This window comes from Lagopus leucura, unplaced genomic scaffold, assembly GCF_019238085.1.
Source record: "Lagopus leucura isolate 7727_CA_CO unplaced genomic scaffold, USGS_WTPT01 35276-5_obj-0_obj, whole genome shotgun sequence".
Lineage (NCBI taxonomy): Eukaryota > Metazoa > Chordata > Aves > Galliformes > Phasianidae > Lagopus > Lagopus leucura.
In genome coordinates, this window is record NW_024965710.1 from 1 (window position 1) to 67,082 (window position 67,082).

Below are 67,082 nucleotides of genomic sequence, written 5' to 3' on the forward strand. Positions count from 1 at the left end.
GTCACTCAGCCTTTATTATTATTATATAATAATAATATAATATATTTATTATATATTATATTTAAATATTATTATATTATATAATATATAATATTATATAGCCTGTATTATATGTCAACAAGGTGACAAAGCGTGCTCTGATGGGGCTGAGCGACTAAGAAGGAAAATGGCAGAGGAAATTCAATATAAATAAACATAAAGTGATGCGTGGGAGGAGCAGTGCTCCTGAGTTCAGTCAGATATGACTGCTGCTTAGTCCTGAGATGCCAGGTATGAAAATGCAAGGAGGGGTTGTGGACTCCCCTTCTGTGGAGATGCTCAGAACCCATTTGGACGCCTACCTGTGTGACCTGCTGTAGGGAGCCTGCTGTAGCAGGGGCTTTCTGCTCGATGCTCTCTTCCAACCCCTGCAATTCTGTGTGATTCTGTGAAATGCTGGGTTCCCTGGGTAGAGCCAATTTGGTGCTTGTATTATATTTACTGCAGTTCTGCTGTGCCAGGAGTTTGAAGTGGTTTCTTTTTTGCCAGGTAAATCAAAGACCAAAGAGAACCGCCAGTCCATCATCAACCCAGACTGGAATTTTGAGAAAATGGGCATTGGGGGCCTTGACAAAGAGTTCTCAGATATTTTCCGACGAGCTTTTGCTTCTCGAGTTTTTCCACCTGAAATTGTGGAGCAAATGGGTAAGTACAATCCTGGCTTGAGAAGACTGGCTATCATCTAAGAGCCTAATGCTATAATATGGCAGTTGCTTGGAGTGCTAATGGACTGACAAATTCTTTTCTTCTACTGTTGCTCCCAAATGTCTTTCATACTCCTGTTATGGGGGACAGAGGAGCAGCTTGGATGTTCAGCACTGTGCATGAAGTGTCTGAGCAAATGAGATACATGGTTTAACTGAATACTTTTCTGTTGAAACCCAAACGCTGCCTCTTCTCCTGAATGCATCATTTGTTCACAGCAGTGAGACCAAATGCTCCCATTTCTGACTTGCTGGCAGTGGGCTTTCTGTACAAATCAAAGGAAATTCTGCCCTTAATGATCCTGCATTATGTACTGTATCTATTGTCCTGGCCGCTGCACTGTGAACTTATATCCTTCTCAAAGTGTTAGCCCAAAAAAAGAGTATTAGCTGTGATCCTGGATTGGCCCAATTGGAAGTGCTGGAGAGGATGCAGAGGCCGTGGCGTGTCGTGGAGTTGGTAAAATAAAAGTACAGATTCTTAAACAGCCGTTTGGGGTCTGGGGAAGCAGAGGCAGTGCCATTACTTTGTAAACATGTGCTGGCAGGCAGATAAATGGGACTGATTTAATTTTATTAAGCAATGTGCAGCTGCAAATAACTTTTTCCCATAACGTGGCTGAGGATGTTCTAGCTCGTCTTCATTCTCTGAATGTAATCTTTGTGGGATCGTATTTAAATTTGGAATTCAGAGCTACAGAATTTCTAAATATGTTTATGTTTCTTGATCCACCTTCCTTCTTCCCACAAATGGAAGCAATCACGATTCTGATGACAAAACAGATTTTCATCAGAAGATACGTCCTGTTTGTGTGTGCCTGCGTGGAGCATGTCCATTACCAGTGTTTGTGGACTTGATGTTGGAGTAAACTCCTCTGTGAGGTGTGTTAGGTCTATTCTAAGTGCTTTAAGCACTTAGGGAGAAATGTTGAAGAACCCCTGGGCTAAATCCAATTAGTGCATGATTCTCTCTCAGCTGCCTAACGTATTTCGTATCGATCTGTTAGGGAAGGCCTCCTAGGGGCTAATCTTGAATTCAAGGTGTGCCATACTATTTGTATAAATACATACATATACCCTTACTTGTGCGTGTTTACACACATACTACACAAAGAAACATTTTTCTGGTAAGGAGCTTGACTCCAAACGGAGCTCTGATGAACCCTAGGGCTAAAGAGCTTATCTGAAATTTGAAATAACAAAACTTTCTGACATTCATTTTCTTTGCCTTAGTTATAACTTGCTCTTAACTATATTTCAGATCTGAAATGTCAATGTGACAGCTGTTCACCTTTGTATATAATTTATTGGGAAAGGAAAAGAAAGAATTTGCTTGCTATCTGGTGCTCTAGCACTCACCCACTTCTGTTTTTTGCTTACAGACTGCAACTTCCATGCCAAATGCAATAAATATTTCTGTCCCGTAACTACACAGAGGCAGCATAGACCCTTCAGAAATTGCTTGCAATTTGTGTGTGGTTTATCTAACTTCCAAGGAATGTTCTGGGTTTGGAGCATATAAATCAATGTTAGTTAACCATATCATCCAAGGATGTAAATGCTATTCAGATGCTGCAGCCTCTGGTTTATACAAGAAAAGAAATCTAAGATCCATTTCAGCTGGTCACCAAACATTTCCATAGCTGCCCTGGAACAGGACAATTTCATTTTCCCTACCCACGCCTTTCCCATGTTCATATTTACCACCTCTTGTTGGCTTTGGGATTGTATGCCTCTGAAAAGAGCTAATACAATTGAAAGTGAAAAATAAAACAAAACAGAACAAAAACCAAAACCCGACCAACCCAGCAGCCTGTTCTCTGGTTGGCTTGATATGACACAACTGCACGGGCTGTAGCAGCAGGAGGAAGGCAGCAGACTTTGGGGCAGTTAAATCAATTTAAGCTGATTGCTTTTAAGGCTGCAGGTTTACGGTCATTTATAGGGATTCTTTAGTATTATGAACATTGTTGATCATAGAATGGCTTAGTTTGGAAGGGACCTTAAAGATCATCTAGTTCCAATCCTCCTTCCAAAGGAGAGCCAGAATAAAAGGACGACTCAAAAGATGAAGTCTCATGGTAGAGAAATAACAGCTGCTTCTCTTGGAATCTTTGTAAAGGGCAATGTGTACAAGGTATTTTATTTATAGGAAACTCAGTGAAACCCCTAGAACATCCACACTGACTTTCCTGATCTCCTCAGATTCAGGCACACTGGGGGCCCTGCAGGACCCTTCTGAATTGGGTTGCTCTCAATAGAGGGGTTGGCAAGTTCCTGCAAATCTATTTTTGTAACCCAGAAGAGAGGAAAGGTGCAGGGCATTTGCTCATTGATCATCTTAAAGAAAAGAGACTCTGAAGAGGAAGTTATATGTGTGGGGAGAGTCTTCATATCAGGGAGGGAGTTTTTTGTCCTGCAGCTGAATGGCAAACACCTGTTTGGAGTGGACACTGCTGAAGACTGACCAGCTTCATTAACATCCTTGGAAACATCAAGTGGTCATTTGGTCTGTTGATGCACATGTAAGAAGGAAGGTTTCCACACAGGTGTGCTGCAGCTGATCCACCACACACTGGTTCTGCACCCTTGGTCAGTCTGCAGAGAAAATGTTGATGGTGATTAAAAGCATCATTGAGTTGCAGCTCTTTCGTTCCTGTTGAGAACTCAGAGATTGTGGTAATAAAGTCAAACTGCAGACCTGCTTGTGCCAAGTCATCCTAATTGTGGATCACGTCCTTCATAAAAGTGATGCTCTCACTCTCTGCTCTGTAGCACAGGGATATCTCCAGCAATATCACCTCTGTGGTAAGATCTTCTACAAAGCAATCTGACCTTCCCTGGTGAGCTCCCAGAAGCCAGGTAGTTGCTTGGCAGAGTCCACAATCTCTTGCACAGAAATAACTGCACGTTCCCTACAAGGAGCAAAACGCTGCTGCCTTGCTTTGTGGTTATTAGGGTCAGGAATTTGGGGCCATGGTCTACTTCCTTTTTACCTGGTGTTTGACGCCTGGTGATCTTGTGACGTTTGGCTCAGGTAAACCCATGCACCTACGTGGTGAACCACATGCAGCCTTTCATCCCTATTAGTTGCTTAGGTCTGGTTTTGGATACTCTTTTTTGCTCTGTAAGTGATCCTCTTGTAGAAACCAATGCTTCTCCTTTTTTGTTTGATGAGTGTTGTATTATGGAACACTGTAACGTTCTTTTTTGTTGTTGTTCTTTTTTTTCTAACTGAAACAGATATTTCACCAGGTGGATGACCTTTCATATTCACTGCCTGTTCTTGAAGTGCTCAGATACTATAAGAGTGTTAGGATCTCACTCAATCTATTTTTAAAGTAGGATTTCATTAAAAATGAAACATCACTGTCAGAGATGCCTAACCTGTAATTGAGGTGATAATGCAAGAACTTCCTAATGCAGCTTATGCCACTGCTTAGAGTATCTTTACTGTCTAAACTTTCCAATTATTGTCAACCTTGCAGCAATTTATCATACAGAATTATTGGAGTTAGAAAGGGTCCTTAGAGGCCATCTGGTCTAAGTCTCCTGCAGTGAACGTGGACATCTACAGCTAGATCAGGTGCTCAGAGCCCTGTCCAGCCTGACCTTGAATGTCTCCAAGAACGAGGCACCCACTGCCTTTCTGGGCAACCTTTGCCAGGGCTTCACTGCCCTTATTGTAACAAAGCCCATCAGATCTGTATCTTTCCAATATGGAGAGAAGAGTGTTCTGGGTACCACGTGAAAAGCTTCACTCAAATCCTGGTAAGATGACAGTGGTGGCTCTTCCTTGGTTTGCTGATGCTGTTATGCCATCATAAAAAGCCAGAAGGCTGGTCAGGCTGCACCTGTCCTTGTGAAGCCTTGCTGGGTGTCCTGTGTCACCTCCCTCTCTTCCATGTGCCTTAGCACAGCTTCCAGCAGGATCTGCTCCATGATTTCCTCTGACACTGAGGTGAGACTGACGGGTCATTGGTCATTAGCTCCCTGGGTTGTCCTTTCTGCCCTTTTTAAAAATAGATTATTATTGTTATTTAGTTTTTATCTTTTTGAAGGGGACTCTTGTTTGTTCATGTAAGGTGCAGCTTTAACAGGTGATCCTGCCCCTCCACTCTATACTGTGGGAGCTCATCTGGTGCTGCATCTGGATGTGGTGTTCTCAGAACTGGGAGACATGGACCTGCTGGAGTGCATCCAGAGGAGGGCCACAAAAGTTATCTGAGAGGTGGAACATCTCCCCTGCAAGGACAGGCTGAGGAGCTGGGGCTGTTTGGCTGGGGGCTGCAGGCAGACCTGGTGAGCTGTCAGTAATGGAGAGTGAGAGTGAGACTCTTTAGCAGGGTTTGTTGTGACAGGACAGGGGAAAAAGGTTTCAAATGGAAAGAGGGGAGACTTAGTTTGAATACAAGAAAAAAGTTTATTAAGGTAAGGGTGGTGAACCCACAGGTTGCCCAGAGATCTGTTGCCTCCCCTGTCCCTGGAGGCATTTGAAGTCAGGCTGGGTTGGACTCTGAGCATCCTGGTTTAGCTGTAGGTGTCCTGGCTTACTGTGGAGGAGTTGGGTCAGATGACCTTTAAAGGTCCCTTCCAACTCAGTTCTGTCATTCTGCTCCATCGTTCAAGTTATCAATAAAAACAATGTATGCTAATGCTTCAGAGTTATTGGTTTGGTGTCTTCTTTCCAACTAATCTTTAACTTCATTTGGGCACTTTTTCGTATGTGTTTATAAAGCCCAAAGTTATAAAGAGGTCCTGCATATCTTTATGAAGGTCTAAATCTCAATTCATTCTTTTTTTTTTCTCTTCTCCCTCTGTGTGACCTCATACCTTTTCCTAGAGGGAAGTTGTCTTTAGATGTATATACTAAATTTCTTTTGGGTGTTACTCATCCTTATTTTCTTCTACCTACTTAAAAGGACGCCATACCAGAGTTCTCTAGGAATTAAGTTAGTGTTAGGTCTATACAACAGAATTGGAAAGTAGTTGAAGTTGGAAGGGATCTCTCAGGGTTTAGTCCAACCCCATGCTCCTTTTCTTTCCCCTGGCTCTTCTTTTCCTTAGTAACATGAAGAGTGGTGATCACGTTCTTCCCCCCCAGTGCCTTACCCACACTGTGTTCTCAGTGACTTTGAGATGCCTTCACATGCTTGGAGTGCTTTTGGGTGAAGTCCAAGTCCAGGTGTAACCTCTAAGTCTTCAATGCTCCTGTGAACTGTCTCATTCTTCTCCTGTTCTGTACTGAGATCTTCCTTCTTTATCACTGATATGAATGTTGACTGCCTCGTAATTTAAATCATCACTCAATTAAAAAGTATTTTGCAGTTTGAACTTAGCATTGCCTGTGGTTGATCTTTCTTTTCTGTCGAGAGTTGGACCAATGCTTTCCTGTGTCTTCACCTCCTAATGCAATTATAAAATGAATTGCTCTCCTCACATCAAGGCATGTGAGACTGGAAGAAAGCAAATATTACTCCTGTCTTCATGAAGGTGTAGAGGAGTAGCTGGGGTTCTTCTTGCAGTTCCTGGAAAGGTGGAAATGGATGGAGAAAACAGACGTATGAAGGAGAAGGAGATGATAAGGAGTGTTCAGCATGGATGTACGAAGTAAAAATGGTCTTTAACCAAGGTTGGAAAAGACTTCTACGATAACTAAGTCCAAACATCCACCTACCACCAATACTGCCCACTAAAGCGTGTGCCTCAGTACTACATCTCTTGATCGCTTCCAGAGATGGGGACTCCATCACCTCTCTGGACAGCCTGTTCCAATGCATCACCACTCTTTTAGGGAAGTTTTTTCTTCTAGCCAACCTCAACCTCCCCTTGGTACAACTTGGTACAACTTGAGGCCATTCCTTCTCATCCTGTCACTGTTACCTGGGAGCTGAGGCTGACCCCACCTCGCCACAACCTCCTTTCAGTTGTCCTACAGTTAGGAGATCAGTTCAGAGAATCAGGGGAGGGGTGTGGATATTGTTCATCTCAAGGCTTTCAGCGCTTATAAATAACATCCTGGTGGGCAAACTGCTGTAAGACAGACTAGATAGGTGAGAAGCCCAGTGGGTTAAAGTCTGGCTGAACTGTTGAGCTCAAAGCAGTGCCAGGTCATGCTATAGAAGCTTATCGCTTGTGCTATGTCTCATGTGTTCATACCGGGGCCATTATTGTTCAATTTATGTTCTTGTTTAACCCAATGGCTTGGGTTGGAAGGGACCTTAAAGCCCATCCAGTTCCAACCAGAAAGGATGCAGTAGAACTGGAGAGCTTTAGAGCAGGGCATTGGGATGATGGGCTCAGGATAGCTTCTGTATGTGGACTGAATGTCTTGAAGGTCTTCAGCCCTGGAAGGAGATCACAGAATCACAGAATGGCTAGGGTTGGAAGGGACCTCAAGGATCATGAATCTCCACCCCCCCTGCCACCTTCAGGGCCACCAACCTCCACGTTTAATGCTAAACCAGGCTGCCCAGGGCCCCATCCAACCTGGCCTTGAGCACCTCCAAGGACGGGGCACCCACAGCCTCTCTGGGCAGCTGTTCCAGCACCTCACCACTCTCTGAGTAAAGAATTTCCCCCTGATGTCCGACCTCAATCTCCCCTCCCTCAACTTAAAACCATTTCCCCTCCTCTTACAGTATCAGCCCTTTCAAAGAGTTGATTCCCCTCCTGTCTGTAGGCTCCCTTTAGGTATTGAAAGGCTGCAGTGGATCAGTGGGTGTTTGATCTTTCAGCACAGGAAATGTGAAATGCAGCTCACAAAAGGCAGGCATGTAACAAAGGGAAGAGGTGTTTGTCACCAAAAGTGCCACAAGGGCTTTTGCTTTGTTGATGGCCACGGCCAGCACCCAGTACTGAATTATAAGAACGTCTGCTCTTGCTTCTTTTGGTTGCAGATGTGGTGTTCCATAGCAGGCATTACCACTGCTTGCTAAGTACAGCATTGCTCTGGCTGGAAACTAGTTTTGGGACATCCCACTAACCCTGTTAGTTTGACATTTGTTTAATCTGATTAACTCTGTAGGTAGGTGTTCCATAATGTATTTATAATTACATCATTCTGACTTTAAGTAGACAGAAGTGATTCAGCTTTACTCCAAAAAGTAGAGAATGCTGATGAGATTTATGGCTCTTAACATCCAGGTAGGATGTGACTCTAAGCATCAGCTGTTGTGTTCAGCAGTCCATCCAAGGACTTACGAAATCTGTGTTTTAAATTAATGACATTTTTGTAACTGTTTGAGACAGAGGCATTTACTCTTTTTTTTTTTTTTTTTTCATTGTTGTTCCAGAGAAACTTCTTTTTGATAGGGGTTTGCATGTCCCATCTCTGAACTCAAAACAGGGACTATTTCCTTTGGTTCTGCTGCTTGTCAGCAGCACATAAATCCTTTAGGAAGATTAACGGGAGGCAGTGATGTAGGCTGAAATACTGCTGGACTTACAGGTTGAGAGGAGGGGGAAATTCCACTATGTTTTGGGCCAATGTTGTCCATGGAGCAGGTGAAGTCTGGGAACCCTGATCTTATTGTAACCTGCTTGGAGCTGAATGTGCAGAGATAAGCATCTCTCCCTGCATTCAAGATCAGTGCTTTGCTTTCGATGCAGATTCCTGATAGGTGTATCTGAGTGATACAGTTACAACAGAATGCTTTCATTTTAATTAAAAGGGGAATTACACTCCCAGGTAGAAAATCCCTGTGATGCTAAAACATTTCTTCTGATCTTTCAAAAAAGTGAATAATGAGAGTTGAACGAATGAACTTCATGCTCTCTCTGGTAAGTGACATTCTGATTCAGAACTCCCATTCTTACTGTTTTTTTGTGACTTTTCCCTAATATTTTGTGTGGAAGAGTTCCCATATTGGTCTATTTTAGTTCCTGTTAACATCTCTATTCAGCCTGTAACCACATGTCATTTAATTCATAATTAGAGTATCCCATTACAGGAATGACCTTTGATTTGGGCACCTAATTGTAAGCTTAATGAGTTAGTTGTCTGCACTGCTAATAATTTGTGTTTCTAAGGTTCTCATAATAGTATTGACATTTGGCAACATTGGTGAAATCAGCATGTGGAGATAACCTCACTCAGAATTCCTTCGCATCTCACTGTGATTTGAGACCTAACATTTGTAGTTTGTCATCACTTGTCTATTTTAAAAATACCCAGAGTTGGTATTTTTGCTGCTGCTTTTTTGAAGGTGTGCTACAAAGAGATAATGCAGTACAGTGCAGCTTTCCTACCCTACTGGGATGCTAGCAGGGCTGTCTGCATGTGCCCTGACTTGTTGGTAGCCTTCGGATGGCCTCTCCTGCTTGAGCACTTTGGAGCTTTCTGAGCACTGTTGACTTTCTTTCCCTGCTATTTCCCCTGAAAGCATCACTCATCATCAAAACCCTGCTTTGTGCTGCTTGGCTACATAGGTGATCATGTTCCTCTGCAAAACACGTTCACAATACCTCTCGTGACATTGATTTGACAGGAACAGCTTTTAATTTATCTGAGCCTCATTTGTTCCTGTGCAAAACTGGTTCTTCACTGACAGCGTGTGTTTGTGCCTGAAAGTTGACTGATGGATTCTTCTTAACCAGACATCTTGATTTTTTTGCAATATTTTCTTTTCTCTTTCTTTTCATTCTTTACACTTTGTTTTCCATGGAGAAATCCTCCAGGTTTATTACTGTACTTATTAAGCAGTGCTTCACTATCTCTGTTTGGGATTGTGGTAGGGGTGAGAAGCTCCTCACAGCGATGTTCTCTTTAAACTTCAATGCACTAACAACCTGAAGGAGAGGGAGCAGTGTGTGCTGATGTTAGAAAACATTTTGTGTTGAGCTGTTTTTCATGTTGAAGTGAGTTCATCACGTAATATTAAGGAGTGACTGAAATTAAGTCACAGTTGAGCATTGGTAAGGAAAGTACTTGTTCTCTAAATGCATTAGAGTACTTTAAGGTTTCTAAGGTTTTAGAAAAATCTAATATTCTTGAAGCAAAACAGTTTTTCGTCCTCAAATGTACCAATATTGGATGGAGCAAGAGAAAAAGAGAAGGTGGTACAGGACTCCATACCCTGTAATTGACCACTTGTGTTCAGATGGATGCAGCTTCCTCCTGGTCTCTTTCCTTGGGATGTCCTGTAGGGCTGGTGAGTGGGAGTGGCTGTGGTGTGAGTTGTTGTTCTTTGTCTTTAAAACAGAATCTAAAATTCTGTGAATCCAGGGGAGAGCTTTCTTGTTTTCACATGGATGTGTCTCTCAGTATCAGCTGGATGTTCCCAGCTTTGGATCCATTGGATCTTTCCTCTTCTCAAAGGGTAGAATGTAAATGCCAGTGCTCATGCACAGTGATCAACAGTCCTGTTATTTGATTAAATTAGAGATTTTTTGGATCTCTTTAGTTACCAGTCAAGCTTTTTTTGGCCTGTAATGGTTCCAGTGGCTCTTAGAAGCCTTTCTCAGTTTCATAGAATCATAGAATGGCTTGAGTAGAAAAGAACCTTAAAGGTCATTCAGCTGCAACCCCCTGCTGTGAGCTGGTTGCCAGCTACCAGGTCAGGCTACCCAGGCTCCATGCAGCCTTATCTTTTGTGCCTTCCTCCATATTTGTCCTAAAAATTCAGAACTAGGCTCATTAAAGCTCAATGCAGGGGTAAAAAGTTAAACATTATTACCTAATAATCCATGATTTCTGATTCAGGAAGCAATGATCTCCACTATCTGCATCTACACTGGGAGCTGAGCTTCAGTTGGGTAACGTTGGCAGTCACTGGTGTTGTGAAGGATGCTTCATTTCCCTTTATATACGAAAATTAAACTCAACTGAAACCTTCCTGTAAGGGAAGGTTGTCCTGACCTGTGCTATGTGCCCCTGTGGGGGAAGTGAGAAGTCACAGAATCATTATTTTGGAGAAGGTCTCCAAGCTCACCAGGTCCAGCCCCAGCCCATGCTCATCATATCCACAGACTGTGTCCCTCAGCTCCACATCTCTGTGGTTCTTGAACACCTCCAGGAACGGTGACTCCACCACTTCCCTGGCTCTTTCCTATGTAACCCTGTTTTTAATCGTGTTCTCTCTCGTTCTAGGCTGCAAGCATGTGAAAGGCATTCTGCTATATGGACCTCCAGGCTGTGGTAAAACACTTATGGCCAGACAGATTGGCAAGATGCTGAATGCCAGAGAACCAAAAGTGGTCAACGGGCCAGAAATCCTCAATAAATACGTGGGCGAGTCTGAGGCCAACATCCGCAAGCTGTTTGCTGATGCAGAAGAGGAACAAAGAAGGGTAATGCAAACATGGATAAATAGCATGGTCAGGATGAATGTGCCTAAAGAATGCCTGGAAAGGAAGTTTGTAATCAGAAAATTGCTGCTTGCATTAAAAGACTGAGTCACAGCTTCACTTTTGATTATAGTTACTCCTTGCAAGTCAGTGAATATTAGTGTTCTACAGATTCACTCAGTGTTGACTCAAAGGAAGAAGAATATTGTAGAACTGAAGAAGGTAGCTGATCTTCCAGGTAGCTGTGCTGCAGTTTGTTTAGCTTTCATTTTGAGGTAGTTCATTAGTGCCCATCCTGCTGTGTTTTATATTACACAGTGTGTCAGCTGTTCAGAAAGTGCTTAAAAAGCACTTGGTTTGTAAACATTTTGCTCTTTTTTTTTTTTTTTTTTCCTTGTTTTATTTTGGAGACAGTCCAGTTGGAGTTAGGGCACATAAAATAGGATGAACTTCAAATAAGTTCTCATGACTACAAGTTTTTGAGTTACATGAGTACATAAGTCTGCATTATAATAATGTTGTGATGACTGTAATAATCAATACACCATTAATTTTTTCTTAGCAGAAAACTAATGGTTAAGAACTCTCTGCCTCAAAGCTAGAGAGCATGGATCTCAAAAAGTGTGATTGGAGGCAAAGATTGTTCTTCCCAAATTTGTTCTTTTTGTCCATTATTTTAGCTGGTTACAGAAAGCCCAGTCTTTAGTTTGAAGCTGTAAAAACCTTTTTTTTCCTTTGTGCTATGGTAGCCCTTCATATCACTTTGTCTTGATAAGAGTTTCTATAAAGAAAAGATGGCATCAGGTAAGTTGGAGTTAAATACAGAGAGGCCTTTTCAGAAGGCATTAGCCAAGGGTGTTGGATCTGTTGATAGTATTTACGGCAGTTCTGCAGATTGTGATAGTGCTTGACATTACTTTATTCTGCACAAGGTGTATTAATGAATCAGCCAGCTTAGAGGGGAGCCCACGCAGAGGTAAACAGCCTTCTTCTGTCCGCTTGTTGCAATATGACTGGAAGCTGTGAGCTTCTTTCCTTTGCAGTAGCACACCTGTTAAAATAGACATGGTATTGGCTGGAGGGGGGGATGGTCCTGATGACAAGTTGTGAGATTAAAAAGGTCTCCAAAAGGTTGGTATTGTAATGATTTGTGTCTGGGGCAGATTGCCAGGGACAGCACATTCACCCAGTATTAATGTGGTCCCCACTGACCACAATGGATGTTTTAGAGGTGGAGTTTGGAGGGAAAAAGCTTCATAACTCGGTCACAAAGAAAAGTATCTTGTGTTGTTACCAGCTGCAACTGCTTCACCTTGGAGTGAACCTGGAAATAAGCAGTTGTGTTCTGATTGGCACTGAACAAATGGACTCTTCGAAACATGGAGAGCTAAGTTACATGGCAAGCTTTGTATTTCTTAGCTTCATTTTGACTTGGGATGTTTCCCACATCGGGTACATCCATCCAATATTTCCAGCATTGGGAGCACTTGGGTTGGTTGGGTGGATGCAGTCATCCCAATTGGGTTGATTGGATGGATGCAGTCATCCCAGTTGGGTTGGATGGATGGATGCAATCATCCCAGTTGGGTTGGTTGGATGGGTGCAATCATCCCAGTTGGGTTGGATGGATGGATGCAATCATCCCAGTTGGGTTGGTTGGATGGGTGCAGTCATCCCAGTTGGGTTGGTTGGATGGGTGCAGTCATCCCAGTTGGATTGGTTGGATGGGTGCAGTCATCCCAGTTGAGTTGGTTGGATGTACCAGCCAACCCATTTTGGAGCACAGCAGGATGTTACTGGGGAGGGATCTGATGCACACCATATCCAAATCACTTGAAGAAATCAGTGTTTCTTATTTCGCTGGCTGATCTTTTGAAGTTGTGTTTTGTTAAATGGCTTTCAGTGGTGACATGTGGCACTCCTGACATGCTTTTCTCTCCAATAGCTTGGAGCAAACAGTGGTGTTCATATCATCATTTTCGATGAGATTGATGCAATCTGCAAGCAGCGAGGCAGCATGGCAGGGAGCACTGGAGTTCATGATACCGTTGTCAACCAGCTGCTGTCTAAAATTGATGGAGTAGAGCAACTCAATAACATCCTGGTGATTGGTATGGTGGTCTTTCTTGTTATGGGGTCAGGTTGAAATTTGCTGCTCTGTTCATTGCAGGAGCAATGCGGGTTTGATCTCTATTGCCCTGATTCTAATTTAAGGCATGACTTTTCCCAGTATTTCTGAAAATGAGTCTCTTTCATCATTTTTCTTGACACTCTTTGAGGTCTCTTCTTACCTCTATGGACTGTATTCAGGAATTGAAGTCCTGCTTAGTAAGCTCAGCTAACGCTCCTCCTGGTTTTAATTTTGCACTTAGGAATGACCAACAGACCTGACCTGATTGATGAAGCTCTGCTGAGACCGGGAAGACTGGAGGTGAAGATGGAGATTGGTAAGCAAGCTGTGCAGCTCAGTACATCAGCTCACAGGTACTTAGAATAGCAAAGCAAACACATATCATCATGGGAACAACTAACCAGGATGGTGAGGGTGCTAAAGTTGGTGCAACTCACCGCATAAATTTATAAATTTATTCAGCTAATTGAAACACTGTGTTGGATTTACCAGCTGATAAGCCGTTGGCCAGATATCAGGGTCTATGCAATGGAATTGGGTAGGTGTGAGCTGGAAAATGTGAATACCTGTCATTAATTTAGAAAGGTCTTCTGTAGTTTACACACCTACCTGATACCAGCTCCAATTAAATAACAGTTATCTGGTGGTTAGAATTCCTCAGGAGCCAATGTTATCTTTCCATTTGAGATCAGAATGTTTAATCAATAGTGATTATGATGGAGTGCAAAGGATGGCTGTACTTTGGTGCTCACTTCTGTTAACAGTCCTCAGAAGGAAGTTTGAATGCACAGAAAATAGGCTGAGACTGATGGAAGGCACAGTTCTTCTGTCTTGCAGTGAGAAATCCAAAGCAGTGGAGATCCATGTTTAAAGGCTGGAAGCACAGTTTCAGATGTGCAGTTTTTGTAAGAACCCATAAAACGTTTTCCTGTTTTCTTCCACATCACTCGAATGTCATGAAATACTTTGTGTGCTCTGAGCTTGGCATTGAGTATTTCAAAGCTGAAAAAAAATCTCAAACTGTGGTGAGATTTATTGGAAGGACAGGCAGGGTCATCAGTATTACTGAGATGTGTTTCCTTTCAGTGACAGAAAATTAGATGAAAACTTAATTAGAGTTTGTTTATACCGAGAGGATGTTGTGCTGCTGACTTACCTTTCTTTCAAGAAAAGGCATTTTCTGTACGTTGCATTATGTGCATTTCAGAAGGGACTTGCTAAGGAAAAAACTGGGAAATAATCAGCTACATCTGAGAAAATGAAGGCTGTATGAAAATGACAAGGTGGAAACTGTGCTTAGGGGGTCTTGGGCTGACCAGATTGCTGTTGTGTAAGGTGAATTCCTGCTATGGGAGCCTGAGAGCAATGAACTTATAGGGAACTGAACCCTGTTTCTTGGTGTAGTTTGAGGATGATGCCAAGCGATTTGCCAAGGGCAAATTTTTAAATGTTTAAATATTATATTAAACACAAGAATTTTAAAATATTCTGCTGACATGAGGGAATGGCTTATAGGGAGAAAGAGCCTTTAGACGTAGGAAGCACTGAGGAGCAGGGAGGGCTTTGCTGCAGCTGTGCTGAAGCACTGGTTAACATGCACTCTGTATGACAACTCAGGTTTGCCAGATGAGAAGGGTCGATTCCAGATTCTCCATATCCACACGGTACGGATGAGGGAGCACCAGCTGCTGGCTGAAGATGTGGACATTGCAGAACTGGCAGTGGAGACAAAAAACTTCAGTGGTGCTGAATTAGAAGGTTTAGTTCGAGCTGCTCAGTCTACTGCAATGAACAGACATATCAAGGTTAGTCCTGTCTGTCTGCGGGGCAAAAAAAAAGAGAAAGTCGTTATTTGTGGAATCTTTTCTTGTATACTCCAATATATAGTGGCATCTTAACATAGCTTAGATGGTTTCCATATGGACAGCATCTTTTCACATCCTTCTGAATCACCTCTTTCGTCTCCAGCATCTGTGTGGCTCTTTCATAGCTCAGTGAGAATGTCTCTCAGTGTATTGTGGTGAAGACTGAAAGGCTTGGTTTAATGGATTGGATACAGGAAACAAGAGGTGGAAGTGAGAACAGTCAGTGATATTGCAGAGGTGTCTGCTGGAGCTTGTGCAGCTCAACATCTTCATAAATGATCTAGAAATAGAGAAAAATGAGATTGCAGGCTTATGACTTTTCTGTGGTCATATGGACTTGTAATCTTTTCAGCTTCCTCCATTCTAGAGGAACATCACCTTGCTTTCCCAATGTTTGCTGTGCATCTTTAACTAGAAAGGAGTTACAAGGACCATGAAATGTCAGGTTATATTAACACAGATGCAAAACACAGTATTCAGTGGTGTTGAAATACGAGATGATTATTAGTTCATGAAGAAAGAGGCTGAAAGATGTAACCTCTCTCGTGGCCAAGAATTGGTGTGAATTACTGCAGAACAGAGCCTTTAACATTGATTGCACAGCATTGATGCATTTATTGCAAGTAAAAAATCTCTTCAGCCTTAAACACAAAGAAAATAAATCTTTTTAATTTAAGCAAGAAAAATAATTTGATGTCTCTGATATTTGTATCTGTTGGAAGCATTGGTTCTTTCTACTTATATTTTTTGTGTAGCCAGGAAGTTATTGTTTCCCATAATAAAAAGCAGAAAGATGAACGCTTTCTCATTTTCTTGTACTGTCTCAAAAAAAGAAAGGCATTTTCATCCCTCCACAAACAAAGCATTTTCCTTTAAATATTTAATTCCACTTCTAATTGATGCTTTTTCATTGTTTGAATTTTGCTTGATTTTGGAGGCTGATTTTGATATATTCCCTGTTGTGCCAGCGTTTTGCAGTGGGAGAGAAGACAATGGTGACATATAAATATAAAAGAGCTGTCTCCTCCTTGACATCTCAGTAATAGATGTCTGTGTTTTCCAAATGTCAAGCAATCACACTCTGTTTTTCTTCTCAAACACTTGCACACAGTATTTCTGGGTAATCTCACTGTTTATTTTGAAGATGTCTTCAGCCAAATGATGTTTTATTCTCTGCTGTGAGTAGTGCAAAACTTAAAATATACATCATACGCCTGACCTAGATTTCAGAAGTGTATGTGAAGCTACAAATTGCATTTGGAAATCAAATGGAATTATTCTTCTGAATCATGTAAGCTCTTCTTGTAGATCATCCTAGTTAGAAGGTGATATCTCAGAGATGTGTGTTGGAGGGGGAGTGTTGTTTGACTCGTCCATGTAGGGAAAGATGTTAGGTGTTGCTGTGCCTTCCAAGCAATGCCTTGGAATCCCATTTTTTAACCTTGTGAACAATCAGATGATGTAGGGCTCTTATACTCTCAGGATAAAACCATGAGCTGATGTAAGATGCAGGTAAGTTTCAATGAAAATTAGGCTTGTTTTGGAATCTAGAGAAATTTGTTGTGGTATAATTGGGAAGTAAAGAAATTACCAAAAGCCAGGATGTAGAAGAATGAAAATCTTTCACCTCATCGCCAAGTAGATTTCTGCCATGTCACCTTGCAGTTAGATGGATTGCTTTGCACAGATCAACTTCTGCCCCTTTGGTGCCTAATCCTCTTTCTGATATCTGTTACTCCATGCAGGATTCTCAGCAGACTGTACAGATGGGATTAGTCTGTAACAGAGTGTTTGTGTGACACTTAGTGGGAAAGTTGCTTCATATCCATGTAATTCCTGATTGCTGCCTAAGGCAATCCATGTATTTGCAGATCTAGAAATAATTGCAGAAAATGGAGCTGCTCTGTAGTGTAGAGTGGAGCCACAGTCAGTAATGCATCTGAATTTGGGAGCAGCAGAAGGAAAAGTGCTGTCTTCAGTTTAGAAAGGAGAGCAACATGGGCTGAGCTAATTGTGGTGTGTGTATTCCAATACTGATGGTTCTGCACTGGAATACTCAGCTTTGGTTGCACTGAGGCAAATGAAGTAGAAAGAAATCTAATATTTACCAATCGCCTTAAAGAGTTCTGTGTGTGGAGAGGAAAATGCTTTGTTTGAAGTTGCCAAAGAAGGAGTGGGGAAACGTGGTGTTGGGTTAAACCAAACTTTAGTTTGTCCTTCTGAAAAAAGTCACAAAATGAAGGTTTTCATCCCCTTTTTATACAGCACCCAGAATCTGCAGTGAAGTATTTCTGCAGTCTGAAGGGAGAGAACAGTTCCTTACTTTAAAGGGAACCTACTGAATTTCTAATCTTGCCTATTCGGATTCAACAGTCCTTTTGGGTTGCAGCCCAACTGCAGCTTTGGTTCCTTGCATTGAAGTTGGTAAAGGGATTTTCTGCAGCTGTGCTGTATGTGTTTAATGTGTTTTATTACCTTCTTTAGGCCAGCAACAAAGTGGAAGTAGACATGGAGAAAGCAGAAAGCTTACGTGTGACAAGAGGAGACTTCTTTGCATCCTTGGAGAATGATATCAAACCAGTGAGTAGGCACTGTGTAATTGGATAATAGAGTCACCCAGAACAGTTAATGATGCAAGGAAGCAAATTCCTTTTGTAATTAGGAGGTTTAGCCCCATTTTTGACAATTGTCTTTAAATGACGCAGATTCAAAACCCGTGAGCAACTTTCACTGATGAGAATTTGTGCTGAGGATGAGTGTGAAGTAAATGTTCCCTCTGTTAAAACAGGCATTTGGAACCAACCAGGAGGACTATGCAAGTTATATCATGAATGGCATTATTAAGTGGGGGGACCCAGTAACGAGGGTGTTGGATGATGGGGAGCTGCTTGTTCAGCAAACCAAGAACAGTGACCGTACTCCGCTGGTCAGCGTTCTTCTAGAAGGTAAATTTAAGAATCATATCTGCACAAAACCAAACAGACAAAAAGACCCTTCTTTAAACTGTTCCTATCAGCTGCCCAAGTGGTGATCTGTGATTAGGATTGGGTGTGTTAAGATGTGTCCTTGGTCTGTAAATTATGCTGGTGTGCATTCAGGCAAATCATAAATTCTCTCTGTCAATATTTCCTGGGCACTCAGGCTGTTTGCTTGGTACCTGCAGACATCATATCTTTCAGAGGCATAAATGTGATTCAAAAAGGTTCTGCAGAATAGGAGGACATACTTTCTACAGTGGCCCATCCTACAAAATGTGTCATTTTCCCTTGTGGTGATTTCATGCCAAGTCAGGCTGTGTGTGCTCCAATAGTTGGATTCATTTCCTTCATCTGGAGCATTGAATTGCATTGTTTTTTCTGCAAGTGGAAGAAAAGGTCATTTCTCAGATATTCAGTGAAAGAAGTAACAAGCAGTTTTAAAATATCGTTCATGCTGAGCCTTACTAGGCCCATCTTCTCCCCTGATTTTTTCTAATTGTATTTCTTTGTTTCAGGTCCCCCACACAGTGGGAAGACTGCTTTAGCAGCAAAGATAGCTGAGGAATCCAACTTCCCTTTCATCAAGATCTGTTCTCCTGATAAGATGATTGGATTTTCAGAAACAGCCAAGTGCCAGGCAATGAAGAAGGTACTTCTTTTCTACCCTTTCTTTTATGACAACCCAGCTCCATCCTGGATGAGAAAGGGACTGTCCTGTGTTGGTGCTCTCTGTAGGTCCTAAATTCCTATACAGACAGTGGTTATGAAGTTGAATGAATGTTTTTTGGTACTGACACTCAGTGACTCATCCTGTGACACTTGAGTGCTTTAGCACTTACACAAGGATTGCTCCAAACGTAATGTTTCCTTCCATGAAAACTCCAACATACATGAAGAGCACAGTAACACAATTTGTCAGAGCAAATTCTCAGCTACAGAATACTATTTTTCAACATAGTTACCATCTTTTAACTGTGCATTTTCGCCAGTAATATGAAACTCTGTGGCAGAATCACTAATGACACAAATTCTTCCAGCTTCAGGAAATCTAAATTAGCATGCATTTATTTTGGTCAGTTGTAGTTATATTTTCAGGGTGCTTGATAGGGTAGACCCAAAAGAGAGCAAGGATCTTGCTGAAGGTAGCATGTCTAAGCTTGCAGCTCACAAGCATTTCACTCATTTGTGTACAAAAAAACTTCTTTTGCTTTGCCCCAACTGAGGAAACTCCATGTGGTCTCTTTGAATGAAGTTTGGGACTCGTCTGAAAGGGAAAATGTCCTGGTTCTGTCCCAGCTGGATCTGATGTATGATCATCACTAACAGCGAGACAGAACGCCTGATCATCGATGAGCACTGGAGCTCTGTCTCCAACAGTGAAAGAAGGAAGGGCTCAGGGCTGCACGTGGAAAAAGCAGATGCTGCCTGAATGAACAGTTTTGAGTTGGTAGGGTTTGGCTAAACAGGGGTTTTAACAACTTGGGGCACAGGGCAAATGCAGACAAGTTGAACTCCTTAAATCATTTCAGGTAGCCAGGTGGAAAGAAGGAGATTTAATTTACAGAAGCGAGCCAGCACTTATTTTGCTAGCTGAATTATACTGGATTAGTCATGTAAATGAGGGATGTTACTCTAAGAACAGAGGAGTAGTTCACTGCAAGACTTGCATAGTTTTTAACTTTTTCATTCTCCGTTTATTCCTCTAAACACTGCTGTGCTTACTTAGAAACAGATTGACAGTTCCTATCACAACTGTTGTGCTTTTGGTGCTTTTAGCAGTGACTCCTTTTGCTGTTTTTCAGATCTTTGATGATGCATACAAGTCCCAGCTCAGCTGCGTCGTTGTGGATGACATTGAGAGACTTCTAGGTGGGTAAGGACAGGGGCCGTGTTGTCTGCCATGCAGAAATATTGAGATACTGCAAACCAAAAATGATCTGGAACCATTTACTTTAGGAGCCTCAGGCTGCTTTTTTATACCTCTGCAACTACTTATTAAAATACTTAAAATACATTTTTCATTTCAGATTATGTTCCAATCGGACCACGGTTTTCTAATCTGGTGTTGCAAGCCCTTCTTGTGCTGCTGAAGAAGGCCCCCCCTCAGGTAAGGAGGTAATCGAGGAGTGTGATGCCCTATTCCTGCCATAATTCTGACAGTGGAAGGCTTTGTGTCTTGCTGATAGCTGCTGTGCTGCCAGTGGTATTACTGCCATTGTCTCTGATTCAGTCAAGTTAATCCCAGCCCTGCTGTTCATTCAGTTAGACATTTCTAGGATAACCACAAAGGATTCAGCTTTAATTATCTCATTATTTAAAGCTGAATCTTATGAAATACTAAAGGAGGAAACAGGTTTAACCTTCACCATGTAAACTCTAAACATGCAAGCAGTCTGCCTTGATTTAAAAGGAGCAGCTCAGCTCAAATCAATTTCTGGCTCAAGCATGAGCTCCCTCCTTATTTAGAAACTGTTTTCTGAGTCGTGTCTGATTGTGAATGTTGGGGTTTTAATTTGTTCTTGATATCATCAGGTGAGTAGAGCTCAGGGTTTTACATCGTTTTCTGGCCCTGTCAATTTGTGATTTCTTACTTGATGAGGTTCAAGAACACAACAGACGATGATGCTTCTGAAGCTTGTACTGAATGAGACAAACGGGAGCAACTCCTTCTTTTTTGTTTGCCATTTTTCTTCTCATTCACTAGAATTCTGCTGTGTGTGAAAGTATCTGCATGAATAAGTAGGATTCTAGCAGGAAAACAAACTTTCAAGTTTGTGTCAGGGAAAAGTAGGGAAGCATAGCCTGGGTGAAGCCTTTTTGCTTTTTGTGTCATTTTTAATATCCTGGAAGCAATCACGTATACATGAGTATTCTTTTCATTAGGTGATCTGCTGAAAAGACCTTTCAAATCCAGAACTTTGAATTAAATTCTAATGCCACAGGCCCTGATGTTCCCCTTGTGACTGCCAACCTGGGAGAACAAAGATCTTCTCCCAGACCTGCCCTCGCCATGTGAAGCATCTAATATCAGACTTGGATTCTGTTACCCTGTAGTTGGAACAGAAGGGCTGGCTGTATGCAGCTGCACAGCCATTTCTGATTGTTGTGATCTCATGCACTCATTGACTTATTGCTAGATATTTCCATAGTGCCATTATTCCCATAGATCAGAAGAGAAAAATAGAACTTAATTTGGCTCAGTAGCCCGAAGTAGTTAAAATACTACATTTTCCATTTTATTATTGTGTCCTCTGAGTGTATTTTCCTGCCTAGCTGCACTTTTGTTGGCACTCGAGTCTCCTGAAAGCAGGATGCAGGGCTTGGAGCTTTCAGATATTTGCCAAGTTTATGCATGTTGCTGGAGATTTGTGCTCTGCAGTGTTTGAAATGCCCTTGAGGCTGAAGACTTCGGGTTGACAGCCAATATTATGGTGACTTAAGCCATAAATTGTTGGAGGGTAGAGAGTTTTCTGAGGAAATGTCACTCTCTGATTGATGCTTTTTTCTCTTTTTTTTTTTTTTCCTTTTAAGTGTCCACTATTGGCTACTGTAGAAATTGGGACATTGGATCAGATGGGCTTTTAGGGCTGACCTAGTTGGGTAGCTCTGATCATAGGGTTCTTCCTAAAGTGTTTTGTTTCCTGTGAGCTCTCTGCGACAGTTGTGACATGTGGGGATTTTTATTTATTTTTTCCATAAATAACCCTGTGCATAAGATGTTGATTCATGCAGGAAAAGGCCAAGAGTTTTCTTCTTACTGTGAAAAAGATTGAATCTGGGCACAGAGACTCTCCAGGCTCTCAAGCTCAAGTGAGAAATCCACAGGGAGGGAAAACCACTGGTTAATCACTGCCCTGCCATGTTTCCCCTGGGATCACCAGTTCCCTCGGGGAGCAATTTGTTTGGAGGTGATGGCTGGTTCCAGTGGGTTTGGTTGTAATTTGAGATGCAGATACGTGCTGTAAATGAGCATGAGTAGCATTAGTGGTGCTAACGTGCTCCACGAGGTCAAACCAATGCCAGCTTCTTGGCATTGAGACCCATTCTGGTCTCTGCCAGGGACCCAACCCCCCAACCAAAGACCCAGACCCCCAACCAGGACGTGGTTTCTGTTCATCCCCCATAAAAATGGAGCTCGCTGGAGCTGTCCCACTGCTGCAAGCAATTCATGTCGAGATGCTGGGGACACAATTCCTGTCCTCTTCTACCAACGGGCAGAGGGGGCCCAAGTATGAGCACAAGTGGTGTGGAAAGCTCAGAAATGGGAACAAGAGAGTGCTGAGGATGGTGGGCAGCAGCGTTCCAGCTGTGCGGCTCTGCCTCTCCAGCGTTGTGGCCCAGATTATGTATTCACACAGCGTTGTCACATCTCATGCAGAGAGTATACTTAATGTGCAGTCAGCTTCCTGCAGTCACTGTAGGCTATGTGTGTAAGGAGCATTTCTGGGATGATATCTCATTAATTATGCATTGAGGTGTATGTTAAGTTGGTTGGTGAAGGCTGCTTCCTGGACTCCCCTCTTCCTATTGCGAGTGTATTAACGTGGTGTGCAGAGGGCAAATGCTTGAACCTTCTTGTACTTTTGCAGAAGTTTTGGGAGTAAACACAATTAGGCTTTACAGAAACGAGAAACGTTTCTGGGTGTGCTTTAAATTCACGACTGAGAGTTCCTCTGAGCAGTGCTTAAATAGTGGTATCTGTTACCAGCCCAAAAACACTGCATTTTGTTTAGCATCTTTTTTTTTTAAACCAATTAAAAAGCTTTTCTAAAATGGACTAAGAGAAGAAAATAAACCATGTTCTCTTGGGTCTTTCTTTCAATTGAGTGCAGGAGAAGAGGCTGGGGGGGATAGAAAGCCTGAAAAGGACTGTCGCAGCGGGGAGCCGAGCGGGAGAAAAGGACTTCTCTGAGAACTAAGCAGCAGCAGCTCCGAAAGCCGAAGCTGCTTCATCGACATGCAGAGTCACACAAGGCATGGAGACGCTCACCAGCCCCACAGAGGTTTCACATGTGCTTCCCTGCTGGTTCCTGTGAAAAGCTAACAATCAGCTCAAAGGGTGAAAGACCATTGCAGCATCCCCGCGCTAAGCTGGACATACAATTTGTGCAGTGTTATGAGATGTCGGGCTTAGTGAGATGCTCTTGAACATTCCTATGGATGCCCTTCCACTGCTCCCAGAGGCCCCCAGCCCCTTTCCTCTCCTCTGCATTTTTGCACATTTATGAAAGTTGACGGAGAAAAGGGGAGAGTAATCTCCTTGTTGGATATAATCCCATATGCATTCCTGATTCCACATCACTCAGTGCGAATTGGAAGCAGTGTGAGTCGATGGTGATCTTACATTTACACCTGTAAACCTGGGGAACTGCATTTTCTCCCGTTACGTGGGAAGAATTGTTGATATCTCAAAACTTAAAAATAAAGAAGGGGTCAAAGTGAAGTGATCAGCTGACGGGTATCCTACAGAGGCACTTCAGTACCCACTGACACTTGTGTTTTGAGCTCCTCTTGCCCGGGGCTGGTGAAATGCACTGAAATTAGGTAGTTTGAGACTGCTGACATGTTGAGACTTCATTTGCTTGTAGCAGTCTATTACATTCTTGTATGATCTAGTTTGGTCATCAGTGCAATCATCTGGTGCCCGCTAGGAAGCGAAAATGCAGTGGAGAGAATCAATCTCATATTGCTTGAGAATGCCGTCACTTAAAATGACTTCAATTTATGAACTTGGAGTGCCACAGCTGTCTAATTATGTCCTTTACTCATATAAATTCAGTGTAGCAGAGAGAGGGTCTGGGGTTCTCCCACTTCTAGAAGGCAGTGGGGCAAGTTATGTCCCTCACTGAGGACGTCCTGATCGATGGGCTTTGGGATCCTTACTGGGCACTTTCATTACCAGAAAATGGGCAGGAGGAAACCACGCTGAGGTGCCTGCCTGTACCTTATCTGTGTTGATGGAGGAACTATTCCTAACGCTGCCCCAATAATGTCTGAAATCAAATGATCTCAAGCTTTTGGAAAGCCAAGTTCCTTCTTACTTGGTGTTACTCTGGTTACGCCTGATTTTTGGAAGTTCACTTCTGTCCTGATCTTCTGTAGCCTTTGCAGTGGCTATTGTAGAAATTAAGGATCAAAACACTTAGGATATCTGGAATCAGGGACGCTCCAGCAGTACATCTTAGCATCAAGAATAAGTCCAGTGATACCTTGTGGTGTATTGCCACTGCAGGGCAGTGGATGAAGTCAGCCTTTTCAGTTTGACTTCATGGCTTTGTGTGCTTCTGTGGTAGTGCCTGGGGCAAAACATTTCTGACTTGTAGGTTGTGCAGTTGTTTGCTGTGCAAGTTGCCTGAAACCTTGAAAAGTACAGGGAACTCCTGACATTTTTTGTGTTAGTAATTGGTACAGCAGAGATTACACTTGTTTTATCGTAACCTTTTCCAGTGGTTGAAGTTCAGAGGTAGCAAGTTGAAGAAAGCTTTTGAAGAGAGCAAGGAAAAAAGAACGCTTTGGGTGGGGCAGTTAAAAACTTTTAAGCACTGCTTTGCAGAGAAGCCATCTGTTCTGATGAGTTTTCTACCATTCAGTGGTTCAGGGTCTTGAGTGTGCTTAATGCAGTCATGCGATGGGTCAGCATAGAATTGTTCAAGTTGGAAGGGACCTCTAAAGGCCACCCTGCACTGGACAGGGACACCTACAGCTTGGTCAGGTGCTCAGAGCCTGACCTCTGATGTCACATAGTGCTTTTTGTTATGATGTGATTTTTGTTATGAGAAACAGCAGTTTGCACCCTCATCTCCTGCTCCACAGTGTCTGTGATTTTATGGACCTCTCCATTTCCCTTCTTTTATCAAGAGTCTTTTAGGGAAGTTATCCCATATTTCTGTGCATCTTCGTTGCTTTCCTCCGACTTTTCCAGCTCAGTGCTGTATTTGACATTAGTACTTGAAATGACAAGTGTCTTTAAAGTAAGAGCATAAAAGCACTCTGATTTCACGCAGTAGAATAATTATTTCTGTTTTCCTCTTCTCCCATTCCCAGTGTTTGTATTTTGAGTAATGCTTAGCACTGAACTAATGTTTTCACAGAAGTGGCCACAATGAGTGATTCCAGTGGCTTTCCTAAGTGGTCATAAGTCACTCAGAGTCATTCTTGTGTGTGTAGTAATTGTCTGCTGACCTGATTTACAGCAAGTTTGGGATTCATCTGAATAAATGTGGCTGTCAGCAGTTTGGTTTTCTACAGCTGAGCTAGAAAATGGGTTGCTGTGGGAGTTCAGAGTAGAGGTTGCTTTGGGTGGAGGTAAGTGTCATCTGGGCTTCGTTAGCAAAGAAAGAAGTACTGATAATGAGGTCACATGTGGACACCTGAAATTGGAGTCGGTGAAACTTACCTAATTATATTTCTGTAGTGTTTATATCTTTTCCTGGTGGGATCTTTCAGGCTCTAATGAGCCCTCAAAATAGATTCCATTTTTATTATAACCAAGCATGCTCTTTGTCCGTGTAGAAGTTGCTCAGGTTGCATCATTCAAGAAGTTAGTTTGCAGGTTGTTATTCCCTGTTCTTAGCTACTACCAAAAACATTACGTGTCCTTGGGTGGTAACTCCAGAGCAAATGCTGGAGCACTCCATAGCATTGGTTATCAGACTTCTGTGGCTCACAATCAGATGAGAGTTTCGGTGTCCCTGGAGAACTCATTTCTTTGTCTGTAAGAACTGGTTGAACTTCTGGGCAGCACAGTGAGAAGGGTACTTGGCCAGCCAGGTGACCTCCTGGCCCATGGGCTTTGTGTGTGCTGAATTGGAAAAGGGGCACAAAGATCACAGCTAATGAGTCCAACAGATCTTTCCATCAGCCAACATCAATCAGGTGTCTGAATCTGCATAGCAGAATTCAAACGGTGTTCCAATGGCATTTGTAAGATGGTCCAGCAGAGGTTGATTTTCATCGGCAGTTGATGTTTTTCATTTGTCCTTAACTCTATAAGCCCTGCTGCTGGACTTCAGGAACGTGATCCTAGATATGTATGATTGATGCTGGCAAATTCACTTGCTGAGAGGTGTAATCTTACTATTTTTTTAGTGTTTTTACACATCCGTTTTCTGTTTCTCATTCGTGGTGAGCTGAAGCATTCCCAGGATGCTTCCTCTCTTGTTTCTCCTTTCTTGACACTTGCTCTGTTGTGTGGACAGGGTCGCAAGCTCCTGATCATTGGAACCACCAGTCGCAAAGATGTCCTGCAGGAAATGGAAATGTTGAATGCTTTCAGCACCACGATCCATGTACCCAACATTGCGACAGGGGAACAGCTGATGGAAGCTTTGGAGGTGACAAAAAAATTAAAGGATGACAAATAACCTTAAAATTTGCTGGAAATGAATGATTTTGCAGTAGACCTGCATCTTGGAACACTGTCCAACTTAACTACAACTTCTCTGAATTACTTGTTCATATGTAAACTAATGAAAAATGAGAGAACAGTAGATTTAGGAAAGAAGTTCCTGTGGTGGATTGAAAGATCCCACTTTTCGTACCCTTGGAAAATGAATATTGTTGAGGTACTTAAAGTGGAGGATGCCAAGCTTTCATTAATTGGAATAATGTAAAATGAAGGGGTTTTGGTGCCAAAGAAGTCATAGATTCTTCACAGATTTGTGCTCTGAATGGCTTCCTGTCTATGCCATAGACATTCTCTAATCCTAGAGAATACTGAAGGATGTTTTGCCTTGTCTTGATTTATTGCAACAAATCATGCTTCTAAGCTAGAAAATGCATTCTAGCTTCTCATTCACTTTGCCCTGTGCTAAGTAACATTGTCCCTACTGGCGGTGTTCTGATTTCTTTCTTTCTTTTCCAGCTCCTGGGTAACTTTAAAGATAAGGAACGCAGCACCATTGCACAGAACGTCAAAGGGAAATCTGTTTGGATCGGTATCAAGAAGCTGCTGATGCTGATAGAAATGTCATTACAAGTAAGAATTTTTCTGATCCAGGCAGGACTGGAGTAAATGTAGCAGTCTCAGAGGTTCCCAGTTGTCTGCAGACTCCTACTTTGAGAGTCTTTGAATAGGTTTAACTGGGAGAAGACCTTCAGTGAGAAGAAATTCTCTGAACAAAGGAATCGCCAGGTCTTGGTCTGGGAGAGATCTTTAAAACCACAGTGCCCATGGGCTGTTTAGAGCTGCACTTCAGAGACCAGCGTCTGGCAACGGGAGGGATTGGATTAACTCACTTTTCATGGAATTTCTTCTTTACAGTCAGCATGTTAAGATTGCAGATAGCAATCGCTTAGGATTTTTATTACTTTTTTAAAAAGAAAAGGTGCCTGTGCAGGTGTATGTGCCTCTTCCCTAAAGAAGATAAATCTGTCAGGCTGTTCAGCTGCTCTCCTCTTTATTTTCCACTTTCAGCACTTTAAAGAAAATAATTGCAGAGGGCAGAAATATGCAGTTCTTAACCCTCCCCCGCACCCATCACCCATGCCTGCAAGCAGCCATCAAGCTGCTGCTCGACAGTGTGTGCATGCTGAAAATGAGAGGGTGTAGCGTGCAGCCCTAATCCTCTGCACTGACATTTCAGCGCCCTTCTGAGTCCTCCCCCCTCCCAACACGCTCTCCTTTCACATCAAATGGATTTAGTGCAGCTGAGTGAACTGTCCTTAGATCTTCCTAGGAGAGGCTGAGCATAAGCTAAGAGGCATGTAGTTCAGCAGCATATAAGTCATGTATCCCTCTGTTCACTATTCACAATTCTGTTAAAACTTGCACAGCACTGAGGATATGCTCTGACTGGATGTCACCTCGGGGAATAAAGTCATTTATCTAGATTACTTTTTCTTCTTCTTCCTTGGCTTTTAATTCCATACCTACAGGCAAGTCGGTAAGTCATTGCTCACATGTATTAAATGTATTTAAGGGGTGCAGGCCTTCGGGGACTCTGCTGCAGCCCGTTTCAGTTCACCTCCACAATGGGTTCCTTCTTCTGATGCAGGATGTTTTCTGTTGCTGCTCTGACCTGAAGTGTTGGTTCTTGTCAAAACTGAAGGTTACAGCTAAGTCAGTTATGGGTGAAAGTGCTCACCCAGACTTATCCATGGCATGGCACCGTGGGTGCACACCTATGATAGTGTGACAGGGAGTCTCCATGCTGCTGTACACTGTGCAGAGTGGAACTGTGCATTTTTTAACCAGATAACCATCACTGCTGACAAGTCTGTGACCAGACAGGCTCTGAGAAGTTGGGCAGAACTGTGACCCTGTTTGTGCCGTTCCTAACAAGTGACTCTGGGCATCAGCATGGATGTCTGATGAACTGCCTGTATTTCTGCACATAGATGGCTGGTAGCAATGTGACTTACAGTCTGCACCCAAACTGAATGTAATAACCCATGGAAGCTAAATGCAGGGATGTTCTCTTGCAAAATATTGGACCTGTTTGCATGGTTCCATCTGCAGAATTGCTATAAATACAGGACAGCAATGCAGGCTGTCATTAAAGAGAAGAATATTGCTGCAGTATCTAATTTGACTTGCTTTACAGTAGTGTGGAATTATATCAGATGAGATATTCTGATCCTTTTTATTTCCCATCAGGCTAGAATAGAGCTTTTTAAAAAAGCTTCAATCAGAAATAAGAGATCCTTAAAAATGCCAAGTGCTGAACACTGTTTCCCAAAATGCAGGTGATTAGATCCCACGGTGAATGAATTCTCTGCAAGAAAACCATGCACCCAACTTCCTTCTCTGCAGTCCCTCAGTCTGTGTTTTGTTTTACTGGATGAGTAAACCCAGCATGTTCTTTTTATAGCTATTCTTACCCTGTTTAGGGTTTAAATGATTTTAGTTTGTTTTCAATTTAAGTCTTGCTCAACTTCTTTCAGTATCAGAATCCTTTCATGGAGTATCGTGAACCACCACATTGCTTTGATGCTTTGGCTTGCTTTGTCACCATGTGTACAAACCTTGTAAACCCACACTTTCTGGCAGTCTGATTTCCCTCAAGCTGTGTTTATTGCTGTTCCTGCCCTTTAATGTTGAACTGTTCTCATTCAGTGTCTTATACTTCGGTCATCTTGTTTATACTGTGAGTCCTGGCATGATGTTGAGTTCTTGTTGAAAGAAGCATCTGATGAATGGATACACTCATGATATGCCAGTTAATTTTGCAGTGCTCTTGGCTGCAGTAGATGGACCACCTCACAGTGCTGCCAGGTACAGCCCTCACATCCAGGGTAGATCTGGATGGGCCTCGAGCACCTGATCAAGCATTAAGTGTCTGTTCATTGCAGGGGATTTGGACCAGATGACATTTAAGGGCTCCTTCCAACTCAAATGATTCTATGATTCACCTTGGCCAACGCTGCATCCCCATCCTGGATACGTGAGCCACCTTTTCCTCTTGCAGGGGACTGGTTCCTGCTGCTTATTTTCCCTGCCCATCTTGTTGCTCTTGGACTTAATTGTCAGCTCTTGCTCTTCTCAGTAGGAACCCGACAGAGCCAGGCAGCTTTCCAGAAAGCCCTTTTTTGAACCTCCACTATTTCCTGATTTGGTAACTTCTGTTTAGCGTAAATAAAACTTTCATTGCAGACAAACAGCTTTGATTATTTTAACATACTAAGGAATTTATTTTAGGAGTTGTCTTAAAATACTGTGTATATTATCTTATACTAAGTAATGCACCCAGAGTTCAGGTTTTATGATAGGTTTACAGGAGCATCCAAGGGCATGCTGGATGTTGCTGGATTCTCTCTTCTCTGGACTGAAGTTCCTTTTTCTCCTAAGGACTCCCAGGCTTGTCCTGGGGCTGGTACTGCCTTATGTAGAGAGAGGCAGCCAGTTTCTTCCTGGTGGTGGGAACTGTGTCACAGAATTGGTCACATGTCTGTTCTCTTAGAAAATCTCTCACCTAGTTTGATAGAAGCATTTCTCCTTTCACAAATTGCCCGAAATTTTACTCAAGTCCTGAATCTGCTTCTCCTTTGCACTCTTCTTTCAGAGCAGATCAGCCTTCTCCTCTTTCATGTACATTTTGTGAGTAAGCTACTTGCTTTCATCTTTTGGCTAAGAAATTGCAGGTAGGTGCTGTTCCTCCCAAAAGGCTCTGTAGAAGCTGTGTCAGGATGGATGATGGATGGTTTTACCAGTGCCACTTTCTTGTGTCTAAGCAAAAAGAATTGGGAAGGGCCATCTTTGATTTAGAAAATGGAACACTGGCATTGGCAAGTGTGAATGTCAGCTGATTGCCTTAGTGCACATTTCCTGGTAAAGAACAGATTCACTGCTCCTTTGCTGTCATATTGAGGTTGTGATGAGTTTTGAGTGTTCACCTGACTTTCCTGTGCTACCCTGAGATTGCACCAAGGTCCTGGCAACAGGGCCATCTTCTTTGCAGGTACATAATACTCGTGGCAGGTAGATAATGCCCTCTGCAAGTCATTGAGATAAGTAGTCTTGGAAAGAGCCAGGCCCTCTGACTGTTCTGTTTGAGATGTTTTCTTCCAGCTTTCCACTTTCTGTTGGTGGTCAGAAGCCATGTCTTGCACCACCCCAGTGTTCATGGTTCCTTGGGTTAATCGGAGATGTGAAAGATTCTTGCTTCACTCAGTAAATGGATGATTTTTCTGGCTTCTTGGCTCCTGTTTTGTGCGTTTGGCTGTTGGGCATTGGCATTCCCAGCAGTGTAAACGTTGGTGATGGTTGTATGGATGTTGCCTTTGGCCCTCAGCAGGGCTTCTCTTTGGAGTGCAGCTGTCTAAGTAGAGTCACTGTTCCTCTGGTTGTCACAACTGCAGTTCTCTGCTTGGCCTTATTTGCAGAGTACTGAAAATCTTCCAATCTCAGAATCATTCTGCTTGGAAAGGACTTCAAGATACCACCTAATGCAGCTATCAAGATCAAAGCAGGGTCAACACTGAATTTAGACCTTCAGAGATTGCGTATATTGATGATAACAAACATCTCACCATCCTCTGTGACATCAGTGCTTCATGGGAACCAGGCCCTTCTGGCTCCAATTCGAATGCAAAATTATTATTATTATTATTATTATTTTAAGTATTGCTAGCATTGTCTGCTTCCTAGCTATTGATTTGTCCATCTGTTTTAGTTTTCTCATGGATAATCCATCTGTGAGTTTGGATCATACATGAGAAGTCAAGTCTGAGGTCTTGCTGTGCTGCAGAGTTACTTCTCTGAAGTCCTTTCAGAAGTAGACATTTTCACAGCCAATATCTACCAAAACGTTGTAGGTTTTACCAGACAAGATCAGGGATTCCTCTCAGTTGCACTTTGCTACTCATGGCCAAAGATCAGATGTATTTTGTCCTTCCTCTCAAACCCATTTGGGTTTTGAGTATCTCCAAGGTCTGGCGCTCTGTAGCCTCTGTGGGCTGTAGCTAACAGTATTGGATCACCCTAAAAGAAAAAAACTTTCTCTTACATTTACATGTAATTTTCTGTATTTCAGTTTGTGCCTCTGACCTCTTGTCCTGTCAGTAGGCACCACTCTTTTCTTCTTTACTCCCTCACTACTTGTTTTTATGCACTTTGAAAGAGTTCACCTTCAGATCCCAGTGCTGGGTCTTTCTTTCTCCTAGTTCCCATGGCTTCTCCTTGTATGACAGGTGCTCAGGTCATCCTTGTGGCCCTTTAAACTCTCTCCAGTGTGTATTACACGTTTCAGACACTGCTCCAGGTAGTAATGTTGCCTTTCATTTCTTACAGAACCCTGAACAGTCCTAATATTCCATTGCATGTTAAGAACCCGTCATCATTGCTCATTGATCCTTACTGAGTTCCTTCAAATCAGCTTTTTTTCAGTGACTTATAATAATAATCCAGCAGTTGGTATTGAGATATTGACCTTTCTGAGATATTTTAACATGACAGGAGGTTGCACAATTTCAGCTTTCCTCAGCACAAATTCTCATTAGCTGTTTCTTTCCTGCCTGCATCGCAGGTAATTCTGCTGTTGTTTTAGGGTTTATTCACCCTGCTTATCCCTGCCTGGGATAGATCCCAGTTTTACTTTCTAGCAGAGCCACCTGCTTGTTTATCGCCAAGTGGATAGAAGGACTGGAATGTTACCAGTCAGCTTCATAGTGCCATCGACTGCTTTCAGGATGAAACCACTGTATTGTCAGCAATGTGTTAAAGATACAGTGGGTTGCTGAAGATACAGGCAGAATATACAAGTGGAAACAGAATGTGGAGCTTCTGGACCAAAGGACTTGTTGCAGCACAACAAAGATACTCAGAGAACCAAACTTGCAGTTTGTGGCATTACTTTCATATTGTGCTACGTGGGGGCTGCATCATGTACTAAAGAAGATCTGTTTTGTTTGTGTTTAGATGGATCCTGAGTATCGGGTGAAAAAATTCTTGGCTCTTCTGAGAGAAGAAGGAACGTAAGTGCTCTTATTTTAAAGCATTGGTCAAAATTCTGTGCTCTGGTCAGAAATAAGGCTGCTGCTGCTTCCCATAAGGGGAACCTGCATGAGGGTGTATTTGACTGTTGACCCCTCCTGTACACAGGGGTTTTCAGATCAGTTTTCTGTGCAGGTTTTGGGGGGGAGGGAAGGGGGGGTTCTGAAGACTTGGAGAACCTGCCTGAGTTCTCAGATGTTGGACCGCAACTGAAGTTAAATGGGAAGTGAGTCTGCTAGAGCTGAAATCCATTTATTTATCTAAACAGTGGAGCTTTGATTTTTTTTTTCCTGTCTGAGAGAAGGATGCTCTGCCCTTTCCCCTGTCGGTATCACAGGGAATGGTTGAGCACAGTGGCATTTTCTACTAGAAAATGACTTTCTAATGTATGCATGTAGGCCAGCTGGGGAAGCTCACAGCAGTGCTTGTCCTGCCCGCCTTGTGGGTCCCTGTGTGTGCTTGATGCTTTCATACCTGTGCATGCTTTTTGATGGATTTGGTTTCTTTTCCAAGAGTTCCCTAGACTGAAGATGGACCAAGTGCAAGATCAGCAGCTGGAAAAGTGACCAACCTGGAGAACATACACTGGGATCTTTACCCTTCTGTGTTCAACACACTGGACAAAGTGAAACGCTCCCCTTTTTCCAAGAACCCAATGTGGAATTTGCATGTTTAGTGCAATACAGTATCTTTATTCTTTGTCTTTAATATACAGATACCACGTGGAAGTGTCTTCTAGAACACTGTGCTTCTGTCTCTGTGCAGGCGAGGCTGCGTTCTCATTTGATTTTAGCATGGGGGAAATGTTCTGTAAGTTTTGAAGCTAGTGCTCACTTATGTCCAGCATCCAGTTACTACTATAGGAAAGAAGATGTGACTTCTAGTAAATCCTGTGGTGAAGCTTATTAAAGTACTCCTCTGTGATCTGATCTGATGAATGCTTTCTTGTTCGGTTGTGTCACCCTGTGCCTCACTGAACACTGAGCAGGGCTGCTAACCCAGAGTCAGTGACCTCAGTAATGAGACTCCAGAATTTCCAAAATGCAAACAGCCATTTCCTTTTATGCCCAGGTGTTTTCTGGCTAATGATAATAAGGACTGGAAGAAGGCGGGGAAGTTTGTTGGTCAGAACAGAGGAAAAAACTTCCAAATCCAGTATTTGAAACTTGTTCTTAATTCAGAAACAGGCTCAGTGGTGGTGACTCCAGCCTGAACGCTCTGTATTAGTACCTGGATGTGACGGTTTTGGCATTAGTTGGCCTCACTACATCCCATTTTTTGCCACATTACCGCAGGATGCAGTTCCTCCTTGGAGGTGAAGCCGAGCTCTGTGGATGCACGAGGTGTGCACTGCCGTGGTTTTGCACTCAAACTAAGGAATGTATCAAACTTTGCTTTGTGGTCTTTCCCCAATAGTCGTTTTGCATCAATGAGGTGCTGTTATGATGACTGCAGGAGGATACTCCCCTCTGGTTCCTTGGCTCCACATGTTTCATAAGGTTCGTGGAACATACCTCAATTTGGTGGGGCACAGAATCAAAGCCATTTATGAGGTGTTAGTCAGTGTAGCTTCCTTGACTTGACAGGACATGCTGTTAAGGGCTAGCAGCTTGTATTCCAGCGAGGTGTTCCCAGGGAAGGAGGGTGCTTTGCATATTTTCAGGCCCAAAGGTGAAGGTACTGCAGTCCTTATTGCATATTTAGGGCAATCAGAGTGTTTTAGTCACTGCGCTCTGGTTTCTTTTCCTTTGGCAGTGCTGTTGTATTGTGATGACATTGCGAGTCCCAGTGGTTATTCTTCCCTCTCATTTTGTGTATGATCTTGAGACTTTGTTCCTTTCTTTGCTCTGCTAGTCCTCGTGGCAGCAACACTCGTTAACTTATTTCAGAGTAAATGATGTAAACCTTATTGTGTCTATGTCCAGAGCTATATTGATGAATAAATATCTTGTTCAATTGCACATTGATGGATTCAATAAAAAAGCACAACTGAGAGACACCTGTGTCTTTGGCGTTAGTCAAACAGAGCTGTCTGTCTAGAGTGCTTGAAGGTGGCTTGCTTATCTCCCTTGTGTAAAGGACAGAGGCTGATTGTAGCAAGATGGGGTCAGTCTATTTAGGGACATGGTTTAGTGGGCATGGTGGTGACAGTTCAGTGGTTGAACTTGGTCTTAGTGGCCTTTTCCCACCTTAATGTTCTAAGTTTCTAAGACAGGAAAGTGATCCCCAGGCTGCTGGTGGCCAGAGAGATGCTGAACAGTTTGTACTGAACGCAGATGGAACAAAGAGATCCCAAAATCTGGATAGCAGACCACAGGTAGTGCTGGAGCTGCCCAAGAAGGCCATTGTAGCCCACCCAGTCCGTTCCAGCTCTGTGGCACTGCCTAGGAAGCCTCAGCTGTGTGTGTGTGCGAATGGATGCTGCGTCACTCCTCCAGAAGTCCGGGTTGGAAAACCTGAGCAAAGTGATGGGCTCAACCTCTTCCACGGCCTCCATTCGAGGAGTTTCCTGCAGGTGGCGAAAGAGAATGACCTGCTGTGCCTGGGCAGGGTGGTTTTGTAGTGAAAACTGGATTGCCTTGAGCTGCATTGGCCAGATTCCTCATCCCTTTCCTTACCGTGTTTGAAAGTGCTGGGGTGGCTGTTCTGGGAAGAAAGAGATGTGGGGGATCAGATTAACATGGTGTGTGCACAGAGGTGGCACCCTGTGGCTGATGGCTGAGATCTTTGCTTATAATCTCATCTATTGGCTGCTTTTTACCATCACTGTCCTGCTTCTGTGTGACCGTCACTGAGCGTAATGGAGAAGAGCCACCATTCCCACAGGTATCAGTCAGCAGAACTGAAAGGATTTTGAGGCAAATGACGCTCTGGGAATTGCATGGTTTTGTTTTTTGTTTTTTTTTTTTACCTTCTTTTTAATGACGTACCACAAAAAAATGCAAGTTGAAATATATTTTTCTCCAAATATATATATTTATATAATATATAATCTTAGTTAACTCAAGTATATACATTGTATAATAAATAATGCTTATAAAAAGAGAAATTTTCTGAATATAAAATAAAAAAACAATCGACTTCTACAACTTTATACAAAACTTTGGATACAGCAGATTGATGGAAAAAGGTCTTCCATTCAGTGCTAGAATACCTGACTACAGTAAAATAATTACAAGGCAATAAATGTTCTATTTGATATTAAATACCTTTTCTCGATTAAAAACAAGAAGAACAATGAAACAACAGAAAACAGAACAAAAGGAATTTTGTTGAGAGTCAGGTACTTGGGCTCTTTCCAGACACAGGGTTTTAATATATAGGTTAAATAGAACGCAGATCCGGCGGCTGATGGCTGAGCTGTGGAGGTTTCGTAGAGCTCCCCTGTGCTCTTTGTTTCAGAAAGCAGATGCTTTCAAACCCGGTAGCTGTTTGTTGGGCTCTGCAGAAGAGGGGCTGAATTTTGGTCTGGCTCACTCCAGACACAGGTTTGAGTGTTGTGCTCTCTGTAAGAGGGGTCTTTCACCCATTTTATTGCTCTTTCAGGAGAACGTGCTTCTTTTTCCCACGGGCAAAGAAATGAACGAGTAGAAAATGCAGCTTCGACGTGTTAGACGTTTTTATGCAACTTGTGTCAAACCACTGGCACGTGATAATTGGCACTGGAACTCTGCTACGTCGTCCTTGCTGTGGAGCAGCCTGCCAGGAAGGGTCAATGCACCACGTTAACACAGCCCCAGATGGAGGGATGTGGCCAGGGAGCGCTGGTAGGGCCAAGAGCGCTCGGGTTTCTTTATGCTGTCCTCTGAAGCGTGAGGCTGCCCTGCTGGGGCCAGGAGCCCCATGCCCCGCTCTGGATCAGCCTCCCAGCAGCTGGAGACCTACAGCGTTTACTTGCAGGTATGGACGTCGTAGACACGTATGCACTCCTGGCAGCTCACGTAGCAGCACCAGTGGAAGATGCAGTGGCACTTCTCCTTCCTTTTTTCAGTCCTGGTGTTGTGGCCCCGGCCGCAGCACAGCAGGTCGCAGCCGTCGATGCCGTGCGAGGTGACATTGCAGGTTCTGTCCCTTGTCCCGAAGGAGCCCGTCTCTGGGTTGGGCTCACAAAAATTCGGCGAGTTCTCATAGTAAACCAAATCCCGCTCTGTCGGCGGCTTGAAAAGGGCGTACTTAGCCCGAAGAGTTTCTACCCAACCCCGGGATTCCCTGTGCTTCTCCACCACCATCTCGGACGCGCTGTCGTATTTGTCCTTCAGGTAATCGCCAATCGCCCGGAAGTCGGGCTGTGCCCACCAGCAAGTCTTGACTTCGCAGCTTCCCGAGAGCCCGTGGCACTTGCACTTCAGGTGCATGTGGTCCAGGATGGTCTGCCCAGGAGAGAAAACAGTCAGCGGGGATCACGCTCCTTGGGTTCTCTATTTTGAAAGGTTAACTTGGATCCTAAAGTGGGCACTTCACACTACGGCACTTCCCTCAAGGGCAGGAAGCGTTTCTCCTCCTCTTTATTGTTACAAATTACACAGAATATTTGAGACTAAATGATTGTCCAAGCTTAAAATATAGCAATTACCTCCTTCTTCCCCAGCCTCCCCTGAAAGATCTCATTAGTTTATCTAGGAAGGCAGCTATTCATGTCCCATCCTAGAGTGTCTCAGCGTATGCTGACACGAAATGGGTTAAGGAATGATGTGTTTTTTAATGGATCCTTACTTTAATACTGGAGTGAGATAGTCATTACATAGGGCTAGATTGCTCAGTCTTTGCATGTGTGAGGTCGTATTGCTTTGTGAATAACTGGATCCATTGGTTAATTGATGTTTTCATTCATAATTACATGGAGGAGGCTCGTTGCCCTCTACAGCTGCCTGAAAGGAAGTTGTGGTGGGGTGAGGTTGGCCTCTGCTCCAGGTAACAGCAAAAGGACGAGGGGGAATGGCCTCAAGTTGTGCCAGGGGAGGTTCATGCTCAATTTTAGGAGAAACTTCTCCAAAAGAGTGGTGATGCATTGGCACAGAGAGCTGGTGGAGTCACCGTCCCTGGAAGCGTTCAAGAAGTGTGAAGATGTGGTACCTAACAGGTATGGCTCAGTGCTGGTGGTAGGTAGGTAGACTAGACAGCCTTAGTGGCCTTTTCCACAACCTTAATGATTCTATGATTCCAAGCCTTTCTTCAACTGGATTCAGACATCTGAGCTGAGCTTTGTCTGGAAAGCGTGGGCATGGAATCATTAAGGTTGGAAAAGATCTCCAAGCTCCACAAGCCCAGCCCTGCCCACCCTCACGGTGCTCACTGCCCACCTCCCTCAGTGCCACATCCCCACATCTCTCGAGCACCTCCAGGGACAGTGACTCCACCACCTCCCTCCCCAGCCGTGCCGATGACTCGCTGCTTTTTCAGCGAAGAAATATTTCCTAATACATCCCGATACAGTTGTGATTGGGAGCTGTGGTGGGAGGCGTAAACACCTCCGCTGGGTAAATTTCACTGGATATGTGTGATGGAGAGCTGCTCCAATCATCTGTGCATCTATCCACAGAATTTTAGGGGTTGGAAGGGACCTCAGGAGTACATCAGGGCCTCACTGAGGCTGCGTTCATGGGCTGCCCATGCAGCTTGGGGCCTGCGGAGCACTCACCGTCCTCCCAGCCTCGTTGTTGTGTCTGTTCATGGCTGAGCGCGCATCCGGACGATTCTCTCGAGCATCTGCGAATTCCCGGGACACCAACACCCCGAAGTCAGCATCCTCGCTGCATCCACCCCATTTCCAGCCCTCTCCTGGAGGCCCTTTGTGGTGGGAGTCACAGCCGCAGATGGTGGAGGTGCCCTCGGCGCAGGAGCGGGTCACAGCAAAGGCGACGCCGGCTGACGCGATGGCGTGGACAAACGCAGACTCTCGTGTGGCTGGGAAGGAGCAGAACCCACGCGGTTACGTGCCAAGTAATGCTTCGTTCCTTCCCAGCCTCCTTCAAAATCTCAGTAAGACACAAAGCGTTATTTTACTTCTTTTTCTCTGAACTGCCTTTGAAACACCTGGGTTAAAGTGTGACTCTAGCTTAAGGAGTTTCCAGAGTGACTAACAAAGAACCTGGCCTAGTGGGAAGCGTCCCTGCTCATGGCAGTGGTGGCAGTAGACAATCTGGAAGGTCTCTTCCAATTCACACCAGTCAAGGGTTCTGTAGCTACGTTCCATAATTTCTGGTCTGGAAACCCAAAGAGGACGCAGGGATTCAGGCCAAGAGAGATAAAGTATCGACCTGTAGAATCATTAAGGTTGGAAAGACATCATCCTCTCCAACCATCAACCCAAGTAGGATCATAGAACTGTAGAACTGTAGAATCATTGGAGCCAGAGCCAGAGGGACCCTGGAAGGTCCTCTGTCCAACTCCCCTGCAGTGAACAGAGACACCTACAAGTAACTGCTATGCATCAGAAATGGGGGAAAGGCTTCAGACGATACGGGGTGGACCATGGCAGAGCAAAGCCTAAGAGCTATTAATTACAGTTAGATGTGTCTAAACTAAACCAAGTTACTTCACAGCAATGGGTGCTGTTAGCCATCAAATTAACCTTGCAGTTGCTCTTTAATTAGTGAATAATCCTGTAGGAAATCAAAGCAGGTGAAACTTCAGTGTGGTAAAGCAGACAAAGCTCTTGTCTGTGGCTGTTGGCATGCTCCATGTGCACAGTTGCAGTGAGTGGATTCTGACAGGCTCAAAAGACAAATTCCTGCCAGCATTGAATGCTGAAGATGGGAATAAATAAGTTGCCCAGAATGGCTGGATGGACTGGAGCTAGGGATGAGAGCGTGCGTCGACCTACAAAAAGATGAAGGATTTGCTGAACTGGAGCATCTCTGCCCATCACCTCTTCCACCCACAGCCATGGCCTTCAGGACCTCCTCTTCTCCAGTCAATTTTGTGACCCAGAAATGATGGGCATTTTGGATGGCAGCAGCTGAAGTGCCATAATGGGTGGCTCTTTAGCACACTCAAATCATCATCTGGCATCAAGATTTTCTTCTCCTACTGCTACCAGCCAAACTTAGGAGATGTTAGAAGCACCAAAACCCAATGCTATGTTGGAATACAGCTCTGTTGAAGTTCTCCTTGTCTGCTCTTGGTTGAAATTGCAGAGCATTTTTTTGGAAAAGAAAAAAATCCCGGGCTCTTCAGTCCGTCAAGACTTAGGCATGGAGAATGAAATGCAGGGCTGATTTCCCTGCATCCCTTGTGCAACATGGGTAGGGGTCAGTATGGAGAATGAATGCAGATAACTGGGAAGGGCCACCAACAGCCACTGGAGACCACGATGTAGCTTTAGAGGATGGAAAAGGGGGGCCTTGTACACTCTTGAGCTAGCAAATAAATGGTGGCTTCCCTATTGTGAGGCCCTTGGATTTATTGTCACCTCATGCTGGTGCCAGGGTTGTCTCAAAATGCTCTGTCTGGATGGGTGGAAGGCCTGTCTCCCTGGGTGCTGGAAGGGCTGAAGGTGAAATTGGGCTGCCTTGGATCATTGAGCCATGGAATGGTAGAATATCCCAAACTGGAAGGGACCCACAAAGATCAGAGTCCAACTCCTGGCTCAACCCAAACCCAAACCCTACGGCTGGGAGCGGTGCTGTGTTGTTCACTTTCTTTAATTCAAACTCTTCTCTCCTTGCCCTTCCTGGCTCCAATACCCCCTGGAGACCCTGCCTCCATCTACTGAGGGAGAGACCACTGGGGGCTGTGGGGCCACAGGTTGAAAATCACTGCTCCAACTCCAGTTTTTCAGCCCGACAAAAGCTATTTGGGTGGGCCGCGGTCTACAGCAGATCAAATTAGATGGGCTGGTGAGCCGTCCTGGCCCCAAACCAGGACAGAGGGGGAGGACACGAGCCCCTCTCCTTGCCGACATGCCATCGTGTTCCATCACGGGGTCGAAGAGCAGCGGGCATGGGATGAAGGCATGTTCTGTAGGGCTCGCCCTAAGGAGCGCGGTGGTGGCGGTGGGGTTCCTGCACACGGGCCCCTCTGCTCCCACCCTGCTTCACGCCCGACCCCGGCCCACGGCAGCCCCTTGTTGGGGCAGGGAATGAGCTGCCAACACAACAGCATCGCCTGGAAATTCTCCCCTTGGGTCCGGGCGAGGAGCCGGGAGAATTTCCCAGAGATGAAATGAGGGAGCAGAGTTCCCAGAACCAGGGGAGGGGCTGGCGAGGGAGGATTAGAGCGATCTTGACAGTGCACCACTGCGACTGTCTCCCAGCCGGGCCGTTACCTGCTGGGACACTCAATTTGCCATTGTTCCCGCGGTGTCACACTGTATTACCAGCATAATGCTGAATGTTTCCGCCGGCCAGCGTACCCACGGCACAGAGCACTGGCATTCCCCAGGAGCACCTCGTAGCAACGAGGCAATGTTCCCCTGTCCTGCCGTCACCCTCCAATCCCGCCAGCCGGGCTGGGAAATCCCTATTGATGGCTCTCCCCAGCCCCCCGCCACCGGATCAGAATGGCTAAAGGGCGTGTGAATGGTGCAGCAATTTGAAACGACCGCAGTGCTGGGATGGTATCGCTCGCCCTGCCTCACAGTAGGGGAGGAAGCTTAGCTCTTTCTCATCGGTATAAGCTTATTTTTCTCTCTCCCTCTCTCTTCTCCCTCCCCCTCCCTTTAAGCTGTGGAGTTTATATCAAGACAGCCCCTGATCCCACACACCCCTGTTTAGATGCAAATGACTGCGAGTGTCATGGCTGAGAAAAGCCATGGGTTATCTTGGTGCGGTCTGCCTTTTCACTGCTCGTGTCAGGGGCTTAGCCAAGCACAAGGACCCCAACGGCAGCCCAGGCCCAGCTGCCTCTCCTGCACCTGGCCCTGCCACCAGAAATGGCAGCCACCAGAAATGGGCTCGAGCTGCCCCAGGGCTGAGGAGCACCTTGGTGACACCTGGGGAGGGAAAGCAAGCGCTGCCCCGAAGGATCAGGGAGAAGCACCGATCCCTGCTGCTCATGGCATGGAATCGTAGAGCCATTAAGGCTGGACGGGGCCTCCAAGGTCATCAGCTCTGATCATTCACTTAGCAGCGCCACTTCTAAATCACAGAATCACAAAGTTTGGGCAAGACTCCCAAGGTCATTGAGTCCAGCCTCAACCCTTCCCCACCGTGACCACTCACAGAATCATTAGGGTTGGAAAAGACCTCTACGATCACCAAGCTGAAACCCAACCCATCACCACCACGACCAGTCATAGAACTATAAAGGCTGGACAAGACCTCCAAGGTCGTCGAGTCCAACCATCAACCTCTAAAGCACGTCCCTACACATCTCTTAAGTACCCCCACGGATGGGGACTCTATCCAACCTCAAACTCCCCTGACTCAACTTGAGGCCATTTCTTCTTGTCCTATTGCTTGCTGTTTGGAAGAAGAGATGTACCCCATCTCGCTATGACCTCATTGAGGTGGTTGTAGGGAGCAATAAGCTCTCCCGGAGCCTCCTGTTGGCTCAGCCTTGGCTTTGGTATAGGACTTGGCTGAAAGAGGCATCATCTTTTCATAAAAGCTGACCTTGTTTTAAGAAGAGAAGGGAGGGAGGAGAGGGGAAAGCAGGTTTTTCCTTCCTCCTTGTCCTAAAGCTGCCCCAGACTGAACACCTGCAGTATAAATCACGTCTGAGGATTTGCTTGTAAAAACATGATCTTACCCCAGATTCTGGGGTTGTGTTGGTTTTTCTTTTTTTTTTTCTTCTTTTTTTCCTTTTTTTTTTTTTTTTTTTTTTTTTGGTAGAAAAGACATGCAAAAAAGAAAACCTGCAGAAAACTAATCAGTGGCCTTAGGAAATGAAAGGCTCACCAGCCACAGCAAAACCCCCACAAGCTGGAATTCTGGGTTGGGCTGTGGCACATGGATGGAAACCAGGTTGATCTCCATGGGTTGGTGTTCAGCAGCCCGCCAGTGGGAGCATTTCCATTGATAACTCATCGTTTGATCAGGAAAACTCTACACCAAACGTGCCCGGTGATTTTTCTCCATCTGTCAGGATGATTTCAGAGCTAGAGGTGATATTTTACTTTGTCAGCTCTGAGTGCATGGAGATGTTGAGACATGTCTGCGTGTGGGGCTTTGCTCCAGTCCCCACAGCTGAAAGAATCTTAAAATATTCTTCATAAATTCAAAGTTCAGTTTACTCATTAAGGGGAGGACGTTCACGTCCAAATTTTTAGTGCTTTAATGATGACAGAAGTGGTGGTGAGAGATTTTTTCAGTGCCTGAGTGCTATAATAGTTCTTTCATAATGTGCTTAAAGTTTTTACAATAGTTTTAAGGAAAGTTAAAACCTTCTGATCTTGTAAGTGTTGACATTTAGGACATGTATTTATTAGGCAACAAGTTACAGTGTAAAAAGGCTTTGTGACAAATTATTTGATTGTAAATACAGCAGTTATCTCAAAATCATCCTGACAGAGCACAAAGGAATTGAATCTTACAGTCACTATTAGCACTGAAATGGGATGGGATGGGCTGGAATGGGAAGAGATGGGATGGGATTGAAAGGGATGGGATGAGATGGGATGGAATAGGATGAGATGAGATGAAATGGGATGGGATGGGATGGGATAGGATGGGATGGGATGGGATGAGCGAGGAGGAGATGGGCTGAGTTGGGATGGGATGAAAAGGGGTGGGATGGAAAAGGATGAGTCGGGATGTGTTGGGATGGGTAGGATGGGGTATGATGGGATATAATGGAAGTTTTACCTACTGTATGTTTCTGTTTCATGGGTGTGCTATTTTATCTGAGATCTTGGTTCCCTAACTGGATATCATGCGAGATGTGGAACCTGACACCAAAGCCCTCCAGCAGTCTCATCTCAGACCGCATTTGGCTGCAGGCTAGTATTTCAACTACACCCAACATCTCACTTTTCACAGTGTAATGCCCAGGGTGTTGGGATTTCCATCCTTCTTGTGTGAGTTTCTGGAGTACCTGGCTGGTGGATCTAGGAAGATGGGCATTCAGTAGGAAAAGATGAAGAGGAGCGGGAATATGTGTTTGGAAAGCCAAGTGGAGATGAGACGCCAGGGCTCTGCCTGCCCCCCAAGCCCCTGACTTTGCTGTTTACCTTTGTCCAGGACAGGCCCGAAGATGGCCAGGCTGTCATCGATGGTGGTGCAGTTCCAGCGACGCCCTCGGAACTGGTGCTGGCACTCCTGGATGCCCAGCTTCACCCCCTCGGCCACGCTGGGCATGATCTCGATGTAGTTGCGGCAGAAGCGGAGCTGTTTGGGGACGAGGCCGGGGATGGAGCCGCAGAGGATGGGCTGGGACCCCAGGGAGCTGTACTGCTGGCCGAGAGCAAGGGACCTGCGAGGGAGAGAGGGCAGGTGAGTGGTGGGAAATCAGCTGGCACTTGTGCCAGGAGAGGTTCTGGTTGAGTTTTAGGAAGAAAAAAGGCACTGGAACATGAAGGTGGTGGAGTCACCATCCCTGGATATGGTCAAGAACTGTGGGGATGTGGCACTGGGGAACACGGTCAGTGGGCATAGCGGGGCCGGGCTGGGGTTTGACTTGGGGATCTCAGAGGTCTTTTCCAGCCTTCGTGATTCTATGATTCTATGACCATATGAATGGGCACAGTGGGTATGGGTTGGTGGTTGCACTTGGTGATCTTGGAGGTCTTTTCCAACCTTAATGATTTGATGATTCTGTGAATCTGTGATCCTGATGCCCATCTCAAATGCCAAGAATGCACAGGAGCATTGGTGCTCTATGAGCCTCAGCCAGTTCCCAGCATCATTTCTCCAGATGTCAAACAAATAGATGAGTGTCCTCAAAAGAGCAGGGGGAGAAAATACCAGGAAGAAGGGCTCATTTGTCCCCCTCTACCCCAAGCCCACAGGTTCAGGGTGCTGCAGCTCTGCTCTGACCTCCTGGGACCCATGGACCGACGATTCCCTGTGCAGCTCCTGAGACACAAAGATGGAACAAAATCTGTTCCAAATCTGGATCTGAGATGCCAGGGGCACATTCTGGCATGCCTTTGTGTGCATGTGTACGAGCACGGTGCACTACAGAAGGAGCATGAGTGCCTATGGCAAACACATGGGAAATCCCTTTTTTCTTTCTCTGCTTAATCCCTTAAATCTCTCAGGAGTCCTGACACTGTCTGTCAGGCCAGTGACTCCTTTTGTTCCAATAGCCCTGGAGTCAGCAGAGTTGGGATCCGGCTGACCTCCGTGTCTCCCATTGGCTGGGGATGAGGTTTAGGAACCCTGGGAGGAAATGGTCTTGTGCAGACCAGATGGGATCATTCTTCCTACATCCTTCTCCTTTTCCCCCTCTCTTCCCATCTTTTCCCCCTCTTCTCCCTTGTTTTCCGCTCTTCTCCTCTTCTTTCCCCTTTTCTCCTCTTTTCTTCTCTTTCCTCCTCCTCTCCCCTCTTTTTCCCTCCTTGTTTTCCCTTCTTTTCTCCTGTTTTCCACTGTTTTCCCCTATTTTCCAAACAAACTCATCTTCCATTTGGAAGTTTGGAAAAATTCGTGATACTGAGAGAAATCTGACCTGAAACTCTTTGAAAAGAACAGGATTTGGCCAGTTTAGAGCTGTGCTAAAGCATATTATATCAAGCAGAATATGAATATTTTTAAATTCTCATAATTTTCTGACAACAGCCCTTTGTGAACACAAAGTTTTGGGTTTGTCTAAAGATCAAGAGCAGCATGAGGGATATTTTTGCAAGTAAAAACATGCAATATATATGCACATATAAGCTTGAGAAACGCCGGGTCTCAAATGAATAGGCAGAAAGACAACAAAATTAGAATAAGGAATAATGCAGTTTGCTAGTGAACTGCCTAATATAAGTGAATCTCACGCCTTTGCTCATAAATCACCCACTATTTAATCTCTACTGGACATGCCTTGAGTTTTGATCTTTTCTGTAGAGCGTCCAGAAACTCTCCTTAAACCCTTACAAATGCAAATGTTCACCCAGATTCACTCCCAACACTGTGGTTGGGTATAAGGAGGGAAAGAACCATCTGAGAGCTCTCCCACAGGGACAGCTCAAGGTGTTCCAATCCCTCTTGGTCCCCAGAGACGTGAAGTCCTCCACTGATGCAGGAGCAACCCAGAGCATTGCTGGCACATTGGTTGAACCTGAACTGCTGCACTGCTAAATTCTCTCATCTTCACATCTGTTGGGAAGGGAAGGAGAGAAGGAAGTGTCCTTCCAAAGCTCTGCATCAAACAGGTCCAGAGCACTCAATGTTGGATGCTTGACCTCAGCTTCAATACCAACTCCAGGGTTGTCCAAACTCCCAGGAGAGGAGAAGCCATGAGCTCCGTGTCTTCATGGGTCCATGTCCATGGGCACTCCAACCAATTTCCTGAGGACTGAACAAGCCTTGTGACAGAGTACTGCCCTACTGGTAGGAGGGTGATGGGTCTGAAAATGCTGGGTTGACAGAGATATAGCAGCAGAAAAAAAAAAGCATGTCTATATATGGCAGATTTATGTACTAAAAAGGGTCGATTCAGGCAATGTGGACAAAGCACCAGTAGTGGATGGACAACAGAGGAAGCAAGAAGAGACTTGCACTGTGGCAGTTTGCAGAAGCTGAATTGCTTGAAGTATTTAATCCTAGGAAGACAGGAATAATAAGAATGGCAATGGGTGTAGAAAATTGCAAGAAGGGAAATCCAGAGAAGGAACAGCTGGGATGGTTGGATGTCAGATGGGGTCCACAGAGATGCAAACTTTGGTGTCTGTGGGCAAGATCCTTGTGACAGAACCCTAATTCTGGAGCAGAACCATCTCCTTCTGCAGTTGCTCCTGAGTAGGCAGTCCACGCTGGTCCCAGCAATGCCAGACAATAGCTATACTTATTGCTTATCTCGCATGTAATGCTCCCTTCCATCACACATGCTGGCCATTAGATAATCTGTGGGGATAGCAAATATCCCAGTGGTGCCATCTGATGCCATTGTACTGAATGACTTGTGCCAATGGAGGTGGTGAGATGGGTTGGGGTTGGACTTGGTGATCTTGGAGATCTTTTCCAACCTCAACGTTCTATGACTCTATGCCTGGTTTGTATCCAGGCAGTGGTTGCTCTCAGTATCTACAAGGCACATCACTTACTGTCTCAATATGGACTCAGCACATTGAGGGGAATTACTGTTCCCTCTTCTTGGTATTGGTGGCAAGAGACCAGAAACTCTGTCTTCTAGTGGGCAGTGCCCAATAGATGTGATTGTGATGATCAGAAATTGAGAGCACGTGGTGCAGCAGGAGAGGTTGAGAGAACTGGGCAGGAGGAGAGGAGGCTGAGGACTGACTAAAGACTGCCTACAGCTCCATGTGATGAAGTTGTAAATTTGATGGCGCCAAGCTCTTGGAAATTCAATTGGCATTAGGAAAAATTCTCTTGCTGGAAGATCCGTCCCTGGGCCAGGTTGTCATCAAAATGGAGGTCTCCAGTGAGGGGTGTTTGTAGGGTTCAGTTGGACCCCGTTGCCTGGGGTGATGCTGGGGACGGCAATGCCTCAGGGGCAGATGGGGCTGTAGAACCAAAGGTCCCTTCCCATTGGCACAGTTGTTGGGAGAATTGTAGAGGCAGCAAATCCCCACAGCCCAACAGCTGTATGAAGGCACAAGGTGATGAATGCCTCTAAAAGTAATTCCAACAGGGTCTTGCTGCTGTCCATCCTAAGGATGGTTTTGTATTCCCGTTACCATCATTGAGCTCTGGCCAAGTGTGTGCTGTCTTATCCAGTCAAGAGCACATGAAGCTGCAGAAAATAGAGTGTTTTAAGCCTCCTCCTTGTTGTAAATCGGATGTTAAACATGGAGAGGGGACAAAAGAGCAATAGCAGTGAGCTGAGGCAGTGGCTTATGTTGACAGTTTGATTGGTCTATTGGAAAGACTTCTGAGAGATTATTGAGTTAAAGTGAGGGGAGCGGTGAGATTAAGACTTTCTGTGCAGCAGAAGAGGGCGAGACAATGGCTGGTGAGTGGGAATTCAGAGCAGCAAAAGGCAAAGCACGAGTGTGGAAGAAAAAGGCAGATGTTCAACACTTGCTGCAGATTCTCTAACACTGTGTGTCTTCAAATCCAGTCTATGATTTTCTGTTTGAGCCAATACGAATGAATTTCTCACCCTTAGGGTAAAAAGATCAAATGCAGTGGTTGCCGAGAGGATTTTTTTTCTGTCCTCTGGGTTAAAAGTCAGCTCAGTAATTGGAAACAGTGTGATAACTACAGACCACATATGAACCCCAGTGCCCCTCGTGCAGGGGATGGAGAAAGGATGCTGTGTTCCCAAAATGACCTTGCTGAAAATCCTCTCAATGCTTCATGGTATGTGAGACAGAAGTGTTTCCCTTAAATTCAAACCAAGGAAAGTTCCTTTGTTTCCTGTGGATTTTTTTTTTTTTTTTTTTTTGCCCAGCAGTTCTTCTTAGAGACAGAAAAATCTGTCTTCCTGGACACTGGGATGCCAGAAGGAGAGAGGAGGATGAGGAGCAAATTGGCAAGTGGAAAAGCAAGAATTACCAAGGTTGAAATTACCAAGGCTGGTCTCCTCAGGGAGACGTGTTTTCTAATCATAATACAATTAAGTTTGAAAAAGATCTCCAAGATCATCAGTTCCAACTGTCAACTCATCCCCACCAAGCCCTCTCATAGAATCATAGAACATTAAGGTTGGAAAAAACACTAAGATCATTTATTCCAACCATGCTAATGATAAACCTGACTCTCAGAATAATTAAAGTATGTAAATATAATTCCTTTCTTAATCTCCTTTTATGCGCCATATTGGACATTCTTGACAATACTGTGTCATTCCATGTATGCTACCCAAGTTCCTAAGGATTTTGAATAGGTACTATTGCAGATTTCTCTGGGTTAACTGACATTTATGTTTGGGAATGCCTTCTGCTCACCCTCAGACTACTGTAGAACTCCAAGGTGAAGCTGGCCCAGGGTCTACCCACAGGGTAGCCTTGAGCATGGTCAGCACTGCATCTTGCAAACTTGGAACAGAAGTGGCACACCAGCTTCAGTAGTTATTTTTGGAAAACTACAGCACAGTATGTAGAAGATTATGGAGAAAATCCTCTTCAAGCCACATCCAAACACATCACAGACAAGTCTGGGAACTGCTGACATGGATTTACCTATGGCAAATTCAAAGGAATATTCTCAGCAGACTGAGAAATGGTATGGGAGCTACGGGCAGGTGGTTGGACTGCATGGTCTTAGTGGTCTTTCCAACCACAATGATTCTGTGATTTTATGTGCTGGTGGGAACTGCCTGAGGCTTAGGATAAGCCAAGGAAAGTGCTGTGTCTGGGTTGAGATGGTCCATAGGACAGGTTGGGCTCGATAGAAGGCAGCTTTGCATCATGGCGTTTTGTGGCGGGCAAGAAATCCGTTATGGACGCCTCCATCTCAGCTGCTCAGGCTCCCTTTGTAATGAGTGGAAAATTATTCACTTTTAGAACATGAACCACTGACCCACTTTACCTGTTTGCTTCTGGATGAGGTTCTCTGGAGCACAGTCTGGACATGCAGTCAGACACCTGGCTTTAAGCTGTGCCTACACAGGGCTTTTACTCACTTTAGATTTCCACAAATGTTGTCCACAAACCATCAAGAGTGGTTTGAAGCCAAAGAGGCATTTCTCACACAAGCTAGCACAGGAAAATGTACCTTACCCATAGAACCAGAACCCTGCCCACCATTTACAAAGCTTTTCAGAAAAGCTGTTTTGGAATCCTTGAATGCTCTGAGCTGTAACTATGCATTTCTCATCGCTCAGGAAGAATTTGACTACGACACCATGGATGGAGATGGAGGAGTCCACCAGCTGAGTGTTCAGCTCTGCCTTTATGCAGTTCTGTGTGGGCCGGTAAGTGGTAGCAGTGATGACCCAACTGAACAGGGTACCAGACAACCCACTCGATCTGGCCCTGATTTGGGCAGGAAGGTTGTGCTCATCACTGTCTCTCATTTCTCCTCTCTCCTCTCCATATTCCCCCCACTCTGGAACTGTCCTTACAGAGATGGTACTTGCTGAAGCCAAATCTCAAATTTACAAAGTTGGGAGGCTGAGCCAAAATTGAACTGAATCGTCCTCATAAAATCATAGAACCATAGAATCATGAAGGCTGGAAAAGACCTTCAAGATCACCAAATTCAACCCTGATCCATTCCCACCATGCCCACTAACCCAGTGCCACGTCTCCATGGTCTGTGAACACCCCCAGGGATGGTGACTCTACACCACCTTGGGCAGCCTGTGCCAATACCTGACCACATTTCTTTTGGAGAACTTTTTCCTAACATTCAGCAAACACATTTTTTTTTCAACACCTATCCTGGCTTTTATCACCTGAGATTACCTGTTAAAAATCCTACCCTAAAATCTTTTTATTGAGGGAATATCTCATTCCACAGTTGCCTTCCCTTTTCACACACTTCACTCAGCCACATTCAGTCCTCCTATCCCTGGAACCGCCTCATTTGGAGGAACAACCTTATCCTTTGCTACTGTCGGCCCTCTTTGCAGTCTCCATATCATCTGCTACCTTGACGCCAGTCTCTTTCTGCATGATGCTGACCTCCATATCTGTCATTCTCAGTGTTCCAGGAATTCTCAGTTCTACTGAAGAATCAGGGGCAGGACCTGAGTGCATGGACATGGTGCACGGTCCAGCTGGAGCGTAGGGTCTCAAGTGGTGTTGTGTGAGCAATCCCTCCTCGATCCTGGGCAGGGAATTTGGGCAAATGGTGATATAACTCAGCCCATGAGCTTGCTCAGGGTGCAGGGGGCAGGGTCAGACCTGAGCCCTTTGCTGTGCCAACATTCCTTCTAATGTCAGAAGCCTTTGCCGTAGGAGTCGCCACAACAAAGGGCTTCAAAACAGAGCAAGAAGATCCCTCCAAATTCCTATAATTTCCTCTTGTCTGAGCACGGCGTGAAGCAGACGAATCCGCTGTTGCATCCCTCGCATTATCTCTGCTGACTGCCCTGTGGATTAGTGTTGCTGCAGCAACAGCACTTTTGTGAGATGAGCCCATTTCGGGAGAGCTGCTCCACTTTGGGTGACTCAGGGCTCTGTCATGGACTTGAAAGTGATTTGGCATCTGCCTCCACCTCTTTGTCTTGGCATCTCCCAAGGTTCGTCTCTGAGTTATTTGCTAGCCAGAAGGGTTGGAGATGGGGGCAGGGCAGGGAGTTGGACTCTGCTTCTCTTCCTAACGATGCAGCATGAATAAAGTTGCTGACGAGGGTGCGTGTCCAGGCACTGGGCTCCTTTATGCCCCGTGTATCAGATGTAAATGTTATGTTCAGCAATGCCTGCTCAAAGCCATGTCACTCTCCATTTAGAAAGCACAATCAAGTGATTCGCCATGGGAGAGAATGTATTCTGCAGGGGCTGCGATAATATGATTCACCCGTGAATTTGCATAAATGCATATGATTTGCATATGCAAATCGGGGCTTCCAGGCTGTGACCGCAATAAACACAGCAATATTTTCAGCACTGCAGAGAGAGATACTGAAATTCATCTGAGATGCACTCCCTGTCAGTGGCTGGGTGCTGGTAGGGCCCAGATGGGTGACGTTTTGAAGAGCCCTTGGCAGGGGTGAACCATTAAGAGCTTGGTGCCTAATGTCTGAAATCACCCACTGCCAGGCACTGAAGCCATCAAAAAGCATTTACTGAATGCATGGATGCAAGAACATCTGTTTTATTGCTGTGGATTGGAATGACCACATCCACCCAGCTGTCCCACGCTTTGGGGTGCGATCTAGAATGGATGGTGTTGAGAATAAGACACCAAGCTCTGTCACGTCTGGATGAACTGGATCTTAATGTATTTAATGTCAGGTGTACCAGAGAAAAGAGTTGAATCTTTTGGAAACAAGATCTACTATTAGTGCCTGTGGTTCATGGTGGTGAAAAGTCAAGCTTCAGCCTGATAATCTCACTGGCAACCTTAGGTTCTTCTATCCTGAGCAGCAAGCTCCTTAGGCACACTCCCATCACCGTTCAAGATCTGTATTACACTCACTGCATTACACACTGAATTTTCACAAGCTAAAAATATGAGGTAAATACTGTCTCCTTATCTGAAGCAATTCAGCACTTCTGGTTGCTTGTTCCTGTTGGCTCATCTCTAGGATTTTCTCATTTTGTATTCCATTTTTGGGAAACATAACGATCAGACTGCAAACAGACCTTGGGTTGTAGAAGTGGACTGAAATAGTCCACTGGCATTCTCAGTGTTTCCTGTTTTGAGAAAAAATCTGATCTCCTCTTCCATTGCCAATCAACCGACATGTCCACAGAAATCTGACCAAGAGACCAAGCAGCAAGGTGCAGAGCTTGCAGATGTTGATCAATTCTACATGTCAATCACTGAGCACCAACTGCAGAGAACTGTTCACAAGAGAATCATGGAATCAAAGTACAATGAAGGTTGGAAAAGGCCTCTAAGATCACTGAATCCAACCGTCCACCTACCACAAATGCTGCTCACAGAACCGTGTCCCACCTCTAAGATAGCTGTCATAAAGTGCCTAACCTATATCAATTCTGTGCAGATTAGGTGTTCTTGAACTGAAAAATTCTATCTATTCTTCACAGGCTGATTGTTGCTCAGAAATTTACCCTGAAATGTCTTTTTAATCACGGGGGATCTGCCATTCTTTCTGGCTATTATTGTGTATATTGAGCTTAACTGAGTTTAAAGCATCCTGTGGGACTGGGTGGTGTGACAGGGACTTTCTATGAGTGGTACAATATTTACTGCCAGGTAGAACCGGGATGTTGGCTTATTAATCAGAATCCTGGAGCCTCATATGACTCCAAGAGAAGGCTGGGCTCGGTGGGGATGGGTTGGGTTGAACTTGGTGATCGTACTGGTCTTCTCCAACCTTGATGTTCTGTGATTCTAAGTGGGAATATAACCAAAACCAGGCAGAGTTGGACACCGAAGATACAAATCCATAACTGCCAGATCTTAAAACAGTGGATGCTTGTTACTAATGCAGCTACACAACTTTGAGCCAGGCCACGTGGACTGGACTGAATGAAAGTAATTATTAATGAGTAGTTAAGTACGTTAGTATGAGTGGTGGTGGGGGATACCACCATGCCTACCTTGGTCTTACACCCTGGTATAAGATTTCAAGGGCTGAGTGATGGCTGACATCATGGTACGGGACCACCATTCATGTAAAGACTCAGTGTAGTACGTAAACAACTCGTTAGACATAAATCCCATGCATTTGAGTCAAACTTATTAATCTGTTTATTACCAAAGTCGGAGCTCAGAGGAAACACAATGCAACAATCAGTTGGAAATTAAATATTTGATTGGAAATCTAACAGAGAATATAAAAGGAAGAACCAAACTGTTGAAATCATCAACAGTCAAGGGAAGGAAATCAAGTGGGAAACAAGGATAGGGAATGGCACAGCTGAGGTATGGAATATCTGTAGTAGATACAGGAAATATGGATGCCTATGAAACATAGAAATGGGATCAGGACAAAATTGGGTTTATCATCAGTGACTACTAACCCCTTCTGTTCTAAACCTGAGAGTTCTGTTGGAAAAATCGCCAGTGCCTAAGCCCATGTGATGCTCAGTGGCTCAGGGAAAGGGTTTCTCACTCAGAAATAAAAGGTCCGATTACTGGGAAAAGAGTAAGAGGCTTGATTACATTTGTAAGATTAGTTAAAACTAGAAAGGTTCAGAGAACTGAAAAAAGACAAATTAGCAAATCAGGAAACCCATCTTCAGGAAAGAAAGGAAAGAGTTTAGTTCCTTGACCACGGAAAATTTGCTGAGCAAATCAGAGTTCTTTCATAGTTTCAGGGGTGGCAAAAGAACTGCACCAACAGTCCACTGACCTGAAAAATTCAAGGAAACAACCTGAAATAATACAGCCTGACCCCCTTATCAGACACTTTTTATTACATCCACATTACGGTAACATTACCTCAAAACTTGAATAATATTAAACCACATCTATTTGTAGACACAAAATAAGCCTCAGATCAAATTAGGAAAAAAAAAAAAAAAAAAAAAAAAAGAAAACAAGAAGTAGTAATAATGAAAAAATAGAATTATGTCTACCAGCAGAAGGCTAACATTAAACTTTGGGTAATTTAAGGAACTTAGGCTGTAACTATTTATACATGGGATATGTGAATTATACAGCCAAATCCTTCCCATTTCAGACCCTTTAGGAAAATCACAGCTTATGGCCATGTGCTGATCCACACCAGATTTACCTCACCCCTGAAACAGCCACTGAAAAACAGGTGTTTAGATGGTATGAATTGTTTGGCTGTGTCTACAAACAGAGAGAGGTCAGATCACAGAGTAACAGAATTGGCTGTGTTGGAAGGGACCTTTAAAGGTCATCAAGTCTGGTATCATCCTTTCCAAGATCAGACTTAAGGTAGATCAGTTTACACAGAGGCAGCATCTTTCCAACAGCAGCAATTCTTTGGTGATTTGCACCTGGCTGGATCCTACCTTCCTGAGAGGTATCTCCCATTGCAATTCTTTCACTGTAATATTTTCAGAAGTGATTCATAATTCTTTAGAGCTACCTGGGTCATAATTTCCATTTCCAGCTCTGTTTAGAGCCATTTTCTTTAGGAAACTGAGACTAAACGTGCTTACTGAATGAATGCCAACCCACTGCATTTCAAACCAGGCTCAGTCTGAGCCACAGGCTGCTGCTGGACCCTCTGCATCCTCTTGGCCAGAGTTAATGAGCTCTGAGCTACTGATAGCCCCGAAGTCACCCCTGAATTTCCCATGCTGTTGCATAGGTTCCCTTAGGTAGGTATCTAACTTTATCAAATAGTGCTTTTAATGAAGGATTCAAACGGAAAGCAATCATCTTCAATTAAAGACAAGTGAGACACTGAAAGGTAAAGAAGTTACATGTCACCTCAAACTGCACCTACGTTCAAATGGTTTTCACATAAGTGAGCTTCCTAAGGAGGAAGTTACAGTGGGATGAGTGAGGACGTTTTTAAATTTCTATTGCCTCTTCCTAAGGATCCAGTGCCACTGGGAACCTCAGAGAGCTGCCAAAGCCTCCAGACTCTCTTGATAAGGGTAGAATTGAATTTGATAACATGCGATGGGAAAAGCCATTCCACCTGCTTAGAGATGAAAAAACAGATGTTTGTGTTATGTGAATCACAGTTCTGGGAAGTGATCTATTGGCATTTTGTCCTCGGGAGCCACGAGTTCTTTACCTCCTGCTTTCACCTGTGGCTCTGAATGTGACCTCTTTCCCCAGGACAGACCCCTGCCAGAGGTCTTGAAGCATCCTTGCCTCATTCAAAGGTGGATAATGCTGGTGGAAGAGGTGAGCATTCAGTGTTATTTACTGGAGTTGTCTTTTTGGACCTCTGAGAGTTCCTAAGAGGCACCTAAGACGTCTGTCGTCATGACCCAAGGCTGTGCATGCCAACTAGGGCCTTGCTGCACACTTTTCTTCCACCTGAAGGGATAGGAAGAGCAGCAGTTTTGTGTCCCCACAGTTCTCCACATCTCTCCATCTCCTCTATCTCTCATTTAGAAGTAGCAATGTGGACAGCATAAGTGTTTGACACGTATCTGAGGAGGCATATCCCCTGTTCATTGCAGGGGAATTGGACTAGATGACCCTCAGGAGTCCCTTCCAACTCAAACAATCCTATGATTCTATGTCAGTACTCCTACAGTTAGCATACAGACAATTTTTCCCATCTCTGCCCCATTTGTTCCTTTTCACTTTTGTAGTACTAGGGTTAGGTTAGAGTTGGCCCTGCGGCCAAGTAGCACAGGTAGCTCCATCTATCTCCTATCCCACCCAGCCCAGATGGTGTAGGGGCCCGGCTCAGGGCACAGAGCAGATACTGTGCTCCATCTTTCCTTCCTCCCCATGTCTTGGGCTGTGAACGAGTGGGGCTCACCGCCAAAAGCTGCCTAAGACCAATGGACTGGGGAGACTACTGATCACAAAATCCATTCCCTGCCTTTCGGCCCTCTGTGAGTCTCTCATTTTAAAGCAGTGGAGATGCTCTGGCACTGTGGATAAAGCCATAATTGCAAAAAACAAAAACAAAAACAAACAAGCAACAAAATAGCATGGATATCTTGTTTGATCCAATCCTTTTCCATGGACTCTGCTTGTCATGCACCATGCATTTCTGCCCACCTTACGTGTCCTCTGCATTGTTCATTTGGGCTGAACTTTAGGGATTTGAAGCAAGGCTAGGACATGGGGCAGGCACCTTTCTGCACCATCTTCTCCTGAAGACAGGAAGAGGCATTTTGCTAATGGAGATATTTTCATAGAAAAAGCGGACCTTTTTGTCAGGAGATTTGGGTTCTCTCTCAGAGAATCCCGTTGCCCCACGTGGTTCCGGGGCGTTTCATTCTTTGGGAAAACATGCTGTGATTTAGCCATGTCACGAACCTGCAGAGCTGCTAAATGCTTCCTGAGCATTCTCATTGTATTCTTGGTCTTTCTCTTTGGGAACTGCGTATTTTCGTTCTCAGTAAGCAGATTATTTTAAACATCGGCTTTCCATCCACATCCCTAAATGCTCCCAGACATGGCAGTCCATTTCCAAGTTCACTCCCACCTACTTCTTGCCATCTCCATGTTGGCACTGAAACGACCTCCTTCAGGAATTAAAAAAAAAGGACTTTTCTGGAAAAAGACAGAAATAACCCAATGATCTCCATAGCACCAATTCCAACCTCTCCCTCTTTGCTCTGTGGATCATTAGGTCTAAAGCCCCCACTTGGCACACACAGAAACTTAATGAGATATATTCCAATGACAAAATCCTACATGATAAAGAGGGAAATTAACTGAAATATTCTGTTATGCAATTGCTTGCTTAAGGGACTTCAAATGCTTTATTCTCTATTTCTTTTCTGTTTTTAACTGCTTCCTTTTGCAAATATATTTATTCATATCGTTATATTTATTTTTAAAATAAGTAACTCAGGTTATTTATTACCAGATACAACCTATTCTTTCATTATTATCACTGTTAGTGCCAAAAAATAAGTGACGTTTCCGTAATTAGAAAGAACAAAACCCATCTTGGAGGAATTTTGCTAACGAACATTTTCTCAGGTGCCATTTGCGTTCTCAGATCATTTGCTGGACTAAATTCACAGAACAGAATGCAACAAAAGAAGAGAAAGAAGTCAAAAAAACTGCAGTGGCCAAAAAGAAAATAGAATTATTATTATTATTATTATTATTATTATTATTTGGAGGATTATTGGAAAGGAAGGAAATAGCTGCGAAACAGCCACGCAACAGCCAAAATTCCTCTTGCACAAGAAATAAAAAACACATCCTTTAACATCTCAAACAAATGCCTATTGCTACAGTGACGAAAATGGAGAAATTAAGAGTGGTGGGGAAGACTCCATTTGCACAAGGGGAAATGTAGGCATCACCCTTTAAAAATCACCCCCAAACTTTTCATTAATTACCAGGCGAATCTGGAGAAATTAAGCTTAGAATTGAACATGTAATCACGGCCGGCTCGGGGTGAAAAGAACCGTGCATGCACACAGATCCCATAGCTAATAATTTAATTAATTCATTAATCAATCATAGGAAGAGGGAAAGGGGGGAAGGAATCTTACCACCAAATGGGGTAACCCGCTAAGACCTTTGTGCCATTGAAGAGAAAAGACAAAATTAATCCAAGCAGGTGGTAATCCATCAGTCCACGCTGGTGCAAGGGGAAAATCGCCGCGAAGTTTTCAGCAAAACATGAAGTGTCAGAATGAAGAACAGCCCCCCTTCCAGAAAAAAAAAAAAAAAAAAAAAAAAATAAAAAAAAAAAAAAAGGAAAAAAAGAGTGAAACAAAGTCCCTTGAAGTGCGGATGACTTTGTGGCTTGTCAGAAACACACCTCTCCAAGCCTTTTCCCCGTAGATCATCCCAAAGCGTCTATTAAAAAGTGCAGGGCTCGGGGATGTCAGCCGGCAGCCAATCAGACCGCATGGCCCAAGGTGAGGGATGAGTCTCCCTCTGCGCTGTCAATCATCTTCTCCTCCCCCTCCACCCCACAACTTTGTTCCTCGCTCCCACCGACAAACCATCTTTGCAAAAGGCTGTGGGATTGGTGGTGGATTTTTCCTTTTTTATTTTTTACTCCTCTTTTCCCTTTCCCCTTCCCCCCCCCCCCCTCTCCCCCAAGAAACTCAGGATGCACAGACTTCTGGCCAAGACGTCGCAAGGTAAGGATGGAGGGCAGCTGTGATTGCACTTAATTTCATGGTGGGGGTGAGGTAGACAACTTATTCTTTAGAGGGATGTGAGCATTAACCCTTGCAGGAGCACCAGGGAGGCAAAATAATCCTCCTTTATCCATGTGTTGATCAGAGCCATGTGGACAAAACTGGTTGTAAACTTTAAATGAATATTGCAGTGCCCATTGTGGGGTGGGATGGGTGGAGGAAGGAGGCAATGGCAGCCTGGATTTCTTTTGAGAAAAAAAATCATGTCAAGAGTGTGAAGATGTCCCATTATTCAGTTTCTTGTGACGTGCAACTCTGGATGCAAAAAGATGAACTGTAGAATCATGGAATCATAGATTGAATAATGGAATCACAGAATTATGGAATTGTAGAATCATGGAATCTTCCTACATCCTAAATTGGAATCACAGAGTCATGTAACCATAGAATATCCTGGTTTGGAGTCATGGAATTGTGGAATCATAGTAGATCCTGAATTGAAATTATAGAATTCTCAGCCATTACAGCTTCATTGCAGTGGAGCTGCCCAGTCTATAAGCATGTCGAGATGAGGTGCTGGCAAATCAATTTTGTACGGGGCAATTGTTGTAGCAGAGGTGCAAGATCTTGGGCAGCCCAATGCATCTCATGGCTTTGAAAGTTATAGAGCCTAGCTATAAAGCGTCCCAGCAAATCTCTTACCCAACACCAGCGATGTTTTACTGAATTCAAACACTTTGGTTTAATTAAGCAGTGATTTTCAAATGGGAGCTTGAGGGCACAGGTTTAATTCGCTGTCTGAGTTTTGAGATTTGCAGCAAGAATCTGACCTGGCCGATGCTTTGGAGCTCCACAGACAGAATAGTGATTGAAAGTAATGAATGAAAGTACTTCAGCCATTAAGATGTCAAAAAAGAAAAAGGGAGATGGAAGTTTGATACCTCAGATGATACCACAGGTCATTGGCATCCCATAGGATGGGTGGGGGAGGATCCAAAACAGGGCAGAAATTCAGTTTGGGAAAGCTTTTGAAATCTGAATTAAATGATTGGTTGGAGCATGTGTGGGCCCAGAGAAAGAGGATTTCCCCATCATCAAAGGCTTGGTGGGATATTTCTTTCCATCAAGAATAACTAGAAGTGTTCTTTATCCATTTTTTGTCACTACAGTTTATAAATCAAGACAATATCAAGTCACAAAATCATTGTTCTACGTATTACCAAATGTTGAAAAGCGATCCAAGACTCCAAAACCTGGAGACTTCATTTGCTATTTACTCCAAAAAGGTGTGCATTGGGCAAGGATTGCCCAATGAGAAGAAAGATGAAAAAGCAGTGCTGGGTTTCAGAGCTGCCTCCATTTGTACCATGAGTCCATGAAGTCACAGCATAGGATGCTCTAACTTTTGTCACTTTTTGTCCTTTTAGATACTCCTCCTTTCCCTTCCAGAACATACCAAAGTAAGAAACAAAGTGTCTGGAAAAGGTGACAAGACTGTGGATTCTCCTGGATTGCTTTTCACCATGCGTTTCAACACCCTGAGCCTAGGAAATAAAGCTTTTCCTGGTGCAGTTCAGCTGCCCTGGGTGGATTTATTGCACGGCCAGCGTGATGCAAAGAGGCTGAATGGAGGCACAGAGCAAGAGATGGACAATGTAGGGCTGCTGCTGACGGAGAGACTTCAAGCATTGTGCTGGGGGAGTCAGAGGACGTGCAAGAGCTGTGATCCGTGGTGTAGCACTAAGCAATGGCACCAGAGGGCTTGACTTGCAGATGGGCTCTTGGGCACTCAGTGTTGAATAGCACATTCTGGCAGCTCAGGGCATGGCCAGAAAGTGAATGTGAGAAGATGGGTTCCTCAGCACCAGTGGGGTCTTTGGAGGTTTCAGGTCTCAGAAGCATTTGAATTCATTGTTTCGAGGACCTAAATTTTGGTCCTGGTATTTAACTGGAAGTGAAATAGGAAAATGGCTTTTTGATGGTTCGAGCCATCAGTCCTAAAGTAAATCACTATAGTAGAGAATGTAAAGGCATGAAGAAATCCTCCCCCAAAGTATGAATGAGCGAAGTCCCTTGCATTTAAAAATACTCAAATCCTCCATATTTCTGTGGGCAGTGTTTGCTGCTAACCTATGCTTGGACATACTGGCTTTTCTCAGTTTTCTTGGTCAATGGGGCTCCTTTATGTTCCCTGCCTCTAAAAAACTCTCCTCCTCAGCTCCCTGTGGTTAATTTTAGCTGGACACACTAAGACAGCGTGTCCTTACCTAACCTAGAGACAGCAATTTGTTTTAACACCTGAGCAGAGTGATCTAAAGAAGGACCTCTGCAGATATCACATCACTGTTCTATGGGCAGGAACATCTTCTTGTATTTCCCTGTATCTTCTCAACGTTCTCCATTGGCAGTGATGTGGGAACATGCTCCATAACGTTGACATTGCATGCACCTACCTCTACTTTCCTTCTTGTCACAAACTCTTTATAACCCATGTTATTGAAATCCTGCATCACTCAACTGACATTTTCTGTCCTCCAGATAATGCTATGAGCATTTTTGTACCAAACTTGTGCCAAGATATCTCAGATATGGCCAAAGAGCTGGGATTCTGTGTTGGCTTTTGCTTTGTTTACTTTAGTTTGTTTGAAAACAAGGAATTGCATTTTCAAAACATTGGTACCTGTGGTAGCTGTTGTCATTCCCAGGCTCAAGACAATTGAGATGACTTTGTCAGTGACTTCTTGTATGATTTTGACTGCTCAGGTTCCTTATCTGTATTTATTGCTTGCAGAACTTGAGAAATAATTAGTTCCAGATGTTTCCTATTAGTTCCTTCAGGAAGGAAGCATCTCACCCTCTGTTTGTACAGACTGAGCTAGAACATTAAGGAGGAGCAATGAATCGCAGACCTGATAATAAAAATGTTTTTTATTATTAATAGTACTGCTGTTACTAAACATGTGAGCAAAACTGGAATCTTAATGCTTGCAGTTGAGGGGTAGAAAGAATGACAGATGGTTTTGCCTGTGGTTTAGTTTTTCTCATCATGTGATGAAGCCCGAAGCCACGTATTCTTTTAGAGACAATGACAACTCAGAGCAAAGAGAGCCAGCACTGAAACCTATCTCAATCTTTGGTAAATACAAGGCCATAAAGACTGTCTTTTTTCCTGAAATAGCATTGGCCCATTATGTGGAGACACAGCTTAAGCAACGGACATAAAAAGAGGCAGTTATAGTGAAAAAGCTTTAAAGTCTTCTCTATTAACTTTCTATTCCTCTATACAAGTCAACCCTATTCTTAAAGGTGAGATCTTTGCCCGGAATGGGAGGACACTTGTCCCATCAGTTGGTAATCGGAACACTATTTCCAGATGACTGGCATCTCAGGAGGAGCTATTGCACGTCGTTGTGATTTTCCATCATTTTGAAGCACAAGATACAGGGGAGACAGGAATAGAATGGTTGAGTGTAGCCAGCATATGTGCAAGTGGTCTATGCATAGGGCTGTGTGAGCAAGGATAGATGGCAGAGGATGAAAGAGCACGTGTAGGTTTATGGTCATATGTATGTCTGGTCTTGCTGATGGGAAAGGAGCCTCCAGGTTAAATTCAGAGCTTTCTGAACAAGTCTGGTACAAAAAGCACTGCACTGACAGTGCATGTTTTGTCTCTGAAATTATACAGTGTTGAGCAGTTCTACACTTTATAAACGCGTAAGGCGTAATGCACAAGGTCAGATGTGCTCTGCAGGAGAGGCAGAGCTGCCTTTCCCAATGGCAGTAAACCTGGCTAATTGCACTGGCTGAGCACACAAAGAAACTACGCCACAGGTCTTGGGCTTGTTTGAAGATGGCTCTGTCTACCCTGACATCTGGAGGAATGCATCACAGGGATGGGGGAAGGGATGGAGAGCAAAGGGAATGTAGTCATTCCTCTTTCTTCTTTCTTCCCCTGGACTGCAACCTGGCAATATCCTGGAGACTGGAGAATGCATAGCAAAAAAAACAACCAAACAAGAGCAGGTATTTTTGCTGCAGGCTGACTTGGCAAAAGTCATGGAAATCCTGAGGCCCTGTGATGCAGCAAGTTCTTGTGTCGTTGAAGCAAAAGGAGCCATATGCTTTTGTGCGAATGTTACGTGCTCTCCCAGGCCGCTGGTAGGGCAGTGAAAAGGCCTGAAAGACCAGAGAATCACTGCTTTTCTTGATCCTATAAGTAGTTTAAACCTTACTTTCAGAAGATGAACTAGCAGGTGATTCGAGGAGTGGTAGAACAAATATCCTACAGGGAAGCCCAGCTGTGGGCTTAGATTGGGATGTGTTTGTGCCTTGTTGGGCTGTGAATGGCTTTAGGATGGCTTTAAGATGACTTTAAGATGGCTTTGGGCATCGCTGGGCTGGTGCAGCCTTTGGGATGGCTTTGGTCTTTGCTGAGCTTGTTTTGAGATGGCTTTGGCCCTTGTTGGATGGATTGAGTCTGGCTTTGGGATGAGTTTGGGATTTGCTGGGCTGGGACTGGCTTTGGGTGGCTTTGGATCTTCCTGGGCTAGGAATGATTTGAGGCTTTGCTGGAATCAGTCTGGCTTTGGGCTTTGCTGGGCTGGGGCTGCCCTTGGGCCATGCTGGATGAGGCTGGCTTGGGGCTGGCTTTGGCGTTTGCAGGGCTGTGCTGGGGGATGAGTGAGGCGAGGGCAGCTGGATGGAGGAGGGCAGGAGCCTGGAGCAGTGCCTGGTAGGGATTCAATCCGGGCCTTTGGCAAGGGAAGTTTTAATGACACAACAACAACAACAAAAGAGGAAAGGGGGGAAAGGAAGAAAAGGCTCCTGCAGGGCCCGTTGCCACGGAGACCCCAAGGAAGTTTGAACCAGTCCTGCTCTTTTCACAGCCGCCTTTCAGCCAAAGAGGGAATTATGGCTGGCGATAAAAGGAGACATGTGGCCCTTTGCTCACAGGGACCGGCCTCTGCAGTTACGAGTCTTCAGCTCATTTTCCCCCTTGTCTCCTCCTGCAATTATACATTCAGATCTCAGGCAAAAAAAAAAAAATATCTAGGACAAGTTGTGCACCCTTTGCCCTGGGGACCCTCCCCGGCGGGCAGCCTGCTATCTCCTTCAGCCCATTCTTCCCCGGCTGCCGCGCGCCGCCCCGTTTCCTTCGTAGTTATGAAAATGTTACGTGCTCAGGGCTGATAAACAGCTCACGCCTGCTGTCGTCACATCAGTCTGCCTCCTCGAGCAAGGAAAGCCTTTTCCAGGGGAGCTGCGTGCTGTTTTCTTGCTTGTTTGTTGAGGGGAGATGTTTTCTAGTTGACCCGCGGGTCTGGCTGACCAAATGCTGGAAAGTGATGGGGTGAATTTGTCTTGATTGAGTCAGTTTTCCTTCACTGAGCGCTGTGCCGACTTCTCCAGTTTCTCCAGTAGTAGTCATAAATGCAAACCTTAGAGTTGTGTTGCAGCACTCAGGCTGTGCCCTCGACACCGTCCCACTGAGGTCTTAGAGCTGGGCACTTGGATACATGGTTTAGTGGTAGGTGGACAGTAGGACTCGATTATCTTAGAGGCCTTCATCTGTAATAATTCTATGAGTGGGCATGGTGCAGATAGGTTGGGGTTGGACTTGATGATCTTAGAGGTCCTTTCTAAACGTAATGACTCCATGATTCTATGAATTCCAGTTCATAGTTTAATATGCTACTAGAATTCCTGCTTGTGACCATTGGACGTTACATGCAAAGGACAAAAAGGCAAAGGGAAGTGCCAGAAAGAGAAATGATTCTCTGACAGGCATAGCTCAGGACTGGAGCAGAGCGTATCTCCAGTCGCAGCTGTCATCTCCTTTCCAGCTGGATTCAGATGAGTTACCAGAGCCCAGCCTTTCTTCTGTGTGTTGACAGTGATATGCAGCTCTTCTATTCAAGCCTTGGACCTTCAGTGCTGGAAGTGTCATGGTGAGCCATGAAATAAGTATGACTGGGGATACGGAATGGTGAGCAAGACTGGGCTCTGATCTCCATACCAACACCTAAGACGTTGGACAGGGCCCTGCACGGTGTGATCTGGCTGGGGGCAACTGGCCCATGGCAATGAGATTGGAACTGAATAGACTTTAGTGTTCCTTGCAATGCAAACCATTCTGTGACTCCATGAATCACAGTATAACTCATGTATAACACAGTATAACTCATGAGGTCTGGTCACCTGCTCATTCCTATTGATGAACAGCTCTACCAGAGAGGAACGTGCCCAAAATGAAGAGAAGTGATCAACTGAAGAGCAGCTGGAGCAATTTGGACAAGTATTTGAAGATATGTTTTAGCCTGCCTTTGTCATGCTCTGGGTAACTGCAACTCTAATTCCTTCCTCTGTTCCTTGGACCTGCAAAACTTTTGTAATCTTTGTTAGTGTTTTCCATGAACCTGCTGAGCAGAATAGATGACAATTTCCAGACTTTGTGCACCCAGCCTGTGTGGTCTCTATGTGCCCATCACCCTACAGCGTTCCCAATCCCAGGCAGAGTAGTAAAGGTTTATCAGGCCCCCAGGAGAGAGTGGGAGTGTAGGACACAGTGCCATCCAGTGGACCTGCCACATCTGACCAGTAGCACTAAAAAGTGGAATGTCCTTTCATGGTGAGGGTTGAGGCATTGAGCTGTATGTGATATTTCCCTAGTCTTGTTTTTCTCAGAGCAGGGAAACACATGTACCAGATTATACCCCTGAAAATCTCTTCCCCAAAGCCTTAGGAACCCAACAGTGCTCAGCACATAAATGTTCCAGCTGTGAGGATGCAGGAGGACAACTACTGTGTAAAAACATACATAGGGTACGGGTTAGAGTTAGGGTTGGGGTTAGGGCTAGGGCTAGGGCTAGGGCTAGGGTAGGGTTGGAGGCTAGGTTTGGGGCTAGGGATTAAGGTTAGTGGCTAGGATTGGGGTTAGGGTAAGGGTTAAGGTTATGATAAGGATTTGGGTCAGAGTCAAGGGCTGGACGTTTGGGTTGGGGGTTACAATTAGAGTCAGGGTTAGAGGTTAGGGTTAGGGTTAAGGTTAAGGTTACGATTAGGGTTTGGGTCAAGGTCAAGGGCTAGAGGTTTGGGTTGGGAGTTATGGTTAGGATTAGAAGTAAGGGTTAGGGTTAGGTGTTAGGGACTAGAATTAGGGTTAGGGTTAGGATTTAGGTTTAGGATTAGGGATTAGGGTTAGGGTTAGTGTTATGGGTTAGGGTTAGAGATTTGGATCTGGGATTAGTGCTAGGGATAAGGGCTAGGGATTAGGGCTAGGGTTTGAGATGCTCCAGGGGCTAGAGTGAGATTGCAGAATCTGAGTTAACGCTCTCTTGTGAAGGGAGCTCCCTCTGAAAGCAAAAGCCCACGTTTTATTTTGCATAGCTCACTCCAAAAGTATGCCTCCTATTTATTTGTGTGGAAACTACAACAGCTACGAAGAGCACAACGCTACCATCTGATAGAGTAAAAACAGCTATAAAACACTATTTTTCAACACAGTCTCCACAGTTATCTATACATTTTTGCCGGTGATGAACAAGAGCCTGCATACTGGGCTCATCAGAATCTGCATCAAGAACTCCAAATATGTTAAGGTGTATAGAGAAAGCAGAGTAAAATGGCAAGAATTTGGAAAGATTCCTCCTGGAAGAGCCCTTGGAAAGGAGATGTTGCTCCTTGCGTCATTCCTGGGGGCACAGTACCACCTGCTGGCAAGGAGATGGATGATAGCACAGCAAGAGAAATGGTGACACGGAGCAGTCCTGGTAGCTCATTCTTCTCCAGAATTAAAGCAAAATTCATGTTTGCTATTCACTGTGCCTAGTTTTAAGGATCTAGGCTGTAAACATAGGCATTATAGTTAAGCTGTTCTTTTCAGAGGCTGCAAATAAAGTTTGGTGCATTTAGCCACTAGCCCACACAATGTGGCCAGGAAACTGTGGTTTAAAGCCAACCCAGAGATTCAAAACACAACTTTTGAAAGTGTTTATTAAGCTGTGTGGGTTCAAATATGAGCTACGACTCAGTCCTGCACTTGGAACATTGTCGAAGATTGGGAAGGGGCAGGATGCTCCATTACTGGCTGCACTCCCCAGGTTTTATTTTCCTATGCCTGACTCAGCCTGTCAAAGTGTACCTGTCTGATGAGTTATACGTTAAGTAACTTGTCCATATTCGCAAAATTATCAGCTTACACAAAGCACCTCCTAGGCGTTGTGTATATATCTGTCTGAACTGGGAAGGGGACCAGACCAAAGACTGCAAAGCTAATTTCAAGATGTTTCTGGTAAGGTTCAGCTCATATCAGCTCAGAGCTCACAGTGAAGGACTCGGTCTGAACAGGTGGTGGCTCAGATTTTGCTTGATCGGCACCCTCAGATTCTGCTGTTGAAGCCCAGCAACTCCACATGGGCTGTTGTATATTAATTATGATTAATAGCTTTTTCCACCTATCTCAGGCACCTCTTATAAGGCCCTTCTAAACTGTGGGCCTTTCCTTAGGACCATGGCAAGACCAGACCTTCCATGGGCAGCCCTTGTGAAGGCTCTGATCCGCAGCCCTGTACCTCTGTGCAGATGGTAGAAATTCCTTCTATGGAGGTTGGGTTTGATGGGTCTTATTAAGAGTGAAAACTCCTCCAGTAGGACTGAACGACCTCTACTCTGTTCGCAAGGACTACCTTGACTCTGCTCTCCTGTCTGGTTCTGAGGAATCACAAAGAAGCTCAAGCTCTGCTGACCCTCATTTTTGGCACTGCGTGTTTCATTTTGGACTTCAGCATCAGCAGTCTTCCTGGCTGGCCCAACACACCATTTTATCTTGGACAAACAACACCCAATTTTCCCAATTTTCTGTTTAGTTTTTCAAATTGGGCTCATGTCCAGCAGGGACATTGTGCAAAAGCAGATTCCTTGGGAAAAGTACAAGAACAGAACGTGCAGTGGAGATGTTTTTCCCTGAAAAATTTCCTAGATGCCAAGAATTTGCAGCTCAGGGATTTCTTCAGCCCAAGGTGGTGTTAATGGTTTTAGTGACAGTGTTTGCTCTCTTCCATAAACGTATATGGTTTCCCCTTAAACCACAAGCAAACTTCTTTGCTTTGATGACATGGTATAGCCATCAGTCCCACAGCTCCTGATGACAGTATCTTGGTTGTGTGAAGAATTGCATCCAGTCTTTTACCTCTTCCTCTCCCTCTCCCTTTTTTCCTTTTCCTTTTCCTTTTCCTTTTCCTTTTCCTTTTCCTTTTCCTTTTCCTTTTCCTTTTCCTCTCCCTCTCCCTTTTTTCCTTTTCCTTTTCCTTTTCCTTTTCCTTTTCCTTTTCCTTTTCCTTTTCCTTTTCCTTTTC

General features: G+C 44.4%; 2 protein-coding genes and 1 pseudogene across 2 annotated transcripts; 1 reads left to right on the plus strand and 2 right to left on the minus strand.

Moving 5' to 3' along the window:
* Positions 1–528: 528 nt before the first annotated feature.
* NSF (N-ethylmaleimide sensitive factor, vesicle fusing ATPase) lies at positions 529–34,432 on the plus strand (the record flags this gene model as incomplete). The annotated part of the gene is made up of 14 exons (XM_042892776.1): positions 529–684; positions 10,834–11,033; positions 12,976–13,141; positions 13,403–13,477; positions 14,779–14,966; positions 17,511–17,606; positions 17,815–17,971; positions 18,520–18,653; positions 19,807–19,873; positions 20,032–20,111; positions 26,203–26,337; positions 26,868–26,981; positions 32,361–32,416; positions 32,949–34,432. Coding segments are annotated over 14 exons (1,634 nt in total), but the record flags the coding sequence as incomplete, so codon positions are not given.
* Positions 3,139–5,364, minus strand: LOC122192254 (annotated as a pseudogene).
* A 1,893-nt stretch (positions 34,433–36,325) lies between the features above and the next one.
* Positions 36,326–57,209, minus strand: LOC122192253 (proto-oncogene Wnt-3). The gene is made up of 4 exons (XM_042892777.1): positions 57,130–57,209; positions 43,546–43,787; positions 38,074–38,339; positions 36,326–36,805 (listed from the first exon to the last, which is right to left on the minus strand). The coding sequence occupies exons 1-4, from the start codon at positions 57,207–57,209 to the stop codon at positions 36,326–36,328; spliced, it is 1,068 nt and encodes a 355-aa protein (XP_042748711.1).
* Between the last annotated feature and the right edge of the window lie 9,873 nt (positions 57,210–67,082).

What these genes read in the sequence shown, in the direction of transcription:
- LOC122192253 (XM_042892777.1), bottom strand. Translation starts at nt 57,209, where the DNA reads ATGGATTACCACCTGCTTGGATTAATTTTGTCTTTTCTCTTCAATGGC. An exon ending in GCGGGTTACCCCATTTGGTG is followed by an intron (nt 43,788 to 57,129) that starts GTAAGATTCCTT and finishes TCTCCCTCGCAG; the next exon opens with GTCCCTTGCTCTCGGCCAGC. An exon ending in ACAACGAGGCTGGGAGGACG is followed by an intron (nt 36,806 to 38,073) that starts GTGAGTGCTCCG and finishes TCTCCTGGGCAG; the next exon opens with ACCATCCTGGACCACATGCA.